This window comes from Pleurodeles waltl, chromosome 11, assembly GCF_031143425.1.
Source record: "Pleurodeles waltl isolate 20211129_DDA chromosome 11, aPleWal1.hap1.20221129, whole genome shotgun sequence".
NCBI lineage: Eukaryota > Metazoa > Chordata > Amphibia > Caudata > Salamandridae > Pleurodeles > Pleurodeles waltl.
In genome coordinates, this window is record NC_090450.1 from 792,922,773 (window position 1) to 792,994,861 (window position 72,089).

Genomic DNA, 72,089 nt, shown 5'->3' on the forward strand with positions numbered 1-72,089 from the left:
TAAGAATTGCCTCACTGTATCCCCGGTTCCTAAATTTTTGTTTAGCTTCATCAATCTGGGCAGTGAAGATATTGTTCATACTTCAATTACGCCTAATGTGTGTCATTTCACCAAAATGAATATTGTTGATGACTGATTTAGGATGGGCGCTACTAGCATGCAAGATACTGTTGCACGAAGTGGAGTTCCTTAAAAGGGTTCTTTGTATCTTATTGTTTTCAACAAAAAAGCCTATGTCCAAAAAATCAATCCAAACTTAATTTCACATTATATGGGTTGTCATTCAGAAACAGATGATATGCCAATAGTTCTTCCACAGACCCTTTCCACAATAGAATAATATCATTGATGTATCTGCCCCAGAGGACTAGTAGATCCATCCATTGCGTAGCATGTCTGCCCCAGGCCTGCTCCCTCTCATACCATCCCATGAAAAGGCAGACATAAGAAGGAGGAGCAAACCTGGAACCCATCGCAGTCCCTTGTGTCTGCTGAAACCATTGTCCATCAGGCAAAAATACGTTTTTAGAGAGGATGATGTCTATCATTTCCATCAGCATATTATTATGCTGCCAATGGTCAGCAGTTCTCGTATCCAAAAAAGATTCAATTGCTCTCATCCCAAATTGTTTGAGTATGCAGGTGTAAAGACTAGTTACGTCCATAGTCACAAACAAAAGTTATTCCGACCATTCAAAGTCATCAAATTTGTTAAGTATATCTTTACTATCTTGTATGTAGGAAGGGAGGTTGTGCACAAAGGACTGTAAGAACACATCAACATACTCTGACAATCTCTCAGTAGGCGAGGCATTGCCCGAAATAATAGGTCTACCTGGGGGGAATTTCCCTCCTTTATGTATTTTAGGCAATACATAGATGCATGGGAAACGTGGATCATGAATTTTCAAGTACTTATATTCACCAGCAGAAATAAGACCACTTTCCCGCCAATCATTACGTCGCATGTTGATATAATCACTCAGAGGTTAAATTGGATTTTCAATAATGGGTTTGTAACAGACCCTATCAGATAGTTGCCTATTGATTTCCCCAATATAATCTGGTTTCTCCATTACCACAACATTGCCGCTCTTGTCAGCTTCCCTAATCACTATTGTAGAATCAAGTTTTAGGGAACGCAACGCATCCCTCTCAGATTTGGTAAGATTGTCCTTCCTAAATTTGGAGGCATCAAGCCTCTCAAAAAGCTTATAAAAATCATTAGAGACTCGCACTCGAAAAAGATCAATGTTATGGTGTGCTCCTTGAGGAATAAATTTGGACCTAAGTCTAAGATCACTATTGATACATGTGGTCTCCTGAATGCCCAACTCCTTCCTTAAGGTTTCAATATCAATATGATCATTATCCATAAGTGACATAACAAGTTGTAAGTCATGAAGGTCGGAAACAGAATGGGATAAGCTAGAGGGAGGGTCAGCTGGTGGAATCACTGGTATGCATGACGTATTATAATGATCCTCAATTTAAGCAAACATACAAATTTGAACAAATCAACAAATACATCGGTAGGGTCATTTATTTGGGTGGGGCAAAACCCCAGACCTTTACTAAGAATATCACATTCATATTTATTAAGTAGCCGGTTGGACAGATTAACAATCACCAATTTATCCTGCTGTATGGAACCAGACGTCTGAACCACATCCGGTTTGACTAATTTTTCTTGGAGCGTGTTTGAACCCCCTGAGCATTTAGACTTGTATTCTTTCCTCCATCTTTTGCCCCCCCTTCTGATCTTTCTTTTTGTACCCGTGTGTTGCCAAGTCTGAGTCTTTGCATCTCCACTAAAAAAGGTGAAGGATTACTAAGTGGCATAGTTGATGTCGAGGGTTCCTTAGATGTCACACTGTTAAGAGAGCAGATGGAACTAGAGCTCTCTGAATTAGTGTCCATTCTTTCAGTACGTGTGATTTTATTAGGTACCACTGATCTTAGGTTATCATACTTGCGTGCAAAAGTGTAAATTCTTCCTTCTTTATAGTCCAAATCATCTTGTTTAATTTTACGTTGTTTCTTATCACGCAAGTAAAGTTGGTAGTCTTCCAGGACCTTATCCATGATTTCATAGTTCTTTTTGGTTTTCTCCTTAAGATTTAAGTGTTCAATGCTTTTCTTAATTTTATCAATCTTGGCCTGAAGTCTGATGGTCTTTTTCTCAGAGTGTTTGATAAATATGCGCATCATCGTACAAGAGGCATTTTGTAAATTTTCCTCCCATTCCGTCAGGGATTCATCATCTAGATCTTCAAACATTGGAAAGATAAGGATTCACAGGCCCGTTGGTATACCTAAGCCACCATTTGATATTTTGGAGTGCAACAGACCATCACATGATTAAGCAGATAGGTGGAGATGGCTCTTGACATATTTCTTTATTGTCTGGGATAGTTCAGTATGGGACTTTGATTCTGTGCCTACCAGTTCCAGTTTTTTTAAACAGACTATTTATTGATAGTACAACAGGTAAGTGATCATACATTAACAGCTCACTACATCTACTTTCCAGCATAAAGACTCTGTATGTTCAGATCTTCACAGCTGTTTCCACTTCGCTGGTTCTTTCAGGACTTTCTGTTGTCCCCCCACCATCTTCCACCCCAACCCCCCCCAATGAGTCATATTTCTTGTTGTGTGATGTACATGGTGTGGTGAGGTCAGTTGTGTCTCTTGCTCAGATGGATCTCTATTTTTAGGTGTGGGGTGGTTGGGTCGGAGCAGTTTCTTTTTCATGGTCCGGGGCATTCTGGGTCACCTCTCTCATAGTGTCCACCTTGGTGCCACATGCCCTTGCTACATCTAATGGTCTTATCCCTCTTTTGGCCTCCTGAGAAGGGCATCCCCTCACACAATGCCCATTTTTCTCGTTCCCTGTACCAGCTGGTTACTCCCAGATCTGTCGGGTTCTTCCAATTCATTGCACTCTCCCTCTTGGCTAGGATAAAAGCTATGTCCTGGAATCTGCTAGGAACCTTTATTGTAGATGTATGTGGGAACCATCCAAGTAGACAGTGACCCACTGTGCAAGGAACCAACTTGTCTATTGTATCTGCTACCGTTTGGGTCACCTTCCCCCAGAACGTCCCAGTCTGTGGGCAGTCCCAAAACAGGAGCATAAATTCTGCACCGAGGGCCACGCATCTTGAACATTTCGCTCCTTCCATGTTGAAGTGCCTGTTATTCTGACCGGGGGTCCAATGGGAGGGTCGTATCTGTTCGTATTTTATTATATAAGTTTGTGACGGCCTTCATTGTGCCCGTTGAGGTCGCCAGATAGGTACAAATTGTCTGTGTTTGGGGTTCCCCCTGTCCCGCACGCCAGTGAAGTTGAATACCTGCAGTGACTGAGCCATATATCAAAAAATGACCCCCTCGCAGGTCAAACTCTGCTCTGAGGTCCCCGAATGGGATCATTGTCCCTTCTTTAAAAAGGTTATCAACAGTTAACACTTCCGCTGCATACCATGAATGTAGAGCCTCCCAGTTACCCCTATGTGTCAGTGCTACTAAAAACAGCAGAGGGAGATCTGGGGAGTAGGGAACCTTTAGCTTAGATTTGCACAAGTAGCTTGTCCAGCATTGTATGAGCATTTTCAATTGAGGTGAGTCCTCTCCCCTGTTACATCGGATTCCCAATAAGACCTCTATTGGTCTCGTCAGTGGAGGGGTGAATGGCCTCACCGATGCCCCGGGGTCTTGCCTGCTCGCTAACCATTGTGTGAGTCATTGTAGCTGAGTAATAAGTCTCGAAGTCAGGGACAGCTAACCCTCTGTCTGTTGACTGTCTGAAGTTTAGCCAGGGCCACTCATTTTCTTCCGTTGCCCCAGAGGAATGATATTACTAGTGTATCCAGTTCCTTGAAGATTGCCCTGGGTAGCCATATCGGTAATACTGTAAAATAATATAGTAGCCTAGGCAGGACTATCACTTTGAGAAGTGCCACCCTACCTGCCACTGACAATGGTAATGCCTGCCAAAAGGCCATACTAGTCTGAGTGGATCGCATGGCTCTCCCCACATTTCCCTCAAGGATGTCCTGTAGATCGTGGTATATTTTATCCCCTAGGTAGAAAAGACAACATGGTTCCCATATTACAGTACTCAGCTCAAGGGGGGTCATTCCGGCAGGTCCCAGGGGGAACAATTGGGTCTTTTCCTAATTTACTCAAAGTCCTGATATAGCCCCAAACTTGAACAGTATCAGTTGGGCCCTCAGCTTGTCCCTCTGCATAGTCTTCAAGAAAATTAGCAGGTCATCAGCGTATAGGGCTATGAGCTGCCACCTCCCATCTACTCGTATCCCTTGACCTCCCTCTCCACTATGAGCCACAGCTGCCAATGGCTCCATTGCTATCGCCAACAACAGCAAAGACAGAGGGCAGCCCTGCTTGGTACTTCACTCAACTGCATAGCTATCTGATATTGTCCGACTAGTGCAGACTCTAACTGTTGGGATAGTGTAGAGCAGCCGTACCCATGTCATATAGTCTTTCCCCAATTCCATCTTTACCATTACCACATAAAGGAAACACCACTCAAGTCTATCAAAAGCCTTTTCAATGTCCACCGCCAGGACGTCCGCCGTCATTTCATCATAGGAAGGATCTCTCATGACTGCTAGCAGTCGGCGTATGTTCCTGGCTGTGTTACGTCCTGGGTCAAAGACTGCTTGGTCTGGATGCTTCAGCTGCGTCATGTGAGGGAGAAGGCTTGCCGCTAAGATCTTACTAAGAATCTCATAGTCCAGATTCAGCATTGACAATGGTCTATATGCCCCACATTCTATCGGGTCTTCACTGGGTTTTAGTAGGGGTATTACCATTGCCTCTATCGCCGTTGCTGGCAAAATTCCCCTCTCCTTTGTGGATATATAGAGGGCTTCCAACTTTGGGGCCAACAGGTCAACATACATAGCATAAAACTCTACCGGGAAGCCGCCAGTCTCTGGTGTCTTACTCCTAGCTAAGTCCCTAATGGCTCCCTTGATCTCTTGTAGAGTAATGGCTCCCCCCAGCTGATCTGCCATTTCGGGTGTAAGTGTGGCGCATGGTACCTGCTCCAAACATGCTTCTGTGGCTTCCCAATCATTCTGAAGAGTGCTTTTATATAGCCTCTTGTAAAAAGACATGAAGTGAGCATTAATCTCTTCTTGTTTGTAAAGGCTATTCCCCGTCTCGCTTTCACTTCCATGATGATCAATCCTCTCTTGGTCGGCGATGCCACCCATGCCAGCATACAGCCACTTTATCTCTCTCTACGTGAGCCCTTGCTATGTAATTCTTAAAGTCAAAGCAGCAAAGACGCTCTACATGTTCCGCTACTGTCACATTTAATTCTAAAATTCTATTTTGATGGTCTGGCTGCTCTTGCCTATTTTTTTCCTCCTCTCCCAGTTTTCTCTCTGCCTCTGGTGTCTCTAAGTAATGTTCTTCGTACTCACACAGAGTCCGCCATACACCTCCCCCTCAGTACTACTTTAAAAGCTACACATTCTATCAATGAGCTGCTGGTTGTGGCCTCGTTATCCATAAAGAATTGGGCAATGTGTTGTCTCACCTCCCCCTGGTATTGTGTGTCCTCTAATGATTCTGGTTTTAATTTCCATGTGGGAATGCAGGGTGGGGTCGAGCCCCACTTCAATGACAGTAGTATTGGGTTGTGATCTGAGATGGTGTGGGCCAAATATTCAGCATTGTGTCTGTATGAGAACACATCTGGGCTGCAAAGGAATGAATCCAGCTGTACGTGTAGTTCATGTAAGTAGGAAAATATGAGTAATCTCTGGTGTCTGGGTATAGCCTTTGCCATGCATCAACCAGATCCCAATGTGATTGCCAGGATGTAAATTGCCGTGCCACTCACATTACTGGGGAGCAGTGCAATGGGGGGTGGGATCGATCTTTAGTGGGATCCGCCACACATTTTAAATCTCCTCCCAATACTATTGACTGCTGTAGGAGTGGGGTCAGGTGGGTAGAGAGTTTTGCAAGAAATCTTCCCTGGTCTGAGTTAGGTACATAGACATGAGCCAAGATGAGCTCCCGGCCCGCTAATCTCCCTCACACAGCCATGTGTCATCCTTCTGGGTCTATGAGGCTGTCTAGCATTTGAAACAGAGTCCCCGCTCGTATCCATATCCGGGGCCCACTGCCGTAAGCGGAATAAGTGGTGTAATATACTTGGCCCCTCCACCATTTCTGTATAGCCTTTCCTTCTGCTTGTGTTAAGTGCGTTTCTTGTTGCATTGTCACTTGGACTCCCCTCCTCTGTAAGTACAAGAAGACTTTATACCTTTTAGCAATTGTGTGCATGCCTCGGACGTTCCATGAATTCATATGAGTCTAATGTAGCCAGATTTTTGCCCAGTTCATGAGCATTTCTGAGCCCATCTTTTCCACCCCAACACCTGCAGCTGGACTCTCCCTGCACCACATAATTGAGTTCGTAGCTAATAAAACGTGAGAATCATACTTCCCCGTGTAACTAGTCCAACAATTAACTTCCAACTCCCCTTCCCCAGGACAAAAGGGTTATTACCTCTCATCCAAACCTAAACAGTTACGTCAACAAGTCTGTCGAATCTGGGAGCGGTCCTCTAGATCGTTTAGAGGATACTGCTGTGTTGCCTGTCCGACCGTTCTTTCTTTTGTAACTGTGCTATCGTGAACGCCCCCCCCCCCATCTGGTACCGCACCCTCGTTCTCTCTGAGTCAAAACGATATCTTCTGAACATGTCTTGGAAGGTTTATGGTGTTGATGCAGTTCTCCAAGAGAATCAGGAGAGGATGGGTTATATGATGCAGTCCGACGTCCCAGGTGTCACCTCCGGTCCTGCCTCTTCAGATGTGCGTGTAATGTCTGAGTCTCGATCCAACCCCGAGTGCTCAATTTCCTTGCTTAGCGTGTGAGAAGGACAGAGGCCTGGACCCCGTAGGGAAGCCACTGCTTCCTTCACCTTTTGGTGTTCCTGTTGCACTTCCTTGTTAGAAGGGGCCGATAGTCTGTGGGTCAATCTATGCTGGGGTTGCCTATGTTGTTGTTGCTGTAGGTTGCCTAGGTGATTGACCTCGCCAGTTGGCGACTGAGAGTCTATCCACTGCCATATATTCTCAGGCGAGGTAAAGAATTGCCTTCCTCCGTTGGTCATCACCCTCAATCGTGCTGGGACCATCATTCCGTACTGTTTCCCCATTTGTCACAGTTTTTGTTTAGCTTCTCTGAAGGTGGTCCTTTGTTTCTGTACTTCCCGTGAAAAGTCTGGGAAAATGTGGACTGTGCTATTGTCTACTGTGCAGTCGCTATTTTTCCTCACTTGATTCAGCAAATAGTCCCTGTCACTATAGTGCAGCAGACGTGCTATAACTGGCCTTGGTGGGGCCCCCGGGGGAGGAGGGCACGTCGGGACCTTGTGCTCTCTCTCTCTCTCTCTCTCAGTCTCTCTCTCTCTCTCTCTCTCTCTCTCATGAGAGAGAGAGAGAGAACGAATTAGGGTGAACGTGCATCCCCCGCCCCTTCCTCTTTAAGCCAGCGCTCCAGAAACTCCACCATGTTATTCTTTTCAATGCGCTCAGGTAATCCAGTCATGCAGATATTGTTTCTTCTTGATCGATTTTCCACATCCTCTGCTCTTAGTTCCAAGTCCTGAATTTGCCTCTCCATCTTGCTAATGGTCTTGGCTGCGTCATTAACCATTGGTAGGATCTCTTTAATTTGCTCCTCTGCCATAGATATTTTTTCTGCCAAGCGATGGTGATCATCTCTGAGTATAGTTAAGTCTGTTGCAAAGGCATTGATGTTCCCCTCTAAAACCTCGCGGAAGGTTGTAGGGGCTGTTAAAATATTTTGGTGGGTGGGGTCCCCAGTTTTCCCCATGGGGTGGATGCTTTTGGTTCCTTGTTGACCGGTCAAGGCTCTTACGTTAGTGTCTTCTTTTGCCTTTATGTCCTCTTTGCACCCTGTTTTTCCCATATCTGGGTCTCTTCTGGCCTGTGCCACTCTTCCTAATGACGGCTATTGTTATATCCCCACTCCTGTCTGTAAAAAGATAGTTTCCACTTCAGGGCCTTTTTAACCATTAGGGGTAGAGGACTCCATTCCCTTTGTCAGTTCTCTGTACCTCCAAAGTCTGTTGGTACTCCCCTACTACCAAATCTGTTTTATCTCTCAACTTAGGCCTTTCAAGTGCTTTGCTAGGCGGTAGCCCCAGGGTCATTGCCTCTAGAATATTCATTCTTTTAGGCCCCGAAGGTTGCTAGTTGTTGAATTCGTGATGGTGCTTTCCCCAGGGAGTTCTCCTTTATCCTGCCCTCACTCACTCCCTCTCCTGGTCTAGGTTCTCCCCAGATGCTGTGGTCCACCTTCCCTTCTTCCCTGGAGTGCTGTGATGTCTTCCATCATAGGCAAAGAGCGGGGCCCACCTCGCCCCACCGCGCGCCGCGACGGGCATCTGCTGTAGCTCTATGCGCAGCTCCACGCATCACGCTTTTCTACCTGGCTTTTATTCAGCAGTGGCCTCAGGTCCTGGCAGTGCTCCCCCTTCTATTCTGGGGCCCCTGCTGTTGGCCGCACAAGATGCAGTGATCCGTCTCTCTTTTTTCTGTGAAAACTTTGAGCTGTTCTACACCTAGGGCAAGGAATAGAGCCCACTTCACCTTCCCGCTCGCTGTGATGTCTCTTTATTTGGTCCTCTGCCATTGTGGATGGTCGCGTCTTCCCAGGATCTCTGTTATTTGGCTCACCTCCATTGAAGCGCTGCTTTATTCTCCAGCAGCGGCAAGGCGCGGGGCCCACCCAGTCTCCTCTCACACTGCGCTGTCCGTCAGATACAGTGCTAGTCGGGCCCCACTTCTCACGCCTCCTCACTCAACTCACCCTCACCGGCTCATCCTCATCGGCTGGTAGCCCCAGTCTGCAGTGCTCACGCCGGAGACAAAAATCTTAATTCAGATGTTTCCGGTCGCCATCTTGGGCACCGCACAGCCTCCTCTGCGCTGGCGATTCTTGGCAAAATACTTATTGCTGTGCGGTCCTCACGTGCCTCGACTGCTTTAGGGGCCCTTCACGTGCTTTTGGCTGTATTCTGGGGGGTCAGGGGAATATCTGGTTAACAGGATGCTATGGGGCAGTGGATCACTGGCAGGAGCATCACAGAGAGACTTCTTCCACCACCAGCGCTTGGCCACGCCCCCCACCAGTTCAAGTTTGAATGACAGCTTAGGAACTCAAACAGGTATAGCCTAGGGAGAAATCCTGGGCAGCAAGGTACGTTCAAAGTGTCAATGATCAATGTGTCCTGTCATTCTCATTGATTCTCACAGCTAGTTGCATTCTTCATCAAAGCACAAACTGACTGATACAGTCATGAGACACAGGCAACATTTTCCAAACCTGCTGGCGCAGGAGAGGTGGAAGGAAGGCAGCACCGACTATCCCCTGCCCATGGGATTATTAAACGCATACCCCTCAAGCTCCCCCTCTGGAATTTCAGCCTCCATGATTTAGAGAGTGTTTCTATGTGTTCGGCCAGGAAGCTTCCCCCTGCTGCCACAGAAGGCCGGCAAGCTAGAGACACCCACAGCAGTGTAGGCAGGCAACTTCACCACCAGCCCTTCTGGACAGGACTTCTTGAGTCTTAAAACCCCCTACCTGGACACATGGGACCAGGCCACCGGGTACCTGGAAATGATGAAAGATTGCCCCACCAGCACATTAGCCATCCACCTCCCCTCTGGGATGATGGGATCCAGGCCTTTACTCTTGTATGTCAAGATTTCTCAGCTTAGGTACAGCCCAGAGGCATACCAGTGGGCTGGGAGCCACCTCGCCCTGGTGGAAGGCACTAAGGGCAGAAGAGCTAGCGTTCTCCACACCATCAAAGAGGCTCACCTGCTTCCCACTGGGGGTACATGCATGGAAACATAAGTCACCAGCACTGATTTCTCCTCCTACCCCTCAAAACAGTTCAATCTGGCTTCAAGGGGTACAGCATCTCCACCGAGAGGGACCATGGTTCGATTGTGGCCTGAACTCCTTCTTATCCAGGGTGCGCTGACATCCAAGACAGGTAATTCCTCAGTCAAACTGTGTCTCTGGAGAGCTAACAAGTTATCACTGGTGAAGTCCATCTACTTGGCTTGGTAGTTATGTATGGAACCTTCATGTCGCAAACGTTGTGTGTACTTATTGTCCACAGATGCTGCCTATATCTGATGATGTTTGTGTGAATTTTTGAATTTTCTTCACAGTCAACATTTGTTGAGGACTGCATATACTTCTTCTAATTGTATACTTTTACAGAAAATCTGTGTTGACAAAGTTATATATCGCTGTTACTATTTTTAGTTATCAAAATGCAATTCAAGCCATCTCTCAATTTCTTCCATGCTCCTATTCCGTGGAGCAGTTGAAAAGAAGAATTTATTATATCTATGCACGCCATTGAAGCAGATAAAATGGCAGTGGAAACACGTAAAAATGTTTTCCTATGTGGACTTGTTTCAAAACGATTCTGTGGGCAACTGAGTGCTACTGATCCAAGATATAGGGACCACATTAAAACAGACACACACAATATTGCAGAGTCTTGAACTGTGTTTGCCTAATACTGGAGAACATCTGAATGTCAGCCCCCAAACAAATGCTCTGCATTGTTATTGCATACTGTTTTTCCCAAAACATAGCAAACTGAGAGAATTATCACAATCCAGAAATTGTGAAATGTTAATGGCAACAACTAAAGATGTGAGTAAATGCCGTACTGATGGGTACTCACTTCTAATGAATAGGGAGAAGTCACTGACGGTGCAATAAAGGAATTCCCCTTGAGAGAAATACAAGGGGGAACACATGCACATGCACATGTCCCCTGGCCATGCATAATTTTTTCCCCTTTACAAATTCTCTTTCCAGATTGAGGGAAAACCCTGTTAAATAGTACACACAGATAAAGCAGATAGTGACAATTTCAAAGGTTTCATCAGAGAACTTAGATGTACTATTTGAAGTGACAGTTCCAAAAGCCCTTTGGGCAGAATGCAAGAGAGCCTTTAATTGGCTTACACAGGAACCTCCTAGAAAAGTGAATATGAATGCCTCATCACCTTAGGTCAAAACTAATTACAATGAAGTCATTGCCCACCTGAAGACCAAGGTTTGCCAAAAAGAAACAAATTGCCCCAAGATTTTCTGAGCATCCGAAGCGCCTAAGAAATTTGAGCATGTACCCTGGGAGAGGCTAATGCAGGTGTACAGGTAGAATAGTGGTTTAAATGATCCACTTGGGTATAATATAGGAGGGTTTCTTGCATCCTTTGTGAAAGAGCTGCAGCTCAAAATTAGCAATCAGATTATGCAAGGTCTTCTTTGTGAATAAAGCAAACCCATAGACGAGATTCTCCAGTAGGTGAAATATTGCAGTAACATGCTGGATGCCACCCAAAAGGGAATGAAAGAGAAATGAATTGTAGTGCAGACCCAGTTAGTACTGAATGAAGGTATGAGAAGGTTGAAATTGCCCCCTCTGGAATTAGATATTGACCTCAGCGTAGGGATAAACAAGTGTCCAAGTCATTTGGAGGAAATGCCCAAGGAATGGTAAGAGGTTGAAGAGGTGAACCAGAAAAGAGCATAAATGCTTAAAGAAGGTTATCCCCTGTCACATTTGTAACAAAGTTGGTAATTGGAAGCAGGAATGCCACTACAATCCTGACTGAGTCATAATCAACGCCTGAGCCGCAATTTTTGTGATACAAGGAGAGCTTTCCCGGGACTCTATGACAAACAGCCACTAAGCCACCATGAGGAAAACATGCTGGCTGCAGAAAATGTATCTGTAAAAATATGTAACACCCTAATCCCTGCTTCTCTATTGTCCACCCCACGTGGGGATTGAAATGGAGATTTTGACCATGACTGTGTGAGCGTTACCGAGTTATGCACAAATCGTAGACCAAACATACTGGATGTTCCCCTTCCATAATCTGACCATACCTGTTTGTCAATGGCTTGTGTTTGAGAGATTAAAGCAGCATTGTGAGAGCTGCCTGTGCTGTATGCACCTTGCACAGGGTTATTGAAGCATCCTACCTGTGCCATGCAACCACTGCTCAAATAGCAGAATGATTTGCCCTTACCCGAGCATGTTGTGTATCAGAAGGCTCACCAGTTATCATTTACACTTACAGCCAGTATGCATTCAGCCTTGTGCAGGATTTTGGTCAGCTGTGGTCAGAGAGAAAGTGAAGACCTCTGCTGGGTCACTTATCAAAAATGGACTGTGTGTCTCCAACTTGTTCGAAGCCCTTCAATTGCCAAAGGAGACTGCTGTGATGAAGTGGGCTGCACACAACAGTGGTAATGATTTTGTTACAAGAGGCTATCGCTGTGTGTATGAGATTGCTTGGTGTTGCAATTTTAAGTTCAGCACCTTCCACATGGAAGAGCCTTGCAATGGCAAAGGAAAAGTTATACCACACATGTTATTGAACACTGTATAGATTTTCAGTGAGCTGACAGAATTACGACACATTGCCCCAAAGATTGAAAAGGCATAGTGGGAAAAGAAGGGATGTGTGAAGGATGCTTGTGACTTTTGAGGGTCAAGTGATAGGAAGCCAGTTCTCCCAGACTCCAGTCTACCTGCTGTCATTAGAAACATGCCATGGACCCACATATGTGGGAAGAGGTGGGATGGTGATGAGATTCAGACACTTCTGGTATTATCCACACTTTTTCATGATGTCAGAAAATCTGTGCCAGGGTTGTACGAGCTGCCAAATAAAGAATGTGGGCTTAAAGGTTGTGATGGCCACAGGTCACATAGGGATGTCTGATGGCCCCATCAATCGTCCTCAAATTGATTTTGTGTAGCTGTCCCAATGCTACCATCTAAGGTATATCCTTGTGATTATATGCCCATTCACCCATTGATTGGAGGCATATCCCACCTGGAGAAATCAATACTCTGTTTTGGGATGCCAATTCATCTTGAATAAGATCGAGGAAGCCACTTCAAGAATGAGATGATGCATCTGCCATGCATGACCTTAGGGATAGGGCACGGATTCCATTGTAGTTATAGACCAGGAGCTTCAGGTATTGTCTAAAGGCTAAACAGGACTGTAACTGCAAAATTGGCCACAGCTTGTGCGTCCCATGCTTAAATGGCCCGATACTCTTCCTCTGGTAAAGATGTGCATTCAAAGCAAATCATGCAAATGAACAAGACTGTCTTGTCATGAGGTATTAATGGGGATTCCTTTTGTTCCTACTGTTGCTCTTGTGAATATCACAGATGATTTGGTTTTCAAGTACTGCAAGGGATTGGCTGATGTGGTGTGCTCTATCTCTGATCAGGCTGATGCTGCTACTCCATCTGGGTAAGAATCTCCATGTCATGACCTGAACCCTAGCGAATGGGTTCATGTGAAGAAGCACGTCTACAAATCATGCCTGAAAGAGTGCTGGAGCGGACCATAAAAAGTGATCTTAGACACCAACACTGCTGTGAAGTGTGCTGGACTGCAGAACTGTATGTGTGCCTCACACACAAAGAGGGCGAGATGAGAAGAGGAAGCAAAGCCAACATCCACTAACTCCCTGAGTTCACTTGGGCTTGAGATGTCTGAGGCATCAGAAGAGGAAGACCAATCCAAAACTTTGTTGTCCCCTGTGGCAGGATCTCAACAGCAGCAAGAGCAGAATGATGATATAGCTGAGATGCTATACTCTGAATTAAGGGTGTGTTTTTGTCAAGACAGCAAGAATTCATGGCAAGCTGAGTCAAATCACCCAGCATCATTTGCAGCAGAACTAGAGGGTGAGATGAAAGAGGGAGTTCTGTCTCTGAGAGAGAATACGCTTCAGCTGAATGGCAAATCACATGTACATCTCAGAATCTGGCACTGACAGAAGCTTGATCAAAGACAAAGACCAGACTAAAGAGATTGTTGACAGGTACTAAAACACCAGAGACAATAAGGACGTTAGTGAAGTAGAGGAACAAGAACTTCTAGAACCACAAGCTACTGGTAATGAGAGCCTTGATGCAACAGTTGCTAAGAGACAAAGGATATACAGAGAAAAGTAAATCGAAAATATTCTGGCCCTGATTGGAGGTACTTTGCCAGAACCAACACTGAATCTGATGATTGTCTGACTGAAATTGAAGAAAATCCTTCAGTCCAAGACAAAACATACAGGGCTTCATTTGTGCAAACTGCTCACAAAGTTGAAAGGGATGAATAGATTTGATTGAGTGCAATGGTCAGAGGACTACAGAGTCATTAAGCTTCCAGTTGATGCTGAATCAAAATCACTGCATTTTTCAACAAGATAGGGTAGTGACAATAGGGTAGTTTAGAAGTACTAACATCTTAAATAAACCATAAAGATGTATTCTTTGATCTGATTTGAGTTAACAGTGCTGCAAAATTGTGCTTCGAATTTTGGTAATTGCCATTTCTGTTTCTATAGTTGGGTGGATGTTAGCCTTTCATCTACCGGCAGGAGACATTCCCCCATGCCAATAAATGTAACCGTTGAAGGTCTTGCAAGTAAAATAATGCATGAAGATAGAATCTTGCATACTCTCCTTTCTGAAAGCATCTCTAGTTATAATATTTACTTTCAGATGTTAGCCAAACTTGTCAAAATAATGCAGGTAGAGAACTATTTCATGTACTTCTATCGTCCATCATCTGAAGCAGAAAGATCAGCATAATTTCACTTACCTTTGTCCTACTCCTTCTCCTGTAGCACCCATCTGAATCTGTTATAGCAGCAGCTTTCTATAAAACAGTTTATACTGATAATGAAAAGCTTTTAGAAAATGTACAGATTGTGACAGATGGTAACATGCATTTGTGGTCTACTAACCATGCTTATCGTTTGTCTGAGGAATTTAAACAAAGGGATCATCAGGAGTATATGATGAAATTCATTATTGCTATAACTAACACGAGTGTCACTAATCAAAGCATGCATAATTTCACCTGCAAAATTAGTAACAACAAGAGAATTATTAGGACGAGTTAAACGAATGAGGCAAGACAAGGAGAAGAGTTAATCTAGAACCTGATAAGGGGAAAGGAAAAGGTAGTCTGGAGAATCTTCCCCCAAAGTGATGATGTTACCAAAAAGGCAACATTATGCATGATAAAGAAGCAGGAAGGAAATTAGACTGTTCAAGTAGTAGGATGCGGTGAATGTGAGCATACTTACTTAGTTAATTGGAGAACTTTTGCTAAATTAGAGGTAAGTATTAAAGACATATACTGTGCGTGTGGCAAATCAGCTTATTTTCAGCTGCCACACAATTGGGTATGCAGTTGCTATGCAGTGTTATTTTCCCCCAGAATATATCACACTAATGAGGTAGATTTACAGCTTGATACAAAGCAAGTGCAGTTCAAGCAGGTACTTAGTCTTATGTTTAATTCCATCAATAGTGGTAGCATTAAATGATGTGAAGAGTAGGAATGATCAACCTTAGTCGACAGGTTTTCAAATAACACCCCAGGCACGCTAACAGTAATCGATAAAGAATTTCTTGGTATGAGGACTATGATAATTCAAAATAGGCTTGCGCTACACATGCTTCTGGCAAAGGAAGGTGGAGTCTGCAAGGTAATTCGTGTTAGGGAATGCTCTGCTTACATACCCAGAGTAGAAAACTAGTGTCACAGTTGAGTTGAAAATATTACTAACATAACACATGAATTAACTAATTTGGAAGAGATAGGTCCCTGTGAAGGCTCGGGCATGGATGTATTTGGGTCCATCAAAAGAGATTCACTAAGTTAAGCAAATGGTCAAGGACCATAGGTGGAGGTATACTAACATTTTCTTTCAACACCTCTATTGGTTACAATAATTGGTGTTGCATGTGCACTTTTCTTTCTAAAATTTTGCAAGAAATTTCAGCAAATAGTGGGTTACTATGTGGGGTCAAGAAGATGTCAGCAATGAGATGAAGAAAGAGAAAGAGGATTGATGTAACGGGTTGAGGAAATGCAAAATGCAGGGCGAGCTCTATGATACCATGAAGTATTTGGAAGGATCAAAGGAGAATAGTCTGAAACTGATGAAAGCTGTATGGTAATAAATATGTAGATGTGATGATTTAGATATCATCAGAGCCAGGGAGGTGGAATCTATTTTTCTTAACTGTAGAGTTGATGTATTAGAAATCGAGCATTTGCAAACACAAGCTACTTTCATGCAGCGTCATAATACACCATGTGATCACTGCTGCCTTTGTTTGCCTTGCTGTAATAAGGAATTGTGAGCTTTCACACCGAACAACTGGGCCTTTCCCATTCACACTGAATGTGATGTTCCTAACCAAGCACAATCTGTCTGTCCCAGGCTATGTTGTACAATTTGTCTCAACTCATGTTACCTGAATGGACTCTGGGAACATCTGAATCTAATGTAACAGTATTATAATATAATCTTCAAATGCATTCTGTGGTGAAATCTTCCTTCTTGATTGCTCCCTATTAGTAGATACCCTGCGAACCATCTTCTTGAATAACATGCATACTTAGTTGAAGGGAGAACTTTTGCTAAATTAGAGGTAAGTATTAAAGGCACACTTGTTGTTGTGGGCATAGTGAGATTCACTGTTGCCATCTGACTAGGCTTCCCAGATGGACCAGGACAGTCATCCATGCCCACATGACCAGGAATGTCATCATCACTGATGGCTTCATCCAAAGGTATGTTGGGAGTCTGGTTGGTGGACGATGTCTGTCCAGGTATTGTCTAGGCTCGACCTATTGAGAAATAGAGTACAATTTTATTGGTTTAAGTGTGGAATCTACATCCAAAGGTTTTGTGTGACTGTAAGTAGAGACCTTGGACACTCGTACATGGTAGATTTGCTGATTCTGCTATGTTACCATGGTATTGAAGTTGTTGACATAACATGCGTGAAGCCTGCAGAAACTATTAGACTCAAGCAGCTCATTAGATGTGGTGATCAGTTGCACTTTAGATGAAGGAATGAACATGCCATCTTAGAATCAGTTAATCCAACACAGTGAAGAGGAGACGTGTATTTGACCATTCCAAGGCGGCCTACTTGTGTGAGATACAGGCAAAAACACAACTTTGGGGTATTTGAAGTTGTAGCCATCATATGAGCAGTGCTGAGTCAATGTGTTAACTGCCACTACCAATCTAATGAAGCTGCTTAATGCCTTAGGAATACTTGATGTTGTCCTCAATAGTTTCATTTTGGGATACCAGGTCAAGAGTAAACTAGGTAGACAGGAACGTCTCTGAGTTGAGCATGATATGCAGATTGCTAACTCACAGGGGCAGGTACATCATTTGAGAGATGGCACACAGGTGTTTTTGGACACGCGCAGTTAGGCCTGGTGGTTAGATGTACTGAAACAGGACCTTCTGGTAGTTGTAGTCATGTCACTTGCTGCCTCCCCACAGTACACAAATGCTAAACTCACAGGGGAGGGTACATCATTTGAGAGATGCAACACAGGTGTATTTGGACAGGTTCAGGAAGGCCTAGTGGTTAGAAGTTCAAAAACAGGGCCTCCTGGTAGCTGTAGTCATGTCACTTTCTGTACTTCCCAACACTTGACAAATGATTTGTCTTACATATCTGTTGCCACACTGCAGTTAGGTTGGCTCATATATTTCCATGTTGACACATACCATGGGTCCTGGGATGACCTTTTGATCTTGAAACACTAACATTCCCCATTCCAACATATGGCATGTAATGGAGATTGATATGTGATGTTATGCATGTTGGGAAAGTAGATGAGCAACACAGTGGCAAAAGGTAAGGACATTAAAGATTTGTTACAGCTTTTGTGTTGTAACTTTCCAGACTCCACCCCTCAGCTATTACTGTCAAGACCTCAGGATGCAGGATGGCCCAGACCTTCTCATCCCAGGGAAGGAGTTACAATGGGGCACTGGGAGGCCTGCCACCAGTCTTCTTGGCCTCCATGTGTTGCCTGGAGGCCAGGTAATGCACCTTCCCTGTCAGGTCGTTCCACCTCTTCCTAATGTCCTCCTTTTTGAGCAGGGTGGTGCCTATAGCATTCACTCTGTTGACCATCCTTAGCCACATTTCTATTTTCCTACTGAAAGGAGTATTCTGGACTCAGGCTCCAAACAATTGTATCTCTACTGTTATGATTTCATCCAACATGACTCTCAACACATCTTCAGAAAAACAAGGATTTGTTGGAACATGACAGGTGTAAAATGAAATAGATGGCAGTGACTTACTCAAAAAAAGTGATAAAGGGAGTAAATGGAGAAAAGTGTTGTGAAAGGTGTTTAATGGAATGGTGAAAAAAGGGGAGCCTTATCTGTCAAGGATGTGAAAAACAGTGGTCTCTAGTCTCTTTCTTGCAGTAGAGAGGCAAAGGTTCATGGCCTGGGAATGGGTGTGTTTTATAGTGTGTTTTTCAGGTGTGTCCACTGGGCCAATTTATACCAGCTGTGCTGCTTTTAAATCCATCCAATGCGCACATGTCTGTTGCTTTGCTGAATGCGTACTGCAGCAGCCGACCACCGTCAGCTGACCACTGCAAGAAAACTGCCATGTTGACTCTGTTTTTGTAATGAGCTCGACGTTTCCACGTGGCCATGATGGCGATGGAGTCCGCACAGCCAAGATTGCTGACTGCCACGCAGCTGGGGGACAGACATTTGTTTTGGTGGTCGGGGTTCAGCATACATTCATCGTAATATGGCGGTCTGAAGACCGCTGATACAACACTCTTTTTGGGACCACTGCCTGGTGGCCTGGTGGTCCGACCATCAAACTCGTAATGGGCCCTTAATCTTTTTAACCCAATTCAGCACAGTAGCACACTTCTAAAGCCCCTTAGGACCTCTAGGGAAAGACTCACAGGGTGTCAGGCAGAGGATAACAGCAGGGTCCACTCCAAGTCCAGTTGCCACTGGCTAATTAGGTACATCTTGGAAAAGGTCTCTTGCAGCTTTTTGTCTCTCTATAGCCATACAGGAGGTCAGCCATCTGACCCCTGGAGTCCACTTCTTTGTCTTGGGTAGGAGGGAACAGATCCTGTCCTTCAGGGATCCTATGATTTTGCAGACAGTAAGGGGGTCATTATTACGGATGGCGTTAATATGGAGAAAAGTACTGCCAACAGGCTGGCGGTACTTTTCTCCATATTAAGACATTGGCAGTTTGGCTAAAGCCAAACCACCAATGTACCACATCTACTGCCGGGGAAGTAAAAACCACCAGGCTGGAGACTTCACTCTCCATTCCGGCAGCCATCACTTGCCTGCCTGTGGGATTATAACCCCGCCTACAGCCATGGTTTTCGTGGCAACCTTACCGCTATCAGTGACAGGGAATCCCTTCCCTGTGACTGGTAGGGGTCTTTCTCACCCCCTTCCCCTCCCCAGGTTTCCCCCTCAACCCCCTCCCCCTCCAGACCCCCCATTCATACATGCACCTTCATTCACACACAAACACACGCATACACACACTCATTCCCTTATTCATCCATGCATGCATGCATCCATTCACACACACATCCACACAAACTTACATACATACAAGCACCCACTCATTCACACAACACAACATACACGCACTCACACATAAACATGCAACACACACCTGCATACACACACGCACAGACATACACACACACACATCACCTCCCTCCCCTGTCGTAGCACCTGACTTGCCTGTTGTCAGGGGGTCCCCCAGCAGGAGACGGGACGGGGTGCTGCTGCCAGCAGCAGCAACCACCAGCAGAACACCGCCAGATCGTATCATGTGTCATGATACGGTCTGTGGCGGTCTAATGGAGTGGTGCTTCTGCTGGCAGCAGCGCCACCTTACCGCCATCCGCCGGATTTCCGCCATTCTTCTGGTGGAAATCTGGCTGTGGTCATAATCCGGCTGACGGCTGGTAGCCGTGGTGACGTCTTTTGGCAGCCGTCACCACGGCGGTAGGCGTTTTTTACCACCGGGGTCAAAACGACCCCCTAAATCCAGTCTGCCTTTGATCATTCACAAGTCCATAAAATGTACTGATGTGGGTGCCTGGAGGTGCAACATTTATAGCTGGAGCTGCTAGGGAGGTGGTGTGTCTCCAGTTGATGCTCCAACCAATGGGATAAAAGTTCCCAGGGCCAACACTACCCAGCATTTTAGTAGTTCCTCTTTGCCTTACTGCAAACCTTCCCCAAATTGCCAAGTGTCTGGACATTTTCAAGATGTTGAAAGTCTTTGCCCATACTAAACCTGACTTCTGAGGGCTGGGGTGCATATGAGGAGAGTACTATGATAATCCTTGAGTCTTCTCACATCTAACACTAAAGTCAGGCTCTGAACCCTCAACAAACCCAGAGACAGATATCTGGTAAGGGAAAAGCAGGGTGCTCCAGCAACCAGACAGAGGCAGTCATTCTGCGGTTACCGCCGAATGACCGCCCCGAGGTGAAAAGACCACGGCAGCCCAGCGGAAAGCCCCTGCAATGAGGAAGCCGGCTCCGAATGGAGCCGGCGGAGTTGCAGGGGTGCGACGGGTGCAGTGGCACCCGTCGCGATTTTCACTGTCTGCAAAGCAGACAGTGAAAATCTGTATGGGGCCCTGTTATGGGGCCCCTGCACTGCCCAGTGGCATGGGCAGTGCAGGGGCCCCCAGGGGCCCCACGACACCCGTTCCCGCCATCCTGGTTCTGGCGGTGAAAACCGCCAGAAAAAAGGCTGGCGGGAAGGGGGTCGGAATCCCCATGGCGGCGCTGCAAGCACCTGGGCCAGGGGAAAACCGGCGGGAAACCGCCGGTTCCCCTTTTCTGACCGCGGCTTTACCGCAGCGGTCAGAATGGTCCAGGAAGCACCGCCAGCCTGTTGGCGGTGCTTCCGTCATCCGCGACCCTGGCGGTTTTGTACCGCCAGGGTCGGAATGACCCCCAGAGTATACAAAGTTGTCTTGGCATTCTGTCCTACCTCTTTTTAGTGCACCTCGGGATTTACATGTGGCTCAACAGACCTGTCAAGCAGGCTTTGACACTGTAATGTAAAAAAGGAGGCCCTCAGCACACACCCTGAATATTCTGCTGAACTCGCAGAAGTAATTTCTACACATTCATGTCAGTCTATTTTTTGCTCATGGGAAGAATTCAAACCTGATTCACATCAATTAAAGGCTAATCACTGGTTGGAAGAAGCTGGAGAACCAACGCAAATAAGCCTCGGGGAACTTCAGGCAGAGAAAAAGTAACTTTCTAGATGTATTACAATTTCCATTTCACCATTGAGTTGGATTTTTAATAACTATTAATAATTTTTCTAGTTAGTCCCATTCCCAAGATGCAATATTTGTATTTTACTATGTTCTCTGTTTTCCTACTTAGGACAGATAGTCATGCCACAGTGGTAGTTTTTAGGACCTTGTCACTGTAGGGACATGGAAACATTAATTTTTCAAAACCCCCACTTTTAAATACCTCACACCCTACCTTGTGATCCAAAAGGCTTATAGTATTTAAAAGGTAGGTTTTTAGGTTTTTACTTGTCAAAAAGGGTTTATTTTGACAGGCTGCTATGCATGTTTTGCATTGTTACATCTTGATTAGTGTCCTCCGTTGCTTACGCTGTAAATGAGGTACTATTTTTCTGTCTTCTTCCCCATTCATCCTTATTTGTGTTGCCTCTTCCTTATTCCACCCCTGTTGTCTATGTTAGTTCTTCCTCTACCACTCACTCCCCCGTGTCCGTCTTGCAAAGGCAAGACATATTGGGGGTCATTCCAACTCTGGCGGTCGGATGACCACGGAAGCACCGCCAACAGGCTGGCGGTGCTTCCCTGCCCATTCTGACCGCGGCAGTAAAGCTGCAGTCAGAAAAGGGGATCCGGCGGTTTCCCGCCGGATTTCCCCTGTCTGGGCTGAATCTCCATGGCGGCGCTGCGCCATGGAGATTCCGACCCCCTTCCCGCCACCCTGTTTCTGGCGGTTTTTACCACCAGGAACAGGATGGCGGGAACGGTTGTCGTGGGTCCCCTGGGGGCCCCTGCACTGCCCATGCCACTGGCATGGGCAGTGCAGGGGCCCCCTAACAGGGGCACAGCATGATTTTCACTGTCTGCTTAGCAGACAGTGAAAATCGCGACGGGTGCAACTGCACCCGTCGCACCCCTGCAACACCGCCGGCTCCATTCGGAGCCGGCCTCTGTGTTGCAGGGCCTTTCCCGCTGGGCCGGCGGGCGCTCCTTTGGCGGCCGCCCGCCAGCCCAGCGGGAAAGCCGGAATGGCCTCCACGGTCTTCTGACCGCGGAGCGGCCAAATGGCGGTGACCGCATGGCGGGTGGCTACCGCCGCCCGCCGAGGTCAGAATGACCGCCATTGGCTTTTCCCATGCTTATTTGGACATGCAATGCCCTGCTCAGACTATGCAAAGCCCTGCATGTTCAGATAATGCTTCAGTCAATATTTCTTCGACTCGTAATATCTCAACTCTTCGGACTGTGCTATTAATTTTTTTCAGCCAGTCATTCTTTCACTCCTGTTGTTGTAATGGTATGTACAGCCCCCTAAAACTCGGAAAGTGAATTCTGAATTCCGTGTTATACAAAACAGCATTTAAATAACATAACATGCCATGACATAACACTAGTATAGTGCCGGTCTGTAATAAGGAGAAAGTGCCCATGGCACTGTAATAATGTCGATTACACTACTCAAATGAGAAAAGAAGTTGCACATTCCCACACAAGAATGTTTCTTTCTGCCTGAGAACGCCCAGAAGTGACCTTCTGGCGTTACAAAGCAAACGGAGACACTTGACTCAGCCTTTGGTCTGCCTGAGGCCTGATTTTCTTGAACAATGCAGAACGTCAAAGGTAACCTACGTTTGCATATGTATGCCAATATTTCGCTGAGGTTTAAAATGATGCACGGGTAAACAGACAACAAGTTTTTATCATTGCAATTGTAAACCTGGGATGGTTCTATTGTATGGCACTCTGAGCAGACACCTGATTTTGCTGACTGCGCACTGCCAGGGCAGAGTTTTGATCAATGCAGCAGGGACAGTGACACAGGGACACACTGCTGCCGAATTATAGCTGTTTTTTTTTTTTTTTATTATCCTGCTGCGGTAACTGGGCTCATTTCCATTGCTTGCACCATTGTGCAAAAAATGACATTTATTTTTATATTTTTGCATATTGCAGTCTCTTGTTCAAAATGTATTTGTGTTCTTCTGTAGCATATCAAAAAGCATTATTCTGAGTGCCCCAGTAATACGGATTCTGAATGAAAGCTCAACTAGTTGACTTTGCAACCACAGTGAATGCACTTTCCAAAATAAGGATCCAAAGTAGAACTTAATGAACATGCAGAAGCCCCAAATAATGTCTTCTTTTGTAAGTTACAAGATGGTGGAACGGGACAGGGCACATGGTATTATTTTTATATTCGAGGACATTAAAGGTCTCAATACAAATTTTAAATTCTCCCAGAATTAGCTTGATGTGATTGTACATGTAGGTTTATTTTCCACAATCATAAATAACTGTCACTGCGCATGTGAACAAAGCACTGAGTTGATGTGGGATCGCTGTCACTTTTGTTCCTCTGTATAGAGGTGTTTCTACTGGTGATATACTGCAGCATTCTGAATAGTAAATCACAAAGCCTTACACAAAGAAAGAAATAACCATGGATGTGTATGCATACTGTTTGAGTTAGTTGAGGATGTTGTTAGCAAAGTGTATAGTCCCACTAATCACTCATCCCAGATCAGGCCTTGGCAAGCTGTGGTATGAGACTCATGTAAAAATCACTGAGCTCTTCAGAGTGCCACACAACCCTGAACTCACATATTGAATGGCCACAGGATGTACTTTCATGTAAGGAAGTGATGGTAATGTGCTGTTCATGCAGGTACTGTATGCCCAACCTGCAGAGAGCAAGGCTGGTAAAAGCCTTTTCACAGTATGGGACATAGCCCTGGCTGGTGCACAGCAACTCTGGCTATGCAACTGAGGCACTGGGCCCACTCCCTGTAGACCTTCTGATCCTTGGATGTGGCCAAAATGAGTCTTCTGAAGCAAGATTTGGCCTGCATGCTTTTACATTAGGAATGGGGACTGAGGCAAACACCTGACCTGGCATTTAATTCCATTGACCCTCATTGTTAATATGTCTCATTGCCTAATGACAGGCCCCTTACTCCCACATGTCTGTTGTCACCTTTCCCACAGTCATGTTGGTACAGTACAGGCCTATGGCACAAGTGAAAAACCTACAGTGGAGATAGTTGGTTCAGGCAGGGGAGATCATGACAAGTGAATCAACAGTTTTGTTACATGTAACCAATCAGAAGAAACATACCTTGGCATTTTGAATGTCATCTCTGTAGGAGTCCCACACATGATAAGAGGGGTTTCCTGTGATACCAGTACATACCACACAAATCCACTCAGAATTGGGATGAGATTCCATTATGTTGACCACAGTCCCACACATCCCCAGAGAAGAAGCTTCCAGTGACACCCATGCCAGCCTTTTCTTGTATGGACCATATGCATTGAGCCAAATGTGGTTAGATCTAAGGGTATCTGTACAGTCGTGCACAAGTAGTTTACCCTTTCAAAGGCCTATTGGCTCACATCACAGTACATGTTGCTTGGTCCTGTGCTACAAGATGTCAGTGGGCTTTCTTAGTCAATGTAGGCCATTATCAGGATGGTGGATAGTCAGAAGCTGACTGCAAAAGTGTCCATTTATGTCCCTGTACTTATCACTATATGTGCTCTACGCATGTTGTGTGTTGACAATTACAAAATGCTTGTGGTAGGTGTTTAAGAATGTGTGTTACACAACCAGTTACCCATAAAAAGTGTAATTGTGACCTCTTAATTTGTCTATTGCATCCATACAGGTCAATGCCCATCAAAAGCAGGGGATTTGGAGAGCCATTGCCGGATGGGGCGGAAACTGGGTGTTTATCACCAGTGGAACATCCACTGTCAAAAAAGGTGGGAGGACCTGAGATGCCCGGAAGATCACAAAGGTTTAGCTGGGGCTATCCTCCCATCATGGGTGGGGTGCACGCTGGACACTTATCCCCTCCCCCCGATGACCTGCATACTAGCGATGGCCTACCCTGAGCTTGATGGCATTTGAGGGGAACACAGAAGCTACAAAGAGGTGAGTCCTGGGCAGATTCATCCCTTTTACATTACCGGGTTGATGTACTTGAGGCAGCCTTCTCTCCATGAATATTGGAGATGGCTAATGTGCAATACACAAGGTGAGTTATTGTTTGTGTAGTTATAATAGTCAGTGCATGGTGATGTGTCTTCACTCTTGCCCTAGTGACCAGGGAAACAAGAGTCCAGTCCACTAACAATATACTCTCTTGAGCAGACACATGGCTGAGTGCAGTGGTCTGTCATATCATGTTGCTTCATGTTGTGGGTGTCATTTGTACCCAATAGTTCACTTGTATTCAGTGTGTCAGCCTCAACATCTAACAACATGAGGCAGTAACTCACTGTACTCAGCCATGAGTCTGGTCAAGGGAGTATATTGTTATATATACCCAATAGGCCACTTGTTCTCAGTGAGTCAAGAGTGCTGATGCCTCACTACTGTTTCTTTTGTGGTGGTGGATATCAGACATGTGACATAGAAGACAATGGCCCTCATTATGACCCTGGCGGATGGCTTTATTTTGGAGAAAGGTACTGCCAACAGGCTGGCGCTACCTTTCCCCAAAATATGACTTGGCGGTCAAGCCAAACCGCCAATGTACCACTCTGTCCACCAGGGCAGGTAACAGTCACCGGGCTGGATTATGACCCCGCCTACTGCCATGGTTTTTGTGGCAATCTTACTGCTGCGAAAACCATGGCGGTAGGCACTATCAGGGGTCTCCCCCGCTCCCCCTCCCCAGAGTCCTCCCCCACCCACCCCCTGCCCCTCCCGACCCCCGACCTACACACACCTACACGCACAGACATACACATGCATTCACGCACCATACCCAAATTCACCCATGCATGCATACATTCATTTACACCCGCCGCAACACACTCCGACATACGTCCTAGCACACAAGCATTCACACCACACAACATACACGCACACTCACACCCATTCATGCACACACGCATTCCACATGCCTCACACCCACAAGCATGCACACAAAAACAGTCACCCCACACACACCACCCACCCCCCTCCTCCCTCCCCCCTCCCCCGTCAGAGCACCCGACTAACCTGCTTGCAGGGGGTCTTCCGGCAGGAGACGGGATGCAGTGCTGCTGCCAGCAGCAGTGCCCGCCAGCAGAAAACTGCTGGGTGACATCATGACACATGATACGGTCGGCGGCGTTCTACAGGCGTGGCGCTGCTGCTGGCAGCAGCACCACCTTGCCGCCGTCCCCCGACATGACTGTAGCCGGAATTCCGCCAGCCTTCTGGCGGAATTCCGGCTACAGTCATGGTATGGCAGACGGTAGGTAGCCACGGCGACGGTCTTTTGGAGGCTGTCGCCGCGGCGGTAGGAGGCATTTACCGCCTAGGACATAATCAGGGCCATTGTCCTTTGCGTGCAGTCACTGAGCAATACTTTCCCCGCGTATGTGGGTGATGTCAAGTTAAATGATGTGTGTAACATCACTAATGGCATCAGTTTCTGTGCCTACATGTTAGTACGTGTATCTTGCACTTTTGAAGTAACATTTCCACTACTGTTTCATACATGATCTACCAGTCTTCATGCAATGATATCTGATTCAGTCACATATGTGTGCATGCCAAAAGCTCTTGTTAAATAGTTTCATATGATGTGTATACAGTTCATGTGTTACCACATACAGGAGTGTGTCAACATTGTTTGTTGGTTGACACATACCCTGTACCTTTACTCCATGTCATTTATCATGAACAATTGCAGAAGAAATGAAGGACATGACAGGTAGACCCCCAGTACTTACTTGCTCACAAAGTGCATTTCCATGCCATTAATGTTGAATCGGTTGGCTACGTTTTTTTGCATCTGTCGGTTGTTGAAGGTTCATTACCTGACTGTTGACATGCATCAGGGAGTGACATACACAAATGTTGGAGTCATATGTTAGTGTGTACACTCAGTAATACAATGGAATTTGTGTCTACATGATATAAAGGTACACATATGTGCCTTCCCATTGAGAAACATTATAAAGACCATCTTCAGATTTTTGGGATTCCCTGAGCCACAACAATAGTCAATGGACTATTGCCTTTTATTAATGCAATATTAGAAGGGTGTTCTCAGCAGGTCCAATCAAAACAGGTGAATTCCCTAGGACTACCCGATTAATTGTGCTGTGTATATTTGTCAACAAATCTTTCAGACATTTTGACCAGATTGTCTCCAGTGTACTTTTCTGTGCAAATTGTGTTATCAACCTTTGGTCATCCCTTTGGAACAGTGTACCTTATTAATTAGGAATATTTGCCCATGATTTCATCCTGATATGGTTTAGTCTATCTGACTGTTTACTGATTGCAGTACCTTGTGTGGAATCTGTGAGAATGTTCTTGGCATTTCCTTTATTTTTGATGCCAGCAGGTTAGTGAGGGGTGCTACAAGAGCCAAACCATTCAAGGTGACAAGGTCTTGTAGCTGATCTTAATCAATTTTGATTGAACAACTTCACTCATGCAACTGAAGTTGTCTGTGATTCCGATTTCCCTGTGTGCAAATGTTTACGGTTCATGTAGCTTGCATGCTGTGGTGCTGTTAATGCTGGAGGACCTTGTGGCTATGAGCTACTGTACATTGCAGTAATGTTTTGTAATTAAAGCTGTTGTTCAAGCGTGTTCCGTCACATGGACTGACCCTATTTGTCTTTGCCATTTCAGCATAATCACAGCACGCGAGGAGACAGGGACAACATAATTGGGGAAGTAGCTGGCCATGGTACCTTTGGTCATGAGACATCTGACACGGAAATGGAAATGGAATGGCCCCAAATTACATAAAGTTCGGACAGGCACTTTAGACCTGACTTTTTCGTGTACAACTAAGGCATCTCTTTTTCACAGCAGACTGTTTTTGTTATGTCTCCTCTTGCTCTTACCTCCATGAAACCTCATGGTTTATGTGTGCTCTACAAATACCTTTAATATAACATAACATTTTTGGGGAGGGGTATATTTAGTATTCAGATTCCAGACTAACTAACATTGTGGAAAGCTGCATGTAACTGGAGGGCCGGATTCACAATTTTAACTCTAGTCCACTTAAAACTGGGGAAGTGCATCTATTTGGGACTGGGTCAGATTTACTATTTAAGTCCAATTCAACTAGCATTAAGGACATTGCAAATATTTACGGGGTCAAATTTACCATTCTAACTCTAGCCCAATAATCATTGGGAAAAATACATATATTGGGGGGGGGGGGGATCAAATTTACTATTCAAATAAAACATCTGCTAGAATTTCAAAATGTGCATATGTTTATCTTGGGTCAGGCTTACTATTCTAAGTCCTATCCAACCAATAGCGGGGAAAGTACATATGTTTGGGGGGGGGGGGGCAGTTTTGTTACTCAACCTCCACTTCCAGTCCAACAAAAATTGAATGAGTGAATATCATTGAGAGTATATTGATTATTCTAACTATAATCCAACAACTATTGGAGCAAATAAATATAATTGGGGAGGGGCTCGCGTTTACTATTCTAGATCAAGAACCATTAAGGCAAGTACACATAGTGAGAGATATCGGAATTAATAATAAAACTAATTTTAAAAAAACTAATTTTTAAAAATAAAAGATTACTTTACAAATTCTAAATCGACTCCAATACAAATTGCTAATATCCAGGTATTTATAAACTATAATTCACCTATTTAAAAAATGCAAACATTAATAATCATAATAATAATACCATATCGAATTATTACTAACATTACACATCAGAAAGATATTATTTATTGTAAATGTTTCTGTATTAGTTATTAATACAATACTTTTGGCAATATAAGTAAAATAGTTCAATATACAAATATATTCAAATCATTCTACATGTAAAACCTTTTTAGTATAAATATCTAAAGGCCTACTAGTGCTTATTTTTTTAGTTCATTCACTATCTATCCTGACCCCCAATAAAACGGTCAACCCTGTAAATATAACAATAACTAAAAGTTAACTCAGTAATTAAACGTATTAATAAAATGTAATCGTTACTATACATAATTGATAAGACATCAAAGAACATAATGTAGGTGATTTTTAAATAAAACCACAATACCCGAATGAAGCCTAAGAACCCCAAAAAATGAAAAAGTATCATTTTTATGCTATATGTTCTATTGTTAATAACACTAAAACTTTAATAAAAGAGCAATTAAATAGAATGCAAAATGTTATTAAATACCACAATATTCTATTAGTCAATATTTAAAAAGAAAAAATAACAACATAGTTACCCTTGATATTTTATACTTTGATATTTTTGTAGTCATAATATTTTTACTTTGATAGTAAGTATCATCAATATTCCAACAATGATATTGAGGATTTGCACCATTCAATACTTAAATATCCCACCATGCCTGGATTATTGAAGAATGAGAACATTTTTAGATATGTTGGTTGGAGTATTAATAGGTGTGACAAGGCAACCAGGAGAAGATTGCAGTCACTCAGAAATCCCAGCAAGAGTTCCACACGAACTGGCTAAAGCTGTAATTCTACAGAGATTGCACACTCACCATCCAGGCAATGGTGGAAGATGCCAAGTAGGCGAGTGAACCCTTCTCAGAACTACTTCACTGCGATGAAAAGTATAACTCAGTTGTAAGGAAACGGCTCTCTGTTGCAATTACCCCCCACTTTTTGCCTGATACTGATGCTGACTTGACTGAGAAGTGTGCTGGGACCCTGCTAACCAGGCCCCAGCACCAGTGTTCTTTCACCTAAAATGTACAATTGTCTCCACAATTGGCACAACCCTGGCATCCAGGTTAGTCCTTTATAACTGGTACACCTGGAACCAAGGGCCCTGATGCCAGGGAAGGTCTCTAAGGGCTGCAGCATGTCTTATGCCACCCTAGGGACCCATCACTCATCACAGACACACTGCTTGCCAGCTTGTGTGTGCTGGTGGGGAGAAAATGACTAAGTCGACATGGCACTCTCCTCAGGGTGCCATGCCAACCTCACACTGCCTGTGGCATAGGTAAGTCACCCCTCTAGCAGGCCTTACAGCCCTAAGGCAGGGTGCACTATACCACAGGTGAGGGCGTATGTGCATGAGCACTATGCCCCTACAGTGTCTAAGCAAAACCTTAGACATTGTAAGTGCAGGGTAGCCATAAGAGTATATGGTCTTGGAGTCTGTCAAAAACGAACTCCAGAGCTCCATAATGGCTTCACTTAATACTGGGAAGTTTGGTATCAAACCTCTCAGAATAATAAACCCACACTGATGCCAGTGTTGGATTTATAAAAAAATGCACACAGAGGGCATCTTAGAGATGCCCCCTGTATTTTACCCAATTGTTCAGTGCAGGACTGACTGGTCTGTGCCAGCCTGCTGCTGAGAGACGAGTTTCTGACCCCATGTGGTGAGGGCCTTTGTGTTCTTTGAGGACAGAAACAAAAGCCTGCTCTGGGAGGAGGTGCTTCACACCTCCCCCTGCAGGAACGGTAACACCTAGCAGTGAGCCTCAAAGGCTCAGGCTTCGTGTTACAATGCCCCAGGGCACTCCAGCTAGTGGAGATGCCTGCCCCCTGGACACAGCCCCCACTTTTGGCGGCAAGTCCAGAGGAGATAATGATAAAAAAAAGGAGGAGTCACCCACCAGTCAGGACAGCCCCTAAGGTGCCCTGAGCTGAGATGACCCCTGCCTTTAGAAATCCTCCATCTTGGTTTTGGAGGATTCCCCCAATAGGAATAGGGATGTGCCCCCCTCCCCTCAGGGAGGAGGCACAAAGAGGGTGTAGCCACCCTCAAGGACAGTAGCCATTGTCTACTGCCCTCCCAGACCTGAACACACCCCTAAATTGAGTATTTAGGGGCTCCCAGAACACAGCAAGAAAGATTCCTGCAACCTAAGAAGAAGAGGACTGCTGAACTGAAAACCTGCAGAGAAGACGAAGCCACAAACTGCTTTGGCCCCAGCTCTACCGGCCTGTCTCCCCACTTCTAAAGACATTGCTCCAGCGACGCGTTCCACAGGGACCAGCGACCTCTGAAGCCTCAGAGGACTGCCCTGCATCTAGAAGGACCAAGAACTCCCGAGGACAGTGGCTCTGTTCCACAAAGACTGCAACTTTGCAACAAAGAAGCAACTTTGAACCAACGCACATTTCCCGCCGGAAGCGTGAGACTTTGCACTCTGCACCAGACGCCCCGGCTCGACTTGTGGAGAACAAGCACCACAGGGAGGACTCCCCGGCGACTATGAGACCGTGTGTAGCCAGAGTTGACCCCCCTGAACCCCCACAGCGACACCTGCAGAGGGAATCCCGAGGCTCCCCCTGACAGCGACTGCCTGCTTCAAAGACCCGACACCTGGTAAAGGCACTGCATCCGCAGCCCCCAGGACCTGAAGGATCCGACCTCCAGTGCAGGAGCGACCCCCAGGTGGCCCTCTCCCTTGCCCAGGTGGTGGCTACCCCGAGGAGCCCCCCCCTTGCCTGCCTGCATCGCTGAAGAGACCCCTTGGTCTCCCATTGAATCCTATTGCAAACCCGACGCTTGTTTGCACACTGCACCCGGCCGCCCGTGCCGCTGAGGGTGTACCTTCTGTGTGGACTTGTGTCCCCCCCGGTGCCCTATAAAACCCCCCTGGTCTGCCCTCCGATGACGCGGGTACCTACCTGCTGGCAGACTGGAACCGGGGCACCCCCTTCTCCATTGAAGCCTATGCGTTTTGGGCACCACTTTGACCTCTGCACCTAACCGGCCCTGAGCTGCTGGTGTGGTAACTTTGGGGTTGCCCTGAACCCCCAACGGTGGGCTACCTTGGACCCAACTTTGAACCCTGTAGGTGGTTTACTTACCTGCAAATCTAACAAACACTTACCTCCCCCAGGAACTGTTAAAAATTGCAGTCTGTCTAGTTTTAAAATAGCTATATGCCATTTGTGTGAAAACTGTATATGCTATTTTGCTAATTCAAAGTTCCTAAAGTTCCTAAGTGAAGTACCTTTCATTTAAAGTATTGTTTCTAAATCTTGAACCTGTGGTTCTTAAAATAAACTAAGAAAATATATTTTTCTATACAAAAACCTATTGGCCTGGAATTGTCTCTGAGTGTGTGTTCCTCATTTATTGCCTGTGTGTGTAAAACAAATGCTTAACACTGCCCTCTGATAAGCCTACTGCTCGATCACACTACCACAAAATAGAGCATTAGAATTATCTCTTTTTGCCACTATCTTACCTCTAAGGGGAACCCTTGGACTCTGTGCATGCTATTTCTTACTTTGAAATAGTACATACAGAGCCAACTTCCTACATCAGTACTTCGGGCAATATTCACCCCTAATATAACTTTTCCCAGAAACAGAGGGGAGCAGAGACATTTCACACTCATCTCACAAACTGAAGGATTGATTTCAATCTTTTTTCATGATATAGACACTGATGACAGCTTACAAAAAAAAAAAAACTCTACAGAATGTCAAGCTGCATACAGAAGTCCATTGAGGCAGAAATGGGCAATGTGTGTTCCTGTGAGTGTTTGAGCACTCCCATAGTCTGAGGCTGAAACTAAGGATGCTCCTGTTACTTTTGAGCAGTTGCTCACGTAAGTGTTGTCTGGCCTAGAAGTGTCCTGCATAGGCTAATTGAATGACATTGTTCAAGAGAGGAACACCTGAGAGGCCCACCTCAAACAGAGTGGGTCATGGTGAGGAATCAGGGGTTCAAAGTGATCATTTAGGCTACAGACGGCCAGGTTTGCCAGTCGTCTTTGGTTTATCTCAGACACCACATGAGGAAAGAAAAGATTCACCCTTGGAGGAGAAAATAAAAGCTTTACTAAATTAGGAGGTTTCCACCCCTGAAAGCTTTTTTATGCCACACCAGCTGTTACCAGAACTTTATGGCTAACTATGGAACCAGAGATGTGCCTTTTAAAGCCCTGGCTTCCACAAATCTCACAGAGGTGATCTGGACTGAGGGATATCATGTGGATTTTGATGGCCTCAAGGCCAAACTGTTCAACGCACCAGTGTTGAATGTCTCTGACCACAGTGAGCCCTTCAGTGTGCAGGGTGCTTTTGACAAGGGAGCATGGGAGATCCTCATCTAGCTTAATGAGTAGGGCAGGAATCATCCAGTTGGCTTCATCCGCAGACTGTTGCTGTCCTAGAAAGCAAAAGTGGACTGCTATTGGAAAAAAGTGTTTGCCATAGCATGAAAACTTTCCCCTTACTTTTTTGGTATCAAGCTTATAGTTCAGATATGTCACAAGCCCCTCAAGTGGCAGATGGCTATCGAAGGTGAGACTCCCATAGTGCAATGGTGGTCAATCTATTTGCATGCTCTGGACTTTACATTAGAGCAGAAGGCAGGGCTAAAGCATAGAAATTCAGATGGACTTTAACACTGCTTTTCACAATGTGATAACCAGTCTTCTCTAATGGTTGATTAACTCTACGGCCTTTTAGATCTGAGGAGGATGTATGTTGGGACAGAAACAGTCCCTTGCAAAGGACAGAAAAGTTTTCCACGGTGAGGTCTATATGGATTGTTTTATTTTTAGAGCTCAGCACACAACAGAATTCTGTGCACGCTGATAACCCATTGTGACATAGATTGATCCACAGGAGTGGGCTCTCTTGTCCATGGTGGCACTCTATGTGTGCCCTCCTTTACTGAGTATGCCTACTGTCAGCTTACCAGGCTCAGGGAAGACTGACAGTGATGACAGCCTGTTAATCTTAGAAGAAAGACAGGCCCTTTTACCTATCCCTTGCACTGAGTGTGTGGACTACAAGCCTCTCTTATTTACATTGGTCATTCATTCCTTGCACCATCCATGGTATGTGTGGCTGGAAATTTATGATACTTCCCTGTTAATTACATGGATTGTCTGTAATTTGAACAGTATGCCCATTTTTCCGTAATTTCAGCATGTTCCTGTTGTTGTGTACTATGTGTATTTCCTTGATCTTTGCCTAACTTCAAAGCTGTTTTTTAGCCCTTCTTAATAGATGCACCTGGACAGACACAGGAAAAAACAGCAGTGCTCCAATCAAAGTTACTGAAATAGGCCTTGGTCTTTCCCATTCAGTTTCAAGCCCACACAATGGATTAAGCTCCTCATTATGAGTTTGGCCGTCCCTCCAGGGGACCGCCAAACTCGTGGGGAGGACACCACCACCACGGCGGTGGTGTCCACCCCAAGTGTATTACAATGTTCCCATCAGTCTGACTGGTGGGAACATTGCAATACTCGTTCCCATCCGGTCAATCCAGAGGGAACTGTGCTACGATATAGCACAGAGAGGGCCATCCAGCACCCTCAGAATGCACGCTTTCTACAAACCAGACATTGTGCATTCTGACCGTGCTAGGCAGAGGGCCCCCTGCACTTGTTCTCTGCCAGCCTTTTTATGGTGGGGAAACTGCCATGAGAAGGCTGGCAGAGAAAAAGGTTGTAATCAGCAAGTTGTCACTGAGATCAGTGCCGCCCTGGCTGACTACAACCAAGACCACTGTCAGCTTGTCGGGGTCAATGTTGCTGGTGGGGACAGTGGCCCCCTGGTGGGTCTGCCTGTCAGGTTCGTAATTGGGTGGTCAGACTGCCCAGAGTGGGCGGTCCGACCATCAGCACAAGTGGACCCTCAATCTGTTTAATTTGCCCCCAGCTGTGACTATATGTGCCGACAGCCTAAAGTTAGAGGTTCATCAGTATAGTTAGTAAAAATGTAAAATAAATGTGCAAACTAAACAGGAACTTCGAGTGCCAAGGAAAGAGAAAATACAAATGTAAGGAAATGGGGAGAAATAAGCACAACTGAAATAGAAAGAAGTACTGAAACAATGGCACTGGTGGAAAACAAACAAAGGAAATAATGCAACAAGATGAGAGCGGAAAGGGTGTGGAAAATGAAATGAACATACGAGAGGAAAACTGAGAAGCAAAACAATCTGGCTTTTCAATTATGAAACATTTAAAAGAGGTCATTAAGAGTCTGCACATGTACAGCATGGACAGCGGCAGCAGCACAAGCTTCCCTTATTGGCTTTAGGACACCTATGTCCGAGATTGCCCTAACACTCTGGCCTTTTGTGAGGTACTATGGGCTGTTCCCATGGTGGCAATTTTGGTAAACCACCAACGAAATTTTGTGCAAAGTTTCCTTTGTAAAGAGAAATGTAAACCCACAGATCAACTGCCCACTTCTACTCTAACACTATGGGAGTGATTTTGAGTTTTACAGGGAGGGTACTCAATCGCAACAGAGTACCCACTCCAACAAATTCATGCTCCACCTGCCTAATGAAGGCCTGTGCAGACCTTCATTTTTCTGGTGACTTTTGCCGGGACAACGCTCTCGGGAGGGCAACCAACCACACAATCCACTGTATTAAAAAGCCACAGAGCGCAGTGACAACTGATTATGGAACTTATGAGATCTGTATAGGTATTGGGGCCACCGATATTATGTTAAAAACATAAAAGATGTGATATAGTGTACGATCATTAAACCTTTCCCTATCTACCTATGTTACGGGAAGTGGGCGTGTAGGGGTGGAGCAAGAAATGGTAGATGTGAGTCTTGCATCCAATGAAGCATGCCATGATTAAAAAATGCTCAATTATAAAACTGTGAATTAGCACTGTGTGCAACCTGTTGTCTGAATCTGTAAAGATATGAGACCAATTTTTGCCCATAATTGTATTTGTTTGCGGATTGAAAAAAGGCAAATTTAAGACTTTAAAAAAATGTATGTTGTCAATTGAGCCTACTCTAGCTCTGTACAGGATGTCATCCGACTAACCACTCAATTTAGAGTGAGCAGTCAGATGGCTTTTGTTGCTGGCTGTCGTCGCTAGGTCAAACCTGATAGTGAGGGTTAGTAAAAGTAAAAAAAGGACGCCCACACCATATGAGAAAACTCCCATGGTGTGTTGTCATTAGTATTACATTGGCAAAAACAAACTGCTGCTTTGGGAGTTTGAGTTTGGAAAAACCAAAACTATCCAGAGGTTTGACAGAAGGCTTTCCTATTTCACAGAGCCGCCTGTCAAACTATTACAACATTGATAAGAAAAGCTGTGACGGTGGTTCCTGCCAATGTTAGGATATGTCTGCGGTTAGATAACACTCCCACACAACTGCTTCATGCTCTGTGTTCACTAGGCCTGCCAGTCATCTTGACTATTCTCCATGTCCCCAACCGAACTTGCCTTCATCTGCTGTCCTCATATTTGCCCTCACAGGCTCTCTATTTTTGCTTTGACCAAGGGTTGCACGCCCATGGCTGTTTTTGGCTTTCCATTTGCCTGGTCCCTGTAGTCTGCATGATCCAAGGCTATCTCACTGCAATGGACAGTTGGGCCAACCCCAGGAACTAAACTGCAAGCAGCCTTCATGAGGGACTGCTCTGCTAGGTAACCTCACAATTTTGCTGAAAGGAGTATGATACCAAGCTTCTGAGAGCAGAAATAACCAAATTAAAGCTAGGAGCATATAATTCACCACCAAGACCCAACTTTAAATACATAGTGGCATCTTCAGTGTACTAAGATACACATGTTTCACAGCACAAAAGACTACTTTAAACCACAGAATTAATTGGTGCACATCACTAATATTGAGACCATGGACATACTACTAAGAAATTGAGGGCCTGCTTCACAAAACCACCTCTGGCTATTAACCATATTTTTGAATATAAATGTTATAAATTACAGTCTTAAATTATTTTACTTAATAATATTATGTCAAAATAGTGTTATATTATGCACAGCGTAAATTTCACATGAGGATTACTAGAGGGTGGATCAATGTATGATTTGCCTTGAGATTTTGTGAACATTCTTGAACACTTAGGGGCATATTTACAAGTAATGATGCCTCGCTGAGCTAAGGCAGCAATGTGTCAAAAAAGACTTGTGCTGTGGCAAGACAGGTTACGATGCCATGGGTGCGTCATATTCACAATATGGCACACCACGGCTTAAGGTCCCAAAGATGCGTCAGAAATTCTGACGCATCAGTGGCAAGGATGCCACAATGCATCATGGCCACAAGTGGTGCATTGCTGAAGTTGGGCTTAAGGTAAGCGCAACTTCGGCAATGCTTCAAAAATCATAGGTGATGTGTCAGTTCTGGCTGATGCAAGTAGCCTAATGTGTGGGGACCAATGTAATAGAGTATAAAATGTTTGAAAACTCACCTTGTACTCTGTCACATTGGCCCCGGATATAATGCAGACAAGTATGAAGTATGGCTATGTGTCACACTGCAGTGGGCTTAGTCAACTTATGTGTACATAGAGACCTAGGTATGGGTGACATATTGTGTGACACTTGAATGTGAGTGGATACCAGTAGATGTTGTAATGTAAAGTGGCGATTCATGTGTTATCTACCTATGTGTGTACTTACCTGTTGTGTTTTGGAGTATGCTTGGCTGGACTTGGGGACCCATTCCTCTATGGATATGTGACAATCTTGGCCTAGTCACATTCCATTGCTGCAGTGGATGTTAATATCTCAAATATCATGACCTCAGGTTTATCAAGGTGTCCTACAATCTGATTGTAAGATGTATAGGCCTACTACTAATTGAGGCGATGTGATTTCATGACTTATTACAGTGTGTTAAGTGACTTCAGCTGGTCAGATTCCCATTACACAGCCACTGTGTCATTTTCTACACCTGGGTTACAGAGGTGTAGGAATTTTGATGCATTCCACGTTGAAAGTGTAAAGAAGCGTCACACATTGCAAAACCTGTAAATATCACTGTGTCAGTTGTGAGTGACCATTTACAAGGAACACCTGCCCAGCCTACTGTGTGGCACGGCCAGTTCTAACATAGGTATTTTTTGACGCAGACACAAAAAAAAACCTGATACTTTGAGTCTAATGGGTCGCTTTGTAAATATTGAGCAAAGGATGTGCTGCTGGAGCATAAAAAAATAACACAGCGGCGGCACAAACTCCTTGTAAATATACCCCTCAATTTAGTGGCAATTACAAAACTTCACTTGGACTGTTTCCCACCTTGAAAAGGTCAGAGATTTACTCAGGTCAAGGGCTGAAGTGAAAACCTTTCCAGGGTGGGAAGTGAAATGGGGTACTCATAGACTTTGTGGAAGAAGTAGTAAAGGGAAGGGTTTCTCAGAGGAGTAATATACTTTCTGTTTGGAAAAAACAACTTAAGAAAAACATTGTGGTATTGAAGAAATGTGCTACTTTTCAGCAATGCAGAATTGTATTATTATTGTTGTTCCAATGTGTGGAAGTGGCAATGGCAAAAAAGTTAATTAAACTGATTTTCCTAGCTGTGATTGCCTCATTTTACTAGGTGTAACATGGGAAAGGTTTGAGAATTCTTAACATGTGAAAAAGTAGTCCACAACAAAAATCTCTGGACGCAAGTATACACAGAATTTGTGAAATCTGACCCAGCCATATGATATCTAGGCATTGCAACGTTTAACTACAACTGCAAAATTTGCAAAAATTTGTGAAATTCCATAATTTTGAGAGCGCAACATTTGGCACAGTCTTTTAATGTGATGGTTTGTCTAGTGAGAGACTGGATTGAGCAAAATATATCTATATATTTTGCACTTTTATACAACTTACACTCAACCTGAAGGTTTTGCAGTGCTTTACCTGAGCTCAGGTTAGACAAGGACGTCTTTAAGGGAACAATTAATACTCGAGCCAGTAACCTTTCCAGTATCCTATGTGGGATTTGAACAAAGCATGTCCTTGTGTTCAAATTTCAGTGTTAATTCTGCAAGTTGAATTTCACCAAATTTTATGCATTTTCTAAAATGTTCTTGAAACTTTAGCAAACATAATTTCATAATTTCGCACAGGCCTGACATATAGCCACATTGCGAGGTGCACAGTACAAACATTATGGGGGCCATTATGAGTTCGGCGGACGGTTTTTACTGTCCAACGAACGTCTGACGGGGAGGTCAGCAGTGCAATTTAGAGAAAACGGGTCATCAGTGCAGAGCACTACCATAAGTAGCAGGCTCAGCAGCATATTTCACCCCACTGCAGTCAAGATGTTTGCCTATGCCCTTATTGTTTAGAAACTTTTGCAAAGGGGAACATGCACACCGCATAGTAAAGGAGTGATGGCGCGAATTCATTTAGTGGCATGTGGAAGAGAGGACACACCTCATAAAATAAAAACAAATATTCTTTCAAATCATAAATCTATTCTAGTTTTCCAAATTGAAACAATATTCTTTGTACTTTATTAGGTGTTCTCGTGTTTCTTTATCCTTTGATGGTGGTTCTTATGAATGCACTCAAAGGATTTGCCTATCCAAGGCTAAAGTTTGAGGTATATACTTTTGTTGTAAAGCAATGTTCAAGTACAGTGGGATGTGCGTATAACATAACCGAGCAAACTGGAGGATTGCGCTATTGAGCAGCAACGGAAATAAGACGCATAAACATATATATTACAAACTTGGACAGGAATATATGAAGTTCCTTTTAAATAAATAAACTTGCAAAAAATATTCGTTGTAAACGTCCAATGCGCCCGTTAATGTAGCCATTATTTTGAGGAAAGGTGGATGCTTATGAAATGATCTGAAGTTGCAAATAGATGCTCGAACTCGTAACAGCATGTTGTTTCATAGAACTTCATAAAGTTTGTCTATCTTGTATTTGTAAAACTGTCTGACAGTGAGTATGGAATTAAGTATTTAAAGCTGTAAAAAAATGTTTCTAATTTCCTGGAAATGTGCAACAGCTGTGTGATATTCTGAACTGCAAAACTTTCAAATAAAACGCTGTTTCCGCTTAAATTGTGTGACATTTCAAGGAGACGTTTAGTGTTAATGGTGGGGACACCGGCTTAGTCAATTGTCTGAAGTTTTAAACTGACCTATAAGGTTGCAACTGTGTGGAACTTCTCAGAGCAGGGTGTGAAAAACTTCTGATTTAGAGTGCGTCAGAGAGGGCACTCCATGCACGACAGCGACAGGTACACTTTACGCCATAGTCGAGCGGACCTTCAGTATGTTAGTGACAAAAAATACTCCATCTCTGCTTCAGACACACACCTCCGATAGCCTGACGAAGTAAGGGCCATCTGAGTTTTTGCCATTGGTGGGCCTGCCCTATTTAGAGTGGGCAAAGAAATGGTGCGGCAGGTTTAAGAAAAGTGTCGCTGCACCCAGCGCAGCACCACTTTCCTTAAGCCCCTTAGTGCCCCCCAAAATTTTGGTGCTAACTCTGAACAGTACATAGGGGCCTATTGTAACCAATGGTGTTCCCCTTTTTAACGCTTGCTCTGAGCAGGCGTTAAAAATGCTGAAACAAATGGCGCAAAGAAATGTTTTAGATTTCTTTGTGCCATTTTTTCGCCCCCCCAACGGAGGAATGCCCCTCTTGCATACATTATTCATACTCTTGCATACATTATGTCTGGGGTAGGCATAATGTGGCATAAGGGGCTACAAAGTGGCTAAATCTGGCACAACGTTTTTGGCCTCTTTGGGTGACACTAGCGTAAAAAAAAAATAATGGTAATGTGGCGCAAGGAGGTGCTAGGCCCGTTAAATCTGGGCCAGTAAGTTTTAACATTTGTTTATTGCTTTCTATAACATGGTGGCAAGTGAAAGTAAAAACATTTCAATTAACCCTACTCCATGGGAGAAAACTCCATGGCAAGGGGCTGATTGCTTTGTTTTTATTTAAAAAAATCCCAGTCTGAGATTTTCCTTCTGAAAATAAAAAAAGAAATTGAAATGTCCGGTAGCTCATGCCAATGTAAACAATGTAAAAAAACTGAATATAAGAAATTGACAATAGTACGTAATAATGGTACTAATATAGAGGGAAACAATATGCAAATTATCACCAGGTTACAAGCCCATACGATCCATAAACTCTAAAAGCAAGAAAGAAGAAAATATGGTGTATTGAATATCTTCTATTGCATGATTCGTTTTACATAGAAGTCCTCCTATATTGTTTCCACAGCCTTTTGGTGCTGTTTAGTTGCTCACTGTACCTGGAAATAAGTTATCCTACCGGAGACAGTTCCTCACGAGGGTGTGGGCTTGTTACTCATGAGGCTGTGTCCTTCCACCAAACCAGTTTCTATCTCAGTTTTGGTCGACTGGGGTTTTACTCCTGTACAATGTGTGTTATTTGTAGTTTTGCTTCCTATGTCAGTCTTCTTATCGAGATAGACTAATTGGGTGATTTTAAGTTTAGTGGATGATCCTTAGACCGTTTCATTTGCAGAGGTCCCAGTTTCTGCTGCCTCGAAGGAGGACTGCCATATTTACAGATCCGTGCCTTCCTGAGTAGACACACTGTAATCACAGCTGATAAGTAAGTGATATGTTGTTTCAGCCCACACGTTTTTCACATTGCTTTTCAGAAACAAGCTCACAAGGTGGGTGGGGGCAGGGGGTTGTTTTGAAAACCAAAATAACAATTGCCCTTATTCACAGGGAGGTTTTCACAGCGCTGCGCCTTAGAGCATTGTGTTTTTCCCTGCATGACCTGCAGACGTTACCCCACTTCTAAACGAGGAGAAGGAACTGTGAACTTGGCAAGGATGGAGCTCCACCTCTTGGTGCAGGAGCTCTGATTCAGTAGGCTGCAAATGGGCCCCAAAGAATTCTAGCCTTGGTCTTTGTCCTTGTCCTTTAACACTTGGAGTTGTTGGCGATCTTCATGCTTGTCGCCACAGAGGCTCCAATTGTGTGACCTTCAACCAATTTATATAAGCACAATAAATTGATTTTTATGTTATCCTATGCATATTGTATTGCTACACTATTATTACGTTATTCTTTGCTGTGTTACATAGCTTTCTGTGGTACAACGTTTCCCATTGACTTGGATTTGTGTGCTATTGATGATATAATACTTGTAACTTCTTTCTGATGTGGCACCTTTGACAATTACCTTCTAAGGCATTGCTTTGAATTTTGAAAGTAGCCCCAGTGATGAGTTTCTAAAGGAGAATGGGTCCCGCAACCTACCCCGAAGTCTAAGGTTGTGAGAAGGTGGTTTTACAGAAATCACCTATTATATAACGTGTGAATGTATGGCTCCTAAGTGTGCTGTAAGTGTGTTTGTACCAGTCTCTGAATGAGTGAAATATTCTGTATGTGGGTCTTCTGTTAGTGCTTTATCTTCTAGACAGTGTATGAGTTCACTGAAGTCCACTATTGTAACAAACTACCACCCCTATATTAAAGCTGTGTTTGTGATCTGGTAAGGACATACATGCAGCTACGCTGATCGATCACATTGTGAGTAGTCATTTAATTCATGCAATCACATAACAAAACTAGCACAAGATGCAAAGTATAACAAGCATTGGCAAAACCTTGTTTTTTTATTTTGCATTCTGTCTTACTATTTAGATTATAAATGTTAGGAAAAGGTCATAATAAGGTTTGTTTTAAATTTTATAAATCGTTAATTGTTGTTTATAATGTTTTCTATGTTGAATTAATATCCCAGGGTTCCAAATTCAGAATTTGTACCTTATTTTCAATGGCACTGAATTAGAGTATGGTAACGTGTAGTTAGAAAAGTGCCACTGCACCTGTTGCACCATTCACATCCTGCCCCTTTGAACTGCAATGTAACTACAATTGTGACTGCCTGTTTGGTAGTAAAATATGGCAATATTTAGTGTTTTGAGGGGCTCTTGGAGCTTTTGGCCCCAGTGTCACTGCACCTGCTGCACCACTAAAACAATGACCATAGTGCCTGCAAGGTAACTGCACTTGTTTGGTAGTTTAATTTAGCAATAATCTGTGTTAGAGGGGTTCTGAAACCTTGTGGCACCGGTGGCACTACACCTGCTGCACCATTAAAACCATGACCCTAGTGCCTGCAAGATAACTGTACGTGTGACTACCCGTTTAGTAGTACAATATGGCAATGTTTGTGTTTAGAGGAGTTCTGACAACTTTTGGGCCTGGTGCCACTGCACCTGCTGCACCATTCAAATTATGATGCTAGTGCCTGCACGATAACTGCACTTGTGACTGTCTGTTTAGTACTAAAATATTGCAATATTTGGTGCTTAGAGGAGTTATGATTACTTTTGACTCCGGTGCCACCGCACCTGTGCACCATTCAAATCATTACCCTATTGCCTGCAAGGTAACTGCACTTGTGACTGCCCGTTTAGTAGTAAAATATAGTAATATTTGCTGTTTTGAGGTGGTCCTGGAGCCTTTGGACCCAGTGTCACTGCACCTGCTGCACCACTAAAATCATGGCCCTCAAGCCTGCAAGGTAACTGCACTTGTGACTGCCTGTTTAGTTGTAAAATTTAGCAATAATCTGTGTTTAGAGGGATTCTGATACCCTGTGGCCCTGGTGCCACTGTACCGGTTGCACCACTAAAACCATGACCCTAATGCCTGCAAGGTAACTGCACTTGTGACTGCCTGTTTAGTAGTAAAATATTGCAATTTCTGGTGTTTCAAAGAGTTGTGACAACTTTTGCCTCCGGTGCCACTGCACCTCCTGCATCATTCAAATTATGACCCTGTTGCCTACAAGGTATCTGCACTGGTGACTGCCTTTTCAGTAGTAACATGTAGCAATATTTGGTGTTTAGAGGGGTTCCTAGAGTTTTTGGTCCCAGTGTCACTGCACCTGCTGCACCACTAACATCATGACCCTAGTGGCTGCAGGGTAACTTCACTTGTGACTGCCTGTTTAGTAGTATAATTCAGCAATAATCTGTCCGTAGAGGGGTTCTGACACCCTGTCGCCCCGGTGCCACTGCACCTGCTGCACCATTCAAATCATGAGTTTAATGCCTGCAAGGTAACTGCACTCGTCACTGCCTTTTAAGTAGGAAAAATAGCAATATCTGGAGTTTAGAAGACGTCTGACAACTTGTGGCCCTGGTACCACTGCACCTGCTTCACCATTCAAGTCAGGACCCTAGTGACTGCAAGATAACTTCACTTGTGACTGCCTGTTTAGTAGTACAATGTTGGAATATTTGGTGCTTATAAAAGTTATGACAACTTTTGGCCCCGGTGCCACTGCACCTGCTGCACCAATATAGCAATATTTGGTGTTTAGAAGAGTTCCTAGATCTTTTGGCCCCTGCACCTGCTGCACCACTAAAATCATGACCCTGTTGCCTGCAAGGTGACTGCACTGGTGACTGCCTTTTTGGTAGTAAAATATTGTGAGGGTCATTCTGACCCTGGCGGTCCATGACCGCCATGGCGGAGGGCGGCGGAAGCAAGGCCAACAGGCTGGCGGTGCTTCCTGGGTGATTCTGACTGCGGCGGTAAAGCCGCGGTCAGAAAAGGGGAGACGGCGGTTTCCCGCCGGTTTCCCGCCGGTTTCCCGCTGGCCCAGGGTATCCGCCATGGCGGCGCTGCTTGCAGCACCGCCATAGGGATTCCGACTGCCTTCCCACCAGCCTGTTTCTGGCGGTGTCCACCGCCAGAACCAGGATGGCGGGAACGGGTGCCGTGTGTCCCCTGGGGGCCCCTGCACTGCCCATGCCACTGGCATGGGCAGTGCAGGGGCCCCCTAACAGGGCCCCACAAAGATTTTCACTGTCTGCTTTGCAGACAGTGAAAATCGCGACGGGTGCCACTGCACCCGTCGCACCCCTGCAACTCCGCCGGCTCCATTCCGAGCCAGCTTCATTGTTGAAGGGGCTTTCCCGCTGGGCCGGCCGGCGGTCTTCTGGCGGTCGCCCGCCGGCCCCGCAGGAAAGCCAGAATTCGGCGGGAACCGCTTGGCGGGTGGCGCGGTCAGAATGACCGCCTGTATTGTATTGTAATCGTATTTATATAGCGCTTACTACCCCTGACGAGGCGCCGAAGCGCTTTTCGGTGAGTAGCACGCTACTCTGGAACCCAACAAGAATTAGTGATGGATTAGTATTGGGAAATAATGAGTACAGTTTTAGTATTATAATGAGTTAATTTGAGCCGCAGATATGAGAGTTTGTTAGTTAGATTGACCGGAGTAATGGACTGGAAATCCAGACGTGTTAATTGGGAGTATATCCTTAATTTACTCAACCCAAAGGCTTGGGATGAGTAAAGGGGGATGGAGGAGGGAAGAGTATGTGGAAGGGTTAGGGAGAGCATAGTAGCAGGGTGAGATAAATGAGTGAGAATTTAGTAGGGTTGTGTGGGAGGTCACGGTTAGCAATATTTGGTGATTAGAGGAGTTCCTAGATCTTTTGGCCCTGGTGCCACTGCACCTGCTGCACCATTCAAATCATGTCCCTAATGCCTGCGATGTAACTGCACTCGTGATTGCCTGTTTAGTAGTAAAATATAGCAATGTCTGGCGTTAAGAAGAGTTCTGACAACTTTTGGCTTTGGTGCCACCGCACCTGCTGCACCATTCAAATCATAACCCTAATGCCTGCAAGGTAACTGCACTTGTGGTTTCCTGTTTAGTAGTAAAAAAATAGCAATATCTGGAGTTGCAAGGAGTTCTGACAACTTTTGATCCTGGTGTCGCTGCACCTGCTGCACCTGCTGCACCATTCAAATAATGACCTTAGAGCCTTTAAGATAACTGCACTTGTGACTGCCTGTTGATAAGTCACATAGAGATAACAAATTGCAATAAAACGTTCCCCAATTATAAAAAATGACTTTTCTATAAAAATGAGTAACTGGTAATTTTAGAAATGTACACACAAATAATGTTAATATTTACAACTGTTTAGCAGTAACATTCAGCAATAATCTGTGTTTAGAGGCATTCTGAAACCCTGTAGTCCCAGCACCACTGCACCTGCTGCATCATTTACATCATAACACTAATGCCTGCAAGGTAACTGCACTTATGACTGCCTGTTTAGTAGTAAAATATATTAGGTCTGGTGTTTAGAAGAGTTCTGACAACTTTTGGCCCCAGTGCCACTGCACCAGCTGCACCATTCAAATAATGACCTTAGTGCGTTCCAGATAACTGCACTTGTAACTGCGTGTTAATACGTCACTGAGAGATAACAATTTGCAATAAAATGTCGCCCAATTATAAAAATGTTTTTTCTATAAAAATGAGTGAGTGATAACTTAAGAAACAGCTACACAAATAATTTTAATATTTACAAATTTTTAGTAGTAAAATTCAGCAATAATCTGTGTTTAGAGGCGTACTGAAACCCTGCAAGGTAACTGCACTTATGACTGACTGTTTAGTAGTAAAACATAGTATGTCTGGTGTTTATTGGAGTTCTGACAACTTTTGGTCCTGGTACCGCTGCACCTGCTACACAACTGAAATCATGACCCTAGTGCTTTAAAGATAACCACACTTGCAACTGCCTGTTAAGTAGTCTCTGAGAGATAACAATGTGCAAGAAAACATTGCCCAATTATAAAAAATGACATTTCTATATTAAGTAATAAAAAACACAACATAATGAACCGACTTGCTGCCTTCTTTACATCTGCACTCAATACTCCATTGCAAGATGGCCGACATGCTTACACACATTTCAATGCAAATTGACTGGCATTCAGTTCATGTTTTCACATATAAACACTAACAAGTAACCTATCACCAAAAAACGGAAGTTGTACTTCAGCCACACTCCACACGATGGCAAACATAGAACAGAAGAGCAGGAAGTGACCTGCTAGCCAATAAACAGCAAGTAAATTGCAGCAAATTTGGAGCAACATTTTAATGAACAAACGGGAAGTTCAGGTGAGTAAGGGGCAAAGTAGGGGTATGTTCTAAGTCCCTTTAAAGATTTTTTTGTATTAACATAAGACTTTGCAAGCACAGCGTAAATGCTGTAGGCAAAACCTAAAAATGAGTTAAGAACCAAACACACAAATTTTTGTAATATTTACAGCTGTCATTCATCAGAATTATAATTATTAAGTAATGAAAACAATATAATAAGCCCATTTGCTGCTTGCGTTTTCTCTGTACTTAATACTCCATTGCAAGATGGCCGACATGCTTACACATACTTCAACGCAAATAGGCTGGTGTTCAGCTAATCGTTTCAGGTACAAACAGTAACAAGTAAACAATCACAAAAAAAACAGAAGGTGTAATTCGGCCACCAGCGGAAACAACAAGCATTTGTAATGCAATAGGTCTCGCACTTTCTTGAGTTAGAGCTATTGGCATTTTAAATTCAGAACTGGACTTTTCTTGCCACAAAAATGGCCAGACCTGTCTCATAATTTCATATTTTCCTGCCATTTTTTGGTGGTCACTGGTGCCTACTGACATCAGAAATCACAAGCCCTTGAGAAGAGATGAGATGACTGCACTAACTCGTGTTGTGTAAAGGTCTGAACAGAAATTGGAAAATAAGGCTGGAAAAGTATTTTCTTCTTATTTTAACAGAATAAAAAGTCTTGCAAGCATTAAAGCCTGCAATTCAAGGAGCAGAGCAGCTCAAGAAGATTTATGGCCCCAATAATGGAGATAAGCAATGCCCTGTGTTCCATGTCATGAGTGCTGGCAGGGGGGTGCCCTGGAGAGAGAGACTCGAGATGTGATGCGATGCGAGGTTAAGCAAGTTTCACATCATTGCTTCTAGGTTTAGCTACATTCAGCCAGAAAGGGAATATTGTGGCTTTCATAAGCAGTGAGCTAAACAACCGGTTTTCGAGGACAGCATTTGAATATAGCCAAAACAAATGTCAGTGACATGGGAAGAGATGGGAGGAACGGAATGCTGCAACACATGCAGCTACCAGCCTAAAACACCCAGAGTGAAAGGGGAGCACCAAAGAAATAACAAAAATAGTTTGTCACAGCAACAGATAAAGAATCCAAAGTGGAATAACACAGTAGTTGGTCACTGTTCTGAAACAGAAAATGGAGAGAGAAAAAGGCAGATCTGACCATTAGCAAACACAAATTTTTGAAGGACACTTCAACCAACAAATGAAATCACTTTAATCCAAAAGAAGTAACACTAAAAGTATGCATGCTAAAAAGCAGAACAGAAGAGCAGGAAGTGACCTGCTAGCTAATAAAAAGCAAATAAAGTAAAGTGACGTTAGAGAGACGTTTGAATGAACAAACAAGAAGTTCAGGTAAGTAAGGGATGAAGTAGAGGTGGGTCCCTTTAAATATATTTTTTTAGTGACATAAGACTTCACAAGCATCATGCAAGGGAAACCTAAAATGGAAAGATAACCAGTTCTAGGAGACCTAACAATCTCAAAAATATATACGTAAATAGGGAGCAGTAGTAAATGGACGTAATGGAATATAATAGGAAATATATTTTTTCACCACCAGAATCTCAAGGTTTTGTAAATATTGCTACAGAAAAGCCTAGACTTATGCTCTGGAAGATTTATGAGCACTGACCTATCTAATGTGCAAGCAGTTATGATTAAACACAACACCTTGTGATGCCTAATATACAGATAAGCTTCAAAGAAATAGCCATTTGTTCTTGGTATCATCCAGAATGCTAATGCGAGACAGTTTGTAAGGTTGTAGAGGTTCTGTAGGTTCCAGGGTTCCTGGCATATTCTGAGGTACAAACAATTGTGATTTTACACAGAGGCTGTGGCTCACAGGTGAAATATACTACCCCATAAGACATAGTCATCTGCTTTAACAACAAAGTTATTACCATCGTAGAGATAGGTTGCAGAAAATGGTGACACTAGAAAAATTGGGACTACAGGTATTGGATAGAATTAGCACAAGCAGAAACTTGAACTTGAACAGGGAGGTAAACTAAGGTCCAGTGAACATAAATGCCCCTCACGTCATTTTGTTAGATATATGACCACAAAAAAGTCAAAGGAAGGGAATTATGGGGTCATTACAGTTTGTTTAATACAAACATTTGCTACAGCATGATGAATCCCCTGCCTACCAAATCACTGGTTCCATCCTCCAAAATAGAGTCTTGAAAAAATGGGGTTCCACTGGAACGCACTGGCCTGAAGGCCTGTGCACCATACAGCCTCCAGTTCACAGTGAAGATTAACCCATAAAAATGTAGTGAAGGGTGCCTGGCACTAGAGTTGTGTGCTCTTGACCTCCATGCGAGACATGGTGGTTGCGTGCAGGAAAATTATATAATGGCCCCTACACACAGAGGAGCAACCTATGTCCAGATGAGGGCCATTGACAGTGTTTTTACACTAATGAACTTCCACTTGTGGAGTTTGTTTTTGCTCACAGAAATGACTAGCGGACTGAAAGAATATGGCATCAGCTCAGCTTTTCACTAAGTTTGGTGTGGTGACCAGGCAGGCAGGGATCTCTAAGTAGGGATCTCTAAGTAGCACAGCGAACTCCACAGCAAAATCCACCATGGGAGTTCAGACTGCAGCCTCCTTTGACCTATCAGACACAAGGCCACTCACTGTACTGTATATCCGGCATTAGTTATCTTTTTTGGAGCAACCATGTTGCTGTTCTGTCTATAATGTTAGTGGAAGGTACATTTAAAGTCTCAAAGCAGCTTCATATGGTTCAAGGATCATGCCAAATCTTAATGATGATAGCTGTTCTATTTACCCTGGAACTCATGACTCCAAATGGAAAAATATTAACCTAAGAAAAGCACTGGGCAGAAATAGGTACAGGGAATAGAATTAGCATTCAGGATGCCTAACCATCTTAGACATCTCAAACAAAGAGCTTTAAGAAATATAGACCCCATATAAAATGGGATACCATAGTTATCCAATGAAATATGGTTGTCTAGCCTTCCAGCACCAGAGCCTTGTACTTCTACCCAGAGTGGTTAAAATGTATTTTGTAAGTTTGTAGATATTGAGGAAGGTTTGGGGACCTGACCTATCTCAGAGGTCAAACATGTGCTGTTTTACAATGTTGCTTATTGTGCAAAATTAAGCTACATTATATTGAAAGGAATAGCAATATGATTACTTAAAAAAGGTAGAGTATGGTAGGAAATATGTACAAAGAAGAAAATTACATTCCAATAGACATATCTGTTTCAGAAAACTGATTCCAAGAAAGTTGGAGAGAATAAGGCCTTTGGACAAAATGTGGGCCATGGCTATCCTACGTAGTAGGTCCAAATTTAGGTTTCTTTGCCACCAGATCCTTCTACTTTTCTCCACAGTGGCAATGGGAATGTTTTCGGTCTAGATTTGTTGACCACAACATTGAAAATAAAAGGAAACTGTGAGAATTGGGTTGCTGGTTGAGGGGGGTGCAAGCCCTTTTCAAGCAGCAGCCACAATCTCAGTCAAGGTGAGCCACAAAAAGTCACAAAATTAACCTGTGCCTTACTCTCTGGCAGTTTTTGCACAAAAGCAGCCAGGATTAACTTGGAGGCTATGTGTGAAGTAATAATGCAGGACACAAACAGTAATAAAAACTCAACACAGAAAAATCTCACACCAATTTAGAAACATAGAGTAAAGTTGAATACATTATTTAACACCAACATGACAAAGCTCCATTCAGTAGAACCAGAGATATGCAATTTCAAAGATTTATGGTAAGCATAGGGCCTAAAAGCACAAAGCGTCACTCGCGGTTACCTAGTCGTGCTAAACTGGGTGAAAGTCATAAGTTCATCCCAACCACAATGGAGCACGAGCTGGATATATGGACCACATTAGTCCAGCAGAAAATGTTACTTTATAAAGTCCAGAGTTTAATTTGCTGTAGAGGAGGCCATAAAGAGCAGCAGGGGAGTAGCAGATGATCGATGCTGTAGTGCAAAGAGCAGCCTGGGCGTCATGGACAGACATTGTTGTAGCATGAAGATTCTTTCCAGCATCAAGAACAGCCGTTGCTGGAGGTCCGTAGGCTGTTGATGCTGTAACGTAGAGTGCAGATCTCACATTAGCAGTCACCACTGACCGTCGCTGTAGCATGAAGAGTTGGGTTCAATGGAGCTTCGCACTGGCGGGTGCATGGGCAGACAAATCTTGGCATCAATGGGCCCGTTCATGAAGTGCCCAAAAAATCTGGATTTTCTTCCTTTCTTTAAGGATGAGGTCAACTGATTCTGCATCAAGGGTCTAGGACCTGGCAGGCACCTTTTGGGAATCACAAACTCACTCCAGCAGAGGCCAGCGGGACTCAGGCAGGTCCAATTCCAGGTTCAGGCATGTCCAGTTGCAGCAGGTCAGTTGCGCAGTTGCAGAGGGGCCTCTGGAGTTTGTTGTGTCCCTGTAGCTCAGAACAGGAGGTCAGTCAGCTGATCCTTGGAGTTACTTCTGCTAGAAATGAAGGGTGCTGGTCCAGTAATCCTTCACAGCAGGCAGGGCAGGCATCAACCACCAGGGCAGCAGGGCATCCTTCTTCTATAGTATTCCTAGGTCCAGGCGTGTACTGAAGAATGAGTCTGGTGGTCCCTTTTTTTTTACCAGGTGCCCACTTTGAAATGGAGAAGCTTCAGGAGTTTCTCCCTACAGTGATGTCTGGGATTTTCTCTCTCCCTGCGATGGTCTCAATCTGTTTGGGATGTCCTTTGTGTGTGATCTGGGCCGGTATCTTTTAAATGAAAGTGTGGTAGGTGAAAGCTCCAGCCACACCCCCCACTCCCGTTTGAGGAAGGATGGCCCATACTACCAACACTCAGACCTTCTACTGAAATGCTGTCTGGGAGGAATACATAAAGCCTTACTGCCAACTATACCTAGTCATGTGACCCAGCAACAGGCTGCAGGAACCAAATGGTTAGGAGAAGAAAATGCCAACTTTCAAAATTTGGCATTTTCAGAATTGTGACTTAAAATCAGATTTTATCATTGAAGAGAGTTTTAAATTACAATTCCTTAGGCAACAAACATGGCATTCCTACCTGCTCCCACGCAAAAGGGACTACTTATTGAAAACAAATTTAGGAGTTTTTCACTACCAGGACTTGTAAAACCTCAAAGTACGTGCCTAACTTTTTAAATACAATGCGTCTTGCCTAGGAGCTGCTTAGGAATAATCCTACAGATGACTTATATGTATTAAAAAGAAAGGTGTAGGCCTGGCAAAAGGTTTAGTTTCCAGGTTGAAATGTCAGCTTTAAAACTGCACACAGAGCAGTGGCAGGCTTGGGACAAGTTTAAAAATGGAAACTGCTTGCAACGATGCGTGTGCTACGAAATGCATTTACAGCGATGTCTTTACCACACATGCCTTTATCACGCATGCCTTTCCTATGAATAGAACTTTACCACACATGCCTTTACTACTAATTTCATTCTAAAGGCATGAATGGTAAAGATATATGCATGGTAAAGGTTTTAAAGGTAAGTATTATCTTTTGTATTTTGTAAAGGCATGAATGCTAAAGGTGTATGAGTTATAAAGGCTTTGCAGATAAGTACAGGTAAGTATTAAGTGGTTTAAGTGTGTATATATGTATATATATATATATATATATATATATATATATATATAAAATATGCCTTTACAACAAAATGTTTGTGGTAAAGGCATGCGTGGTAATTTTCTTTTGTTGTAAGTGCATTCGTTGTAATGACAGATGCATTGTAATTACCACGTTGTAAAGGCAATCGTGGTAATTACATTTGTGGCTCCATCAAACAAATGTTTTAAAAGGCTTCCTATATGGGTGGCACAATGAGTGCTGCAGGCATTTAATTTACATGTAGTACCACTTTACTAGGGACTTACAAGCAACTTAAATGTATGCTAATTTCATCATGTTTAAAGGAGGGAGCACAGGCACTTTCTCACTGTTTGGCAGCGATAAAGTGTGCAGAGTCCTAAGGCCAATAAAAACAAATTCAGCAAAACAAGAGGAGTGAAGGCAAAAGGTTTCGGGGTGATCCTGCAGAGCGGGCTAATCCCAACAGAAACCAACACGGAAGGAAGGTAGTGCTCGGAGACTGAAATCAGAACTTCCTCCCAAATTTCCTCTTCTGCCCAACCAACCTGCATTGTTGGCTGAGTCCTTTTTTGTGCAAGCACTATAAGAGGTCCTTGATCAGCAAGAGTTTGGAAAAGAGTAATATTAAGTTCTCACTGGCAAAGTATCAGAGGACCAGGAACTGTCTTTTGCCTCCCATAGAACACCAAATGACAACTTACTTGCTGAAAAAAAGAGTACAATATGGCCCTCATTACAACCCTGGCGGTAAATGTCGTCTACCACCGTGCTGACAGCTGCCAAGATACCATGACCGCTGCAGTAATCCGCCATGGGTATTATGACCCACACATAGAAATTCGCCACAATACAGACACCCACACAAGTCCGCCACACCAAAGGTCAGTGATAAACTGGCGATAGCAAAACCTACAACATTACGCCAACAGGAATACGCCCACAGTATTACGACCCACGAATCAATGGCGGTACACACCACCACGCTCAAAATGCACACACACTTACAAAACCACACCACATTGGACAATTCAAAATACACACACCTGACACACATGCACACACCACACCCTCACACTCATACCACTATAAAACACACACCCACATTGACACAACCCCTTACAATGACAAAAACAGAGACCAAGCAAAGATCACACACTCACTCAGAAGCACAGAACACCATCAACCAAACACCATCCATGCACAACACAGTATATACCCCAACACATCACCCCACACATCACCTCACACATCGTCACACATATCACTCACACCACATCCATGGCACCCTAAAGACACCCCAGGTCTTCTGAGGAGGAGCTAAGGGTCATGGTGGAGGAAATCATCCAGGTAGAGCCACAGCTATTTGGATCACAGGTGCAGCAGACATCCATTGCAAGGAAGATGGAGCTATTGCGGAGAATCGTTGACAGGGTCAATGCCATGGGACAGCACCCAAGAACAAGGGATGACATCAGGAAGAGGTGAAACAACCTACGGGGAAGGTACGTTCCATGGTTTCAAGACACCAGATTGTTGTACAGAGGACTGGTGGTGGATCCCCACCTCCTCCCCCACAACTAACAACATGGGAGGAGCAAGTCTTGGCGATCATGCATTCTAAGGGCCTCACAGGAGTAGCAGGAGGACTAGACTCTGGTAAGTCAATTCTTTACTACTTTATCCCCCACCCTACATGCATGCCATCACAAACTCCTACCCCTACCCTCACCCCATGACTCCACCACCTCACATATATCCCACTATCACAACCGACCCATCCCAATACCAAGTCTTGCATGCAACATCAATGCATTGACCCCCATCACAGACCTGCATGGACACCCATCATCCTAGCATGCCCAATAGAGAGATTCACCCAACCCACAAAATCACCACTCACAAAAGGCCAAGCCGACAGGGAAAGAACAACCATACAGGGAAATACACCCATTGCACAAGATGGCACACACAAATACATTAACAATGCTTTTGCATCCCAACAGGACCCCTACCCAACATCACTGGAAAGGAGGTGCCAGCTGCATCCAGCCCCCCACAGAAGAGGCCCACAGTGATGACAGCAGCTCTGCACGCCTGGATCACGATGACCAACCTGGCCCATCAGGGACTGCTGGATAGTCGGTTCCCCTGCCACAGTCTCAACCCACCACAGAGCCTCCCCCCTCAGGAAACACCAGCACAGCACCCACCCAACGGGCCCATGCCACTGTCCCCAGGACACCTCAATCAGCAGTGTGTACACCACTACAGGTACCCCAGGCAACCCTACAAACCCAGGACGATCAGGGACCTGGGGTCAGTGGCAGTGGGCACACAGTTCAGAGGACAGAGGCACAGGACAACAGGGAAGCTGAGAGGACTGCTGTCCGACAGGGGGAGGACTGGCCCAGGGAACTGACCCTCCATGAGGCACTCTCAAACATCATGTGAGCATACTACCATTCCCAGGAGGCCATGGGCCAGGTACTGGCCAACATACATGAGACACAGTGGCTGCAGGAGGGACAGTACCTGGGGATCAAGGAGGACCTAACTAAAATATACACCATCCTGGTCACCATTGCAGGGGTGCTGGCTGACATTGGCAAGACCATGAGGGACACAGTTGAACAACAAAGGGCCCCTGGCACTAGCCAAACCGAGGAACAGCCTTCCACCGCCTCTGGCACTAGTGGGCAGGAGGCACCACCACAGGATCAACAGGCCACCAGCACCCCACCGCCTGCAGAAGGAGAACCACCCCGCAAACGGTCCCTGCGATCCAGGCAGAAGACAGAGAACATTGCCAAGACCCCCGCCAGGAAATAAGACTCTCCTGATTGTCACCCTTTTGTCCCACTATGTCACCCTGTCCACCTTGAACTGCCATTGCTCCCCTTCCAATGCCCCATTGGACAATGCACCTGTGATACAAAGAGACTGGATTCTATCTGGACATTTCTCCACCATCACCCCAGCCCCTTGCACTTACCCCCATACTATTGTGTACAAAAAATAAACACCCTTGAAACAGAAACCATACTGGAGTCAGTGTAATGATTAGAAAGATGTATTATTACAACATTATCAAAGCATTGCAACGTCTATGTTCAGTGAAATATACCACAGGATGACCTTTGGTTGACAGCAGTACATAAAAAAGTAGCCAGAATGGGGTACACAGATCTGAAAATAGAGATTCCAAAGGTAACAGTCAGTGTCCATAGACAGAGGGTAAGAGGCTGCCATGTACAATGTCCAAATGTTTACTGTAATGTAAATTTGAGTAACAGTCTCTTACCTGTGTGTCACTGGAAGTACTGCTGTATAATGTTTGTTCTGTTGTCAACATCTTCTTCATCTGCCTCCTCTTCCTCACTGTCCACAGGCTCCACCGCTGCCACAAGACCATCTCCAGGCTCATCCTCCTGCAGAAATAGGCACCTGGCGTCTCGAGGCCAGGTTGTGCAACATACAGCATGCCACGATGATCTGGCACACCTTCTTGGGTGAGTAGTAACGGGATCAACCTGTCAGATGGAGGCAGCGGAATCTGGCCTTCAGGAGGCCGAAGGTTCTCTCAATAATCCTCCTTGTACGCCCATGTGCCTCATTGTAACATTCCTCTGCCCTTGCCCTGGGATTCCTCACTGGGGTCAGTAGCCATGAGAGGTTGGGGTAGCTAGAGTCACCTGCAAATATCGAGGGACAACTGTTAGACACACACCACCCCTTAGGGACAACCCAATACTCAGAACCCAACTTATACTGTGTGGGGACCTTGGACTCACCTATTAGGCACACCCAGTGCCTCTGGAGTTGGCCCATCACATAAGGGATTTTGCTATTCCTCAAGATATAGGTGTCATGCTCTGAGCCAGGATATTTGGCATTCACAAGGGAGATGTACTGGTCCGCCAAACACACCATTTGCACATTCATCGAGTGATAGCTTTTTCTATTCCTGGAGACCTGTTCATTTCTGCGGGGGGGACAAATGCCACATGTGTATCATCAATGGCACCAATTCTGTTGGGGATATGTCCAGTGCATAGAAGTCAGCTTTCACTGTGGCCAAATCATCCACCTGGGGGAAAACGATGTAGCTGCGCATGTGCTTCAGCAGGGCAGACAACAATCTGGTCAACACGTTGGAGAACATGGGCTGAGACATCCCTGATGCCATGGCCACTGTAGTTTGAAAGGAACCACTTGCCAGAAAATGGAGCACTGACAGAACCTGCACTAGAGAGGGTATTCCTGTCGGATGGCTGACATCAGATCTGGCTCCAATTGGGCACACAGTTCTTGGATTGTGGCGCGATCTAGTCTGGATGTGATGATAATGTGTCTGTTCTCCATTGGACAGGGGTCTGTACACTGGAGGATGCCGCCATCTCATCATCTGCCTCAGCGGTTGTAGCCTATGGAGGGGTACGGTGAGCAGAATGTCACATTTCCACATAGATGGCACAACTGTTTTTGAATTTATGTCACAGAAGCAGTGTGTGAATTTGAGAGTCAGTAGATGTGCCAATATGTGCTAATATGTGCTGTGACGCAGCTAGGTGCCATGCAATGTGCCCTCCTGATGTGGCTGCTGCCTGACCTGTGAGGAGGGCCTAGGGGAAATGAGGTAAGTGCACTGGCGTTGTGCTGCGTCACGGTAAGCGGTTGATGACCACCGCGCAACTTCGCTTTGGTTATCATTGGGCCCTATGGGTCCCAGGAGCCAATGGGGATGTACGCCGGTGGTGACGGTACGCACCGCGGTGGACGTCACCACCATTTTCTATCTCTTCACTCACTTGCTACCTGACCATCAACAGGAGTGGACCTACACTGCATGTGCTGCTGTGACATGAGTCTGGAAGCGACAATGGCTAGATTGTCAGGGGAAAGGGCCCCTGCCTTCACTGCAGAAGAGTTGGAGAAACTGGTGGATGGGCCCTACCCCAGTACACGTTACTCTACGGTCCTCCAGACAAACAGGTGAGTACCCTGTGAGCATGATGTGTGGGCAATGCCTGTTTGGAGTGGTGTGGATGTAAGCCACATGTTGGGGGGAGCTAAGGCATCCTGGCCTGAGTGCTGCATGAGAGGTGGTCAGTGTATGTGCATCAGGGCATGGGTGGGAACTGGTGGGCAATGAGTATGACGGTCCGGATTGGTGAGTAATTACATTTTCCGTTGTCTTTTCCCTCTAGGTCAGCGCCCACCAGAAAAAGGGTATTTGGCGTGCCATCGCCAAGGAGGTGCGGACCCTGGGGGTCTATCACAGGCAGAGCACCCACTGCTGCAATAGATGGGAGGACCTGCGCCGCTGGATGAAGAAAACGGTGGAGGCCCAGCTGGGGCTGGCCTCCCAACATGGAAGGGGTGCCAGTCGCACCATGACCCTCCTGATGTTCCGCATCCTGACGGTGGCCTATCCGGTGTTGGATGGGCACTTGAGGGCATCACAGCAGCCACAAGGGGGTGAGTACAGATTCTGAATCCTGACTTTGCACATTTTAGGTTCTAGAAGGGTGCGGGATGGGGGTGGTGGGTGCCCCTAGGCCAGGGCGATCATGGCAGAGTAGGTCCCTTGTGTGCAGGCTCTGAAGCACTCCTACCCCAAAGGGACAAGTGGCCAACTATTACTGGGCAGGGTCCTGTGAGTGTCAGGTGTGCAGATTCTGGCATTAGGCATTGAACCCCATGGGCTGGTGACTACCTTAGTGACTGGTTGGGCATGGGCTGCTTCCTGTGTGTTGTGTCCGCCAACGGTAGTGTGGTTGCTGGCATTGACCAAGTTTATCCTCTGTCTCTCCCCCCTTTTTTTTGGCACCCTGTCCTTGTGTGCATTAGCATCATCAGGCGGAGGAGCAGAGGCACCGGAGACGGAGGGAGCTGCATCCCACATGGGCCTGGAGGCCAAATCCACGGAGGGTGAAAGCACCAGTGGGACGGAGGGCGAGGGGAGCTCCACGACGGTGACAGGAGGGGAGACCAGTGACAGCGAATCCTCCTCCGATGGAAGCTCCCTGGCAGTGGCGGACATCTTTGTGCCCACCACAACAACAGGTACAGCCGCTACCCCCCCACTAGCACCGCCCTCCCAGCAACCCCTTAATGTGTTTCCCGTGCCCGCTCACCCAGGAGGGTGGGCATCACCTTCGCCCCTGGCACCTCAGGCCCTGCCCCAGTCAGCCCTGCTGCCCTCAGTGAAGAGGCTATTGACCTACTGAGATCCCTCTCTGTTGGACAGTCAACCATTCTGAATGCCATCCAGGGTGTCGAGAGGCATTTGCAACAAACAAATGCATACCTGGAGAGCATTCATTCTGGCAAGCCAGCCCAACAGAGAGCATTTCAGGCTCTGGCCCCAGCACTGATGGCAGCCATTGTCCCTGTGTCCAGCCTCCCCCCTCCAACATCCACTACCCAGACCCTAACCCCTCTACCTCACCCTATCCCAAGCACACCTTCAGACCAGCATGCTCACAAATCAACACACAAAGTGGCTCAGGAAAACATAAGCACCACACATCATCTCACAGGCAATCACACAAGCACCATACCCATGCAAACATACCAACATCCACTTCCTCCACTGTGTCCCCCTCCTCCTCTTCGTCCACCTCCCTCCCAGTAGCGTCTCCACTCACACCTGCATGTACTAAATCAACAGCCACTACCTCCATCACCAGCACCAACATCACTACACACCCCTTACGGCCAGTCACCACCCCAACAACCATGCACACGTCCCCTGTGTCCTCTCCCAGTGAGTCTGTGAGCCCTCCTCCCAAAGTACACAAACGCAGGCACACACCCACTCAACAGCCATCCACCTCACAACAGCATCCAGCCCATGCGCCTTCACCCAAACTCAGCAGACGTACACGTCCTAGAAGCACTTCCTCTTCCTTCAATCCCAAACCCCCTCCATCTTCCTGTCCCAGTGTGTCTAAAAAACTTTTCCCGGCTAACATTGACCTCTTCCCTACGCCTCCCCGCACCCCCGTCCTTCCCCTAGGGCCAGGGTGTCAAGATTCCAGGCCAGCACCTCAGCCACCAACTTAGTGTCCGCTGTGGTACCTGCAAGTCCCAGGAGATCAAAGGGGGCACCCGTCAGGGCTGGCAGTGTGCCACCGAACAATGCAAAGGACCAACCAATTCCACCACCTGCCAAGGTGAAGAAGGGGCCGGCATGCAGCACGGACAAGACGCACGACCCACCCAGCAAGGCCTCATACAAAACTCAAGAGGACAGTGCCACTTCAGGGCTCGGAGCCTCCACGTGAGGGACTGTTGACCACCATTGGTCCTGACAGCCCAGCAACCTCTACCACGGAAAGCACCGCCGCAAGCACTGCCACCTGCACCGCCATCTGCACCGCCATCTGCACCTCCACCTGCACCGCCGCTGCCACAACAACAGTCAACAGCATCATCCCCAGTGGGCAGCCGTCCGAGGCTGCTGGAGATGGCCTGGTGTCTCCCTCGACTACTACCAGCACCTGCACCGCGACCAGCACTGGCAGCATCTCTGCCACAGACACCGCCCCAGGCACCGCCACCTGCACCGCCATATGCACCGCCATATGCCCAGCCGGTGCCACTACATTTGTCATCAGCAGCATCCCCAGTGGGCAGCCCTCCGAGGCTGCAGGAGACGGCCTGAACCCTGCACCCACCACTTGAAGCACCAGCGCCAGCACCGGCACTACCAGCAGTTTGCAGCCTAAGTCGCCGCAGGATGGAGTCTGGCTCTGCCTCCATGGAGTATCATGCTACCTGTTCCCTACACATCTCGTGCCTCAGACACCCAAGTGAGGGATTGTGAACTGCCACACCCCAGGTGCAGCATCACTGGGCACAAGGCCCCCTCCAGAACCAGTGGAGATATGCATCCACTCCCCCTATCCTTGGCAGAATGAAGCAGACTGGGCACAAGACCCCCTCCAGAACCAGTGGAACATGTCACCCACTTGAGAGACTGTGGCTTTGCACTCCCCAGGACCAAGCAGTGGGCAAACCACCCACTTGAGAGACTGTGGCCTTGCACTCCCCAGGACCAAGCACTGGGCAAACCACCCACTAGAGAGACTGTGGCCTAGCACTCCCCAGGACCAACCAGTGGGCAAACCACCCATTTGAGAGACTGTGGCCTTGCACTCCCCAGACCAAGCAGTGGGCAAACCACCCACTTGAGAGACTGTGGCTTTGCACTCACAAGGACATCGCTGTGGGCATGTTGCCCCCTCCAGGAGCAGTGGCGTAGTACCATCTTCCAGCTGAGGTGGCCCCCCTCCCCTTCCCCCTGAGTTGCCTGTGTGTTTTTGACCTGATGCCCCTGCAGTGTTCTCTCTGTTTTGAGGCAGGAGTCAAGTCTGTGCTTCGCCCATGTTTTTTTGGGCCCCTGGTCCACGGACATTTGCAAAGGACAGTGTACGGCCCTCTGCACATATTGTAGATATTTGTATATACTGTTGTTTACAATCGTTAACTTTATCTGCATTTTCTAAATATCACTGATTTAACTCCATTCCTTTTGTTCTTGCGTTCTTCCAGGGGGTTACGGGGTGTATATGTAATGTTGCTGCATGTGTTTGTATGTATGGTGTTGTGGGTGAGGGTGGGGATGGGAGTGTTTGCGTGTGTGTCACTCTCTTTTTCCTCCCCCCCTGTGTCCTTGGTGCAGTACTCACCGTGGTCATCGCCGCCGCCTTCTTGGATATTCCTGGTGTAATAGCAGATACACCAGCATCAGCAGGACCTGTAGTTCGGGCTCCATGGCGTCCTGGTTCTTTGTTGAGTGTCAAAAGGTGAGTGGTTTCCCTTCCAAAGACTGTTTCCGCCGTGCTTTTGGTACCGCCCCAGAAAAGCTGGCAGATTGGTGCCTTGTAAGAGCGTGGGAGGTACATTGTCTTCCACCTGTCTGTTGGCCGTGGCCGCCGCGGTTATTGTTGCTACCGCCATGGCCGTCAGAGTGTTAAAGTGGCTGTCTATGCTGGTGGTTTCTGCCGTGGTTGTGATCCCATTTTTTTTACTGCGGGCCTGTTGGCGGTATTACCGCCGCTTTATCACCGACGCGAGGGCCTATGTCTTGAAATAATGTACATAAGCACACCTTACTGCCCTCCTTCACTAAGAGTAATGCACAGCAATTGCAAGGGAGGTACAGATAGTGTGAGGCTCTCCCTTTGTCAGCTTTTAAAAGTTGAAAATTTATGAGGTAAAATGTCCATTAACATCACCAGGATTGATGACACTGCGCAACCTACTGGCCACCTCGTATTCTCTCTGGTGTTGGGTGATCTTGTGTGACGTTGTGATTTAGGGTTGTAAATCTTAGAAGCAAGTAAAGAGTACTTAAAAGGTTCAAAGGTGAACTCATGTGTTTGTTCTACTTATCTGAAGACTGGGCATTACAAATACAGAGTTCAGGCAGGGATTCCTTAGCATCACTGACCTAATGGAGGCAAAACTGGTAACACAATCAACAACCAAGCTCGAAAGGAGGTATTAAGATGGTTGTCACAGTATACAAGAGTAGGTATTCTGAAGGGTGGCACAATACGCTAGGGACAATACATCATAAATGTCAGCAAAGTCCACAAATATGAATGCATGGTCAAAATCAGACACTTTAAAAGACAAACTTCAATCAAACAAAATACACACTGGCAAACGCAGATACCAAGAAAAAGAAGGAAGCGCTAAACTTTCTGTAGTGCAGAGCCCGGACAGGTTGGCAACAACAGTGGTTACTACAATAATAGCTTATCGCCTATCCCTGTTCCAAAAGTTTGTTTTCAAACTTGTGCCAATAGCGAGACACATATTTAGTGGATCACAGCTGTGTAAATGGTTTATGAGTGTCCTACAGTGGTAGAAGGAAGTCTAGTCTCATTGTCTGTCATAAGAACCAATCTGCAAGTCTGTAGTAAAGAAAAGCCGGTCTTATGCAAGTTCCCATATAATATTTTATTGTTGCTAGATAGTCCTTAATCTAAGGTATGGCATATGCACGAGCCCCAGTACATCCTTTCAGAATCCTATCCTGCTTACACACCAGCACCTATCGTGTGCTGGCAATTATTGATTGTTTTGGGGTTTATGTGATTGACGCGCGTCAGGAATTTGGCCTTCTATCTCTACCATGTACAATTCTGCATCTTATTATAAAAGGAACACGTGAGAGGCTGGTTGGGGTAAGCCCAAGGACATACAGGAATTACTGGTCTTCAGTAGTATCATGTGTTGTCGTTTAACACTAGTGTCTGAGTATGCTCGTGCATTTGTCACCCCAAACAAAACTTAAAGCACACTTCTTCACCACCTGACTCTGAAGGTATTGAAAGCTGAGCAGGAAAGGAAACCTGACCAAAGGAAAGTGATATGAGATGGAAACTAAGATATCGGTAGGCATAACATAGCACTGAATAAACCACTATTTAGTCATAGCTTTAAAAATGGCAAGTGATGTAGTGTAATGCACATAAAGCTAAATACCATGCATAAAATTACACATATACAGACAGTATACCTAATCGTACAGAAAGTCTTGGTGGGAATGATTGCAAGCCCCTTTTAAAAGTGGTAAAATCACATACACTAAAGAAATATAACAATATGCAATTATCAATCTTCAGCCTGTCTGTTTCAGTTATTTACAAGGTCCTATCTAAGACTGTATATGACTGCAAGCCCGAACATAGAAATTTAACAGGAGTAAAATAGACTGAGGGTGGTTAGTTAGAGTTTGTTAGAGGATACTTTGTCACAGGTGTGGTGGAGTACCGTGTCGATTAAAGCGATGGTTCTCCTGCTCTATTAACACTCTGAGAAATGGTCATGATTCCACTGTAGAACCACAGCTGACTCTGCAAGTGAAAACCTTAGAACAATGGTCCCACCATCATTAGGCTGTCAGTTTAGGTACCTTTAATCATTCACCCTATTTATAGTGGAGTCCAACCCAGTATAAAACTGGATTGGTCAGTATGTATGTCGGTGGTAATTTTTGGAGCTACCAAGAGACCAATAACTCAGAAAGGATAATAAAATCCACATTAAGAATAGAGAGTGGGCGACTGGAGGACATCCTCTTGGATCTTTATGTGATTTTAACATTGTGGAGATAATGGCTTCATTCAGTGAAGAAGGAAGGAAGGGACCCCAAAGTAAAGTTGGAGGAACACCGTTATTAGGAGTGAAGGCTCTACTTGTGGAGAGAAGAACACATAAATTCTGATCGGAACCCCCCTGAGCCAGGAGTTCTCCCACTTGGGAGATCCTGTACGACTGCTCTGATCTCTTTCAATTCAAGGGGTGAATCAAGGGTATACAAAGCTTCAGCTGAATAATGTGGTAACCTGTTTAGACAAAAGAAGGCATGAATACTCTCTATAGAAGTAGCTTCTCTAGTCCGGTACAGGCCACTATAAAATGAGGTGAAGGCATTATGATTATATAACTTAGTAAATCCTTTCTAGAAGGTAAACAGATATTCATCGGGTCACAGTTTTTGACCTTCAGGTTAGTGAAATGGGTAAATAAACAAAGTGCTTTATTGTGTTCTTGGTGTATTTTAGCTCGATACTCAAAGTAGTTAAGAATCTCAGCAATTTTAAACTAGCAAATTAGGGGGGCTTCAGGGAACGTAAATCTTTAGCCTTATTTGGGTCTATAGGAAGAGGTGTTTCTGTGTTGCGCATGGTTGATTCAATACATAATCGCTTCTTAGTTAGGAATCGTTTGACCACCTCACTACACTGTGGTCTTAATGCATGGACGCCTAGGGAGAACCATTCTATCAAAGGGGAGGAGGACACCCTTCATTCTCACAAAAAAGTATGTCAATATGATATAGAGCTGTGCGTTTCTGCTGAGATATTATTTCATTAAGAAATGTAAAATAAGGTTATTGTGTAGGAAATAAGATACATCAGCACAAACATGAACATATACAATAAAGCAAGAAAGGTAAGTAAACATGAATCATCACTTGAAAATGTTCAAGTGCATGCAAAATACATGAATGGCACACACAGGTCCAACATGACTAGACACAGATACAGGTTCATCCCAAATATAAGTATGTAGCAGAAGGATATCATGTCTTGCCGAAACACACAACGACTTGGTGCAGTTAATGGACCTCAGCATCCCTGAAGTATAAAAGGGCATGGTGATTCCCATGACTCCCTGTTGCTCTCCAGGCAGTCTAGATGTTGTCACAAAGAAGTCTATTGGACCTTTTTAGGGTCGAGCCTGCGTCGGATGCACTTGCGCATGCGTTTCGATTGCGAGACACTTTAGTAGTTAGAAAAGGGCTCGGAGCCCCGTCCAGGTCATGTCAGTATCTTTTATTGGTTCGTGGGCTTGCCTGTTAAAATTAGCTTGCTTTAATTAGTGGAAGGCATGCATACGTCATGCCTTTTCCAGTGGTTAGCCCTCCTCGAGCGCAGCGACCAAGTACTGAAAACATACAAGGCTCGCTGTTTTCCATCCGGTTTGTGGACTACTTTTTATCTTTTTTCGCAGCGCAATCTCGCTTGGCAGATGTCGAGCACTTTCCATGACGTCAACCCTGTTACACAGTTAATTGCACTTTTGCCGGTTACATATATAATTGCACTTTTGCCGATAGGTTTCACTACGAGTGAACTGTAGCAGCGCGATCGCGCTCTTTTTTTCCATTTAATGTGGCAAGAAAAGTCCGGTTAGGAGTTTACAACTGCTAATAGCTCGAACTCGGAGAAATGCGAGACCCCTTGCATTACAAATGCTTGTTTCTCCAATGAACACTTTGTAACACTACAGTGTGCTGTAGATTCATCAGCACCTATTCGTACCCCACATTTTATATACTTCTCTCCGCTTGGGAGGAAATCCCCAGAAGGATAGTTGCTGGAATCTAGATGCCGGGTGAGGCTGTGGACAAAGCTACAGAGACAACTAGGGTCAGAGTTCTGCTGTGCTATGGCAGGTTAGGCTTCCTGTTAAGAGCTACACACTCTTACATTTTGTTGCATTTGTTCAGGGTGTGCATAAACGTCTAAAATCTCTTCATGATCCTACCACTTCTTAGCACGGAATAATAAAGAACCTCACTGAATTAAAAGAAACCCAGTATGGAGTCAAGGCTAGAATCTGCTCATAACCTGGTTACAGATCTGTCACCTGTCTGGGATGCACCGCGCCGATACAAGTCTGTTTCCCATAGCTATCGGCCTTGCATTTGCATTTTTGTTCCAATTCTCTTGGAAAGACCAAATACATAATCTAATGCTAAAGGTCTGCACCCTCCTCTCTATTTTAAACAGATTTACCACCAGAGCCCAAAGAACCAACTTGCAAATGCCAATGACACGTGTTAGCGCTGTTTAAGCGGGAAGCCCTAGGAAAATGGAGTCTCAGGAGAAACTCTTCAAACCTATTTAGACAGGCTGGTTCAAGTGAGTGGTACATCATGCTAAAAAAACATTGTTGCTTGTTACCTCCTTAGAGGGCAGCAGGTATAATTCGGATTCCTCAACACTGCACAAAGATTTAAGTATCTGCTGCAATGCTCCCTTACAAAAGCGCAGTCCAATTCAGTCTATCTGGAGGGATAGCTATTAATAGTGCAGCAGGTGCAGTGGCACTGCGACCCAAAGAGTCTAAGGCTAACACTGCACCCTAATGGTAGCGGTTGTTTACCGTGAAACCAGGAGGTAGGGGCATTTTCCATTCTTACATTAGGGTCGAAGGCACTTTTGATACACCAATAATATCCTTGATATGAGCACAAGAATGTGAAGGTGGTTACACACAGAAAAGCTCAGAATTAGTACCCTGAAGGGATGGGCGGCTCTCCTCCCCAAATAAGAGGCCATTTCACAAAATGATGCTCATTCTAGAGAGAGTTGATGAATATTATAGACTACTAAACAATGAGTTAGCCTTTACATGAAGGACTCAACATGGGATGACTTCTACTGATCAAAGACAGGAAGGGAAAACCAGGCCAGTCATCTCCTAGATTGGAACAACAGCAATATGTTTTCAATTAAGAAATCAGCCTAAAATTACCTACCTTATGGAATCTGTTAAGTATAAGATAGCCTTTCTCTGTGGTGAATCCAACATCTCCTTGTATGCCAAAGGTGGCGGGGCGGGGGCAAAGACAATTTAAGTTGGACGCTTTTCTCAAGATATTTTATATTGCATTGCATCATTTACATAGCCCTTAAAATACCTATGTTAAATGCTTGCCTAAATAGGTAGCGCGCTACACTGTGTAGGTTGGAAGGATGTTGGGCCAGATGTACTAAAATGTGATTTTGTGTTTCCTAAATAGCGACTTCATAGAAACCGCTATTTAGGGAATGCAAAATGCTATGTACAGAGATACCAATTTCCTAATAGCGATTCCTACAATGTAGGAATCGCTATTAGGATAACGCAAATAAGGAATCCCATTGCATTTGTGTCAGTGATCTTATATGGAAAGTGTTTCCATGTCATATGTGATGACCAAAAGGTGAGGTTATCATGTTAAGGTATGCAGCACATGGCAGTAGGGTGAATGATAAAGTCTGAAAGACAGACATGCAATTTCATGGTTTTCAGTATGCTGGTAGCTTTGAATAACTCCACAGGTCCCTTGATGTTATTTCTTATGTTTATAGGTTGCTTAGATAGGTACTGCGCTGGGTTGTCCAATCTGAGATTTTTTGTACAGTTGTGGTCCTGGGCTAGCATAGTTTGGAGGAGAGAGAGGTATAGAGATATGCTGGGATGGACATTGTTATTATTATACCATATCTGTGTGTCAGTGTGGGATATAAAGAAGAGACCAGAGCGTATAGGCATTTGGGACCTTCAGTGATGGACTATATTAAAATCCTCCAAATTGTCCCACAGTGTGTGACAGATCTCTTCAGTTATTTCATGCCATGTTCATTTGGTGATATCTGGGTTATGGTACATAGTGGTGATGGGCAACCCTCATAGCAGATATGGCTTATCCGAATGTAAGAAGTATAAGTTAAAATTTGCTGCTGACCACTACATATTATGGTCTTAGTATTATTGTGGGCCATAACTGTTAAATAGGCAAGTAAAACACTATGTACTGTCACTGTGAACCATAGATCAGTCCTTCTTAGATTACCTGCATATCGAAAGCAGTCTGCTGGCTAGGTTTTCTCCAATAAATGAGCTGTAAACTGATGATTGCTCTTGAGGGAGCAACTGTTCTCTGGGCTCTGTTGCTGGGATGCAAAGTGGTGCAGTTATTTAGAAAACATGTTTTCCACTGTCTTCGGAAGTTTATGGGCTGAGTCCTTTTAATGCTGGCTAGTAGTGATTTCTAGAGCTTGTGGCTTGTACTGAGAAACAGTGCCTCCCATGGATTTCTTATGGTGATTTGTATAATGATTAGTGGTGCACGCCTTGAACTCCAGTTCTGTTTAGTTTGTATTGCTTAAATTTAACTTGTAGGGATAGCAGTCGTTTGCCTTGTGAGGCTCTGTGGCAGAGGGCCTTGAGTATTGCTCTTCTATCTATAGGTAGCCACTGGCGCGATTGAGGGACTGGACTAGGTCATTCTCTCAGGTGAAGATGGAAAAGAAGCATTCCTGCATTTTGGTTGAGTTTTATTTTGCATATGATAAATGTGGGTGGTTAAGGTATAGGCTGTTTACAGTCAAACTTGAAGATTACAAGTGTGAGGATGGCTTACATTTATGTTGGATAAGCAAGGTAAGGGATGATGCAATATAATGTTGTCATTGTGAAGAAGGCACTCTTTGTGACGTTGTTGACATGCACTATCAAGAATATGTCTGAATCCACGGTTACCCCTAGGTTTCTAACTTCTTTTGTTGTTGCTAGTTGAGTTTAAAGTTCCTTAGGCCATATAGCAGTAGGTTGTCACCATTGTCCTCAGTTCATGATCTGTGTCTTTGCAGTATTGAGGTTTAGATAGTTATTCATCCTCCATGTGATGGAGTTTCATGTCCAACCACAGCTGGACAGAAGGTGAGATCTGGGAGCTCTAAGTTAAGATACAGTCTCTGTTTTGTGCTGACTGTTATCTTAAATAATTGAAGAGCTGCTGCAGCACTATTTTACCCCACTAGACAGTGGTAAATGGTTGCTTGTCACAGAAACCTTCAAGGCATGTGAAGTTTTCAGTTGGAAAATATGCAGCATATGTTGACATATGTAAAGTAAGGAACAGAACATAACACAAAATCATACACAAAGCAACATAACAACACAATAACATAGCATATCACAACAAAATAGTCAAAACAGAACAAAACACAGTAACCAAAATACCACACACCAAAATCACTTTGAAATACTGCAGCACTACGTAACACAGCACAAAACCCAACAGCACACATCACCACTGTTACACCATTTTCTGACTTCTTCCATGGTAAGATCTCATCAATAAGATCTCAGTCATCTACAATAACTTTGAATCCCAACCCCGATGCTGACAGCATCAACCAGCTCACACCCACAAACCCAAACCCATAACACCTGCTCACCAGCTGGGACACTCTCATAACTCCAGCCACAATCTCCATCATGAATTCTGTGCACTCTGGAGCACCCACAGACCCCTGTCCTCATCACATCTTCAACCTTGGGAGCAAGACAATTGAAGACAAGCTCAAGAGAGTCCTGAACACCCCCAAGACCGCTGCCTCCTTCCACAAGATCTGGAAACACGCTGAAAGGTCCTAGCCAGCCACAGCACTGAGACAGTCCTGATCACAACCACCGACGACATCAGGGCCATCCTGGACCATGGTGAAACAGCAGCCCTCATCCTTCTAGACCTACCAGCCACCTTCAACACTGCCTTCCATCACATCCTGATTAAAAGTCTCCACCACAACGGAATCCAGGGAAATGCCCTCAAATCTTTCACCTCATACTTTACTGCAAGAACCCAGAGAATCCGTCTCCCACCTTTCACCTTGGAACTTAGGCTCATCTGCAGTGTCTCCAAAGGATTGTCCCTCAATCCAACCCACTTTCACAATTACATGACCCCCTGGGCAGACACTATCAGATTGCACAGACTCAACATCATCACCTACACTGACGACACCCAGCTCATCCTCTCACTGTCAGAAGACCCCTCCACCACCGGAGCTAACTTTCACAGATGTATGTTGAACGTCGCTGACTGGATGAAGGACAACTGTCTCAAGCTCAATACGGACTAGACAGAAGTCTGCATTTTTGGCAACAACACCTCGCCATGGAGCGATGCATAGTGGCCAGCTGAACTCGCCCATCCCGACAGACCACACCTGCAACCTCAGCATCATCTTAGACAGCATGCTAACTGTGAAAAAACAAACAAACACAGTCTCATCCACCTGCTTCCACCCCTTATGCATACTCCGCCAGATCTTCAGGTGGCTCCCAGTTAACACCAGAAGGACTGTCAAGCAGGCCCTAGTCACCAGCAGGTTTGAGTAAGGGAATAGACTCTAAGTAGAAACCACCTAACGCCTCCTGAAGGGACCACAGACAATAGAAAACTCAGCAGCAAGGCTCATTCATGACCTCGCCAGATGTACCCACAACACACCCCACTTGAAGAAACTACACTGGCTCCTGATCTAAAAGAGATGCCAATTCAAGATACTGACACACCCATGCAAAGCACTGCACAACGAAGGACCAACATACATCAACAAACACATGACCTTACACCAACCAACCAAACGCCAATGATCCACCTCCCTCTTCCTCGCAGACACCCCCTGGATTTGCTGAGGCAACAGCAGAGGATGCTCCTTCTCACACCTAGCAGCCAAAGCTTGGAACAACCTTCCCCGGCACCTAGGACTGCCTCATCACTCCAGCAACTTAGGAAAGGAATTAAGACCTGGCAATTCGATTGAGCAGTTCACCATGAAGAAGCTAGCAACTCCAGCACCTTGAGACACTCAAGAGCGATTTTCTGTGATTTACAAATCTCTCATTGATTGATTGATTGACTATTCTCACAGCAAATGTGCACACATGCTCTTGTCAAGTATTGCCTTCTCAAAAATCCTATTTTCACAAGTATAGTGATTTTAGATGTTTGGAGCAAGCTCTGGCTTAACGTTTCGCCAAGGACATTAAATAGTGGCAAAAGCATTTTGAAATCTGACCCAGGTGTTATAGACTCGTAATAATCTGCATTGGCTCCCAGTCTTGAAATTCATTGCTTTCTAAACCCTTTGCCTTATATTTGACAGCTTACACAAGCTCAATCTACGTTATATTTCTGCCAGAGTCCCCCAGTATGTATCAGTGCAAGATATGCACAGCAACAACAATAGTCCCCATATACAATCTTAGTACAAAGGAAGGCAGCTCTTTTTCAGTATTGTGGATTTGCGCCCAATCAACATCAAGCCCTCAACCACACTGTAAAGCTACAGAAAAAAGCTAAAATCTTACCTATTTGGCTCAGTATCATCTAGACCAGCAGCAAGAGACCTCTTACTGTGGTAGGCGCAATATAAATGTTGGTAATCATTCAATTATTGACAATTGCTCTGACCTGCAGGTTATGAGTTTAAAACGCATCTAGGTCAGTTTACTCATGGCTTGTTCGTCGATAAGTAAATTTAGTACACTTAGGGGGTGATTCTAACCCTGGCGGTCGGTGTTAAAGCGGCGGCCAACCCGCCAACAGGCTGGCGGTAAAAAATATGGAATTCTGACCCTGGCGGGAACCGCCAACACAGACAGCCACTTTAACACTCCGACCGCCACGGCGGTACAAACAAACAGCGCGGCGGTCACCGCCAACAGCAAGGCGGCAGACAATGTACCGCCCACCCTATCACAACTCACCAATCTGCCACCTTTTCCGGGGCGGGAGCACCGCCGATAAAAACACGGCGGAAACAGACTACGAACGGGAAAACGCTCACCACTACGCACTCCAGGAGGAAGGAGGACAGCATGGAACCCGAATTAAACATCCTACCTGCTCTCGTCTACCTTCTCATCTACCACGAGTACGAAGTCCGGCGCAGACGACAATGGTGAGTACTGCACCTACGACACACGGGAGGGGGGAGGAAGAAAGGTTACGGGCACACACATATGCGACCCCCCCCAACTATGTACACACCAATGCAGAGCAACAAGTCACAGTGACACCACCCAAACACCCCAGAAAAATGCTAGGACATAATCAAATTTGGAATAAATATTTATGTACCAAAAAGGTCCTGAAAAATATCGTACAACCATGAAAGATATTCACAAGAAAACAAATGACATACACATCAGTGTATAACTGAAGTAACAAGTCCTGCACATCCTACGAATTCATCATGTCCGTGGGCCAAAGTTTTGAGAAACAAGGGCAAAGCCCACACAGGAGACCTGAGTCCTTTGGAGAGAACACTGCAGGGGCATCAGATGTAAAAACTACAGGCACCTCAGGGGAAGGGAAGGGGGGGGGCACCACAGCCACATGAGTCCACGACACCAGATCCACGAGGAGCCACCATGCCCACTGTAC